This window comes from Dicentrarchus labrax, unplaced genomic scaffold, assembly GCF_905237075.1.
Source record: "Dicentrarchus labrax unplaced genomic scaffold, dlabrax2021, whole genome shotgun sequence".
NCBI lineage: Eukaryota > Metazoa > Chordata > Actinopteri > Moronidae > Dicentrarchus > Dicentrarchus labrax.
Window position 1 is genome coordinate 22,471,447 of NW_026136705.1, and position 72,089 is coordinate 22,543,535.

Genomic DNA, 72,089 nt, shown 5'->3' on the forward strand with positions numbered 1-72,089 from the left:
TGCACTGTTACAGAATCAACCAGTGGTTTCTACCATTTCTGGCTTGTGACTCATTACAATAAGGCAGCATTTTGGGATGTCTTGTTATATTTCAGACGTATATAAGTTGTTTGCAGTTCCACCAAAGAGACATTTCCCCTCTAAACGTCTTACATGTTTAATTAAAATAAGTATTTTAGCTGTATCCAATATTTCACAAAAAAATTAAAAAAATAAAAATGAGAGAAAAGTAAAAAAAAAAAGTTTAATAAAATTGTTTCTTTTCTTTCCTGCCCTAATAATCATCTCATGACCACTCAGTGATCCCGAGGTTGGGAGCCACTGGACTAAACTACCTAACTTTATGTAAAATAGTTACATCTAGCCCCAAATCGTCTTTGCATAACAGCACACAATATAGAAAGTCACTGAAATATTACTACAACTACCACCAATACTACAAATAAAAACGAATAATGATGAACCTATGCACACCGATAAATGCAACCATTTTATTGTAAAATTCCACAGCTATGTGCAATTCCCTTATGAAAAGGATTTTTTCCAGTACATGTATAGCATATTATGCAGATCCTAACAGAATTGATCAGTGCCCCTTTTGTACAATACTCAAATGGCAAACAACTAACATACCGTATGTATGAGGATCATATGAAATTTATTTTGTTCTCGGATACCTTTTACTGAGCTCTGTAACTCTAGTGCGTATTATTTTGTTTTCTGCAGTTTGACAAAATACATAACAATAGAAAATATCTACATGTGCTGTTCACATACATGTCTCATTTGTGGGTCCCAAAGTAAATAAAATCACTTCCTCAAAAATAAGTACAGTGTAATAAAAGTCCATGTCAATGCAGGCAAAGGACTGAGACCAGATGAAACGATGCTTGAATTAGTCCCAATCGTTCAAAACATCCCTGTTTGACTTAAAACATACTCAACATGCACACTACTGAATATAAACACACTTCAGTATCTCCCATACACTGTTACATCTCTGCATTTACAGTAGAGTGCACAAAAATATAATAAACAAGCTTTTACCATCATGGAAAAAATATACCATAAAGTATGTTTGTTTTCTGCACCACTGTTCAAACACAAGACATGCTTGGTTATCAGGTATACAATGGGTTTGTAAATAAAGTCAAAGTCAGATACAGTCTGAATCAGAAATGTCTTCCAGGTGTCTTATTTTTTATTGTTCTGGTCTACATGCTTTTGGTTCTGTACCATAAAAAAAAATAAAAATAAAAAAACAAACAGGAAAAACTAAACTTAACTAAACCAAAAACCCCCCAAAATGTCTGTGGGAACATCAGTATGGCCAACATTCATTTCCTTCAAGAAAACACTCACCTTTAGCATAATCTGTTTTGTCTTTCACAAAGCAGTGTAAGTGGATTCACAAATGATATTATAGTTTGATATTCTCTATTGCATGTGTGTCAGTTTGGCACTTTATAAGATGTGATCACTCTTTTACACTTCTGTAAACTACTGAAAACTGATGATGACCAGTCTACATTGCTATTGACACACTTACGTCCCTAAAGATGTGAGAGTATGTGCACACTGAGGACAGGTTTAGACTACTAAGTAGCAGCTTCGGAACACAACAGGACCACCATTGAATACAAAAAGGAAAGAACTTCAGGAAATATGAGATAATGTGGTAAATGCATATGCTAGTATCATCACTGATGCTTTATTAATGATGGCAAATATCAAGACCAATGGAAACTTGTGGCGGTGAAAAAAAGTGGGAATAATTAATAGTCACTTAGACAAGCAAATGTTCTTCTTCTGGTGGCTTGGGAACTCTTTTTTTTCTTTTTTTTCTTCCCTGAAAATATTCAATTCTACTACTTAGAAGCTGCACAACAGGTAATGTTGCGACTCACGAGTTCAACAGATATAACGGTTTGACAGGCCTTTGTGAGAGTAGTGTACATCGATCACAACATAGAAAACACAAGATAAATAAGCTCAAGCTCCATTGACACATCAACAAAAATGTATCTTTGATATAAATGACAGCATTCTGTGTTTCTTTTCAGGGGCTATATGGACATAAAATACAATTTCTTTCAATAAATAAATAAATAAATACCATCAATGAATAAATAAATAAATACCCATTACCCCAAAGTATTCTACATGGTCAGTCCAGCATAATACAATAAGTCTAATATACTGTATGATGATATACTGTAACAATGCTGAAATTACAAAATATATACCCTTTTACAAAATCCCAAGGGCTTGACAAGTGTTTGCTTCCTTTTATAATTTATATACATAAACAATGTGATTTACACCTATTCCTTGTGAGTTTACAAATTATACTGAAGCACTGTCTCCATTTGTTGCATACTGGTGTCTATCAAAATTGATCTGTAAGGGGCTGTAATTTATGTACGTTATATGTTATCATACACAACATTTACAATTCAGATGCTTTCGCCGTGTTCTCCGCTCTCATCACACATTACGGCATTCAGATTTTATGAAAAAAAAAGCAAAAACCAAAAGAAAATGAAGAAAAAAAACTTCTGAGGAATTTCAAAATGTCCTACTGTCTGTAGGTAGTGTAGATTAGTTTGAATTCCTCCGTTTGAAGGCGCAGTTGCAGTTATCACTCTGCCAATGTAATGGGCAAACAATAAATGTTTTTTTTTTATGAAAACCTAACTTGTTTTAGTAGTTTCTCTTGCAAAAGCTTGCATAACCAAAATACAACAGCAGTGTGTCATTATGTAAATGCTCGCTTTTAACAGCAAATGGAGGAGAGAATGAGAGGTCAGTGTTGTCTATACAGTAAGCTAATGGCTTCGAGGAAAATGATTAAACCAGTTGTCTGGCCTGAAATTCTGGGCTGATCCTCCCACCTGTATGCAAAGATGATTCCTCAACTTAAAAAGGATAAACTGGGCACATTTTTTTCATTTTTCCAATTTTCATAGAAAAAAGTAGAATTAAATCCTGAATGATAATCAACAGTGCTCATTTTTTAGTTTCCATAGCCAACAATAGAAGACCAAAAAACATGTGGATTTTTGGCCTGAAAGGTGCATGCAATAAATGTAAACCACTATGTAATAGTAAAATATATACAGTGTCTGTACAGTCGAGCATTGTCCATAAACAGCATCATCTCTCTGACCACACATAGAAAATGCAACGTTTAATTGTGCCAACACTTAAGCTAAATAAATTAAAAATAAATGAGCATCATCAAAATGAATTTAATGTCACTGTCTAACATAGCTCTATTAAAGTGCTTCAGATTTTGCGTTTTAGTATGTTGAGTGAAAAAACAAAAAAACAAGTGGAAATAAATGATAAGACAGTTAATGTAATTTAGATTTGTCTGACAGGTGTTTTTATTTTGATCTGCATTGCTATTAATTTGAATTGTTTACGATGGAAGTATGAATGTATTAGTCTAAAAATAATTGATCAGAACAGGAAATTCCAAATAAAACGTCCAAAATCAAATCATGTAAACAAAAACAAAAAACTAAAGACTCTTGTTAATTGCTCACACGATCAATTTTTTCACAACAAATCTACAGACGTCCTCATACCGGTTTTAATGTAATGCTACAACATTTGCAGTGTCTGTCAAAGTTTCAAATGAAATGGCTAAAATTCAAAGAGATTGCAACTAGGGAATTAACAGAAATTCTCTAAATCAAATCATTGGGTAATTCAGTGGGTCCCCTCCTTCAAAATGTCCCTTGCTGGCACAGAGCATATGTAGAATGTAATGAACTGTATGATAAGGCTGGACGCACACCCAGGCCTAGAGATAAAGATAGGAGACCCAGTAGACCAGGTTGAAGAGACCAAATGCAGTGGGAAAGAAGATGCGTGCATATGAGTCTATCTTGGCGACGCGGATGTGCAACCTGCCGTGCCGCCAGGCTCCGGAGCGACAGTCTTCGAAACAGCAGAAGAAGCTGGTGCAGTCCTTCCCGTCCAGACACTCGTAACCGTACTCCTCGTCTCGCTCCTGCATGTGCGTGGCGTTGTTCATCTGAATAGCCGTAGCCGAGCGTGGACGGATGTCTACCGTGGGTGTCTGCTTTTAACAGGACAAAATGACAGTTAGCTATCAGAGCCTCAGAGGGCCATAATCAAGACTAACAGGAGACCTCATTTGAGCTGCCATTTTCTGTCTCCCACTTCATTTTCTGTCATTAGTCAGCAAAATGTAATTTGCACCTTCAACTTGCCAATGGACCCTTTTAATGTGAAGAAAATACATATCGACCTATAACTACCACCTGTGGTTGTAATTAGTGAGGCTTAAAGAGACAAAGGGTCAATTCCGGTGGAACCCATGATGCAAATTACACCTTTGGGCTGGGCTATAGCTGGCGGCTGAGGCACTCATGATATCTTTAGTACAGTAGTTCATATTGCTTTCCATAGCAACTATGTATATTAAGCTAGTGCTGGGCAATGCCCCTCTATTTTTCATTCTAATTATGCTACTGCTGCTTCACATTCAGCATTTAAAAATGCTTCTAAAACACCGTGGCAAACAGATGACTCATCATTTGTTTGAAGAACAGTTTTTAAAATGTTTTTAATGCCCAATGACTCAACAGAATGTCGTAATTTGGACCTGCATGGATGTTGTAAGCAATTTTTCTGAAATACATTTATAAGATATGTTGTAACTGGCTTATGATACTCATAAAGCTAAGCTTAGGGAGGAGCATGTGTTGGCAGATGTGCAGCACGCAGCTCAATATTTCTCCAGCCCACTCTTTATGTCACTAAATGGGTTAAAATAAACCTCCTTTTCAAACTGTGCTCACCACTGGAGGGCACATGCTTTTCATTTGTGAAGACTCTTAAAATAGGACAGTGACATCAGTGAGTCTGTGGCCCTGTCATTCTAAAGGGAGACAATTAGTATTCAAACAGACCGTTTTCATCAGCTTTTATCTTGAAATACCATGCCACCTTTGCACAAATTGGAATTCTGGCTGTTTGGCAGATTAACTGCTTTCTCCCCCTTTGACTGAAATGGAAGGTCCCTTGACCTTGCTGATAAACTAGGGTGTCAAGCCCATCATTTAAAAAAGACACAGTGAGTCGAGCATACTCCCAAATTCAACTTCTAAGAATTTCACATCACCATTTTCCCTCAAAAAAGTACCAGTAGTTGTTATTTAGGTTTGTCTGTATGTTTTTGTCTTTATAACATAGGAACAATAATCTGTAAGTGACTGAACTGGTACTCTAAATATGTTTGACGGTATATATTTATGTGTGTAACAATATGAGATACTTGTTAATTTTAATCAGTTCTTTTTAAATTGCAACAAACATCACAGAACAGTCAATACTTTCTCTCTTTTGCTACATGACGGGTTTTGCCCCCAGTTAGATGTATCTACACCAGGCATGCTTGCTGCAAATAAAATAGGTCATTGCAGTTTTAGTTTGAACATAACAATATCTGCTGTAAGCATGCATCCTCAAACAAGCTTAAAATACTTAAACTTGATTGAACTGTTCATTCCCTATAACTTCTCATCTTGCCCAGCACTAGTGCAGAAACCTGCCATCCCTTTGAAAACCATACATAACCACAAACACATATGGGTTAGTTTCAGCATTTTTGTGTCCTCATTTAACGGACAGAGTTAATGAGGGGATTAGCAGAACAGGTTATGACTCAGTTCTCAAAGGGGATTGGTTGCACTGGAGGAAGCGTAGTGGAAGCTCAAGCAGAAGGAGCATTAACAGCATCCTGCCGCATGGCCTGGTCAAGCTGGGCTGTGCTGAGTTGGTGTTAGCAAAAAAACAAACAACAAAATAAAAAAAAGAAAGAAATCAACAACAAAGAAACAACACAGTGGCATTGGCAACTTTAACCGGCTGAAAGTAGACAACCTCTCAGAGAAGACAAAAGGCATAAACATTATGGATTATTACTGGAGGATCCCTTGGCTGTCTGACTTAAATTGAATATTTGCTGGTGGTGTTTAAATACTGCAGTTGGATTTTTCAGTCGTACATTTACACTCACGTCTAGGCCGGAAATCCAACTAATGTGACTTTAAAAATACGACTAAAATATTGACTGAATGAATAAATACATAAACAAACATATTGTGGACCTCTATGTGGAAATGCAGATTATCCTGTCTTGACGTGTGTGTTAGGTTAAATTTAGATCTTTGCTAGCTCACACCCACCCTGGACGCTTTTTGAGTGTTTAAAGATTAGCATGTGTTAATCTTCTGAAAAGACCTCCAACTCTAATTATACTTAACACAGTGCAGGGGTTGTCTGTTTCAGTCTGTTAAGGCTCTGCTGACTCTGTAGGAAGCGTCAGGTTGAGAAGCCCAACAAACACACAGGTATAGATTTACTGGCAGGAGAAGGGAAAGAAGAGGAAGCTATTGCAGCGGCTGCTAGTTCACTGTGGTTACAACAACAACAAAGAGTGAAACAGGACAGAGGGAGCCAGAATGAGTCCACACTGGGCCTGGACTATTACATTCCTCTGGAACACAGGATGTGTGGGATGCTTATTTGAATTTTAAAAAACTGCATAAGTACGTCTGGCTGGCTGCCTCCGCACTGTGCACTGCAGAGTGCCCCTTTTTTAATGTTATCTGTGATACCTATTTAGTAAATGATGAGGAGTACAGTAAGAATGCAGGTAGATAAAGAGGGGGGTATAGAGATGCGTATCTGCTGTAGAACAGACAGAGAAAGCAGTGAGGTGCTGGGGGCTCAGAGAGCCAAAATGCATCAGACACATGCAGTCAGACACAGGCAATATACCTTTGAGGAAAAGAGCTGGAGGAGCTTTTGTCCAGACAGGAAACAAGTAATATGTGGAATTGAAAGAGAGTAACAAAAAACAAAGAAGACATGTAAACAGAGAACAAAAAAAACATCAATAAAAAGGACAAAATAAACAGAAACACAAGATAATGTGTGAAAATTACAAGCACTGTACTGTCTAACTCAAAATGGAAAGAGAAGAAATATACTGTAGAGAGACATACATGTTACAAACAGACACGAGGGAAAGATGCATGGTGGGATATATGTACCTCACATGCTTCTTACGCCAGCTTCACCTTTGGAAAAATATTACATTGCATACATATTGCAAAGCTAGAGATATTAAGTTAACACTATTCATAATGCAGAGTTCAAATACTCCCTGTGAGTAAGACATCATTACATTTATACATCATGTTGGAAACATTTGTACTACACAGCACTTCATCAAGCATCTTTGTCAGTTCCAGTATGTGAAATTAAACAAATGATAAGATAAACTGATACAATACACTGACAGGAAGAAATCTCATAAACAGAAATCTCTCTGCATCTTGATAAGACGTAGATCCCTTGCAACCAGAACAACTTACAAGTAGTAAAAGAAACTTTTGAGGTTCTTCATTTATATTTCCTCGATTTCCTATTGTCTCTGCATTTTTAACAATTCATGAACATCAAAAGAACTTCAGTCAAAGAATTCCTTTTCTTGCATACTTCCTCCTTAACATATCTTGGCAAGTCATGCAGAGAACCTAGAAAAGCTCCTCTGAGATGGCAAACTGGCATTGCACCTTCCACTTTATTAGTCATTCATTCGCCCACGAGACACTTAGACCATGTGCAAAACCTCAGTTACAGAGGCTGAAAACTAGAGCGCCCCACTTTCCCCCAAAGTTCCAGTTCAATACTCCTGTTCACCCAAGCTCAGTATACTTAGAGGTTTAAGATTTAATATCTTTCAAGTCCAATTCCGCCCAAAAAAAGCCATGACTTGAAGGATGGATTTCAGTCACCTACGTACAACCCCTCAAGTATTGCAACTTGGGTTTTGTTATCAAAGAAAAAAAGCATAAAAACATTACTTTTTCTGCTAATTGGAACAAATTTTCACTCACAATCGTTATTCCTAGAACTATAGGCCATCTCTAGCTGATTAGGAAGAAATGCAAGTCTAGCCCTCGAAGGTTAGCACACCCGGGTCCATAAGTGCTTATATATTTGTGGAGAGATGATGTCCTTTCAACCGAGCTGCCATGATCTCTTGAGGGATTTAAGGCTCGCATGAGGCCAACTCTCCTGTCATGTGACATGGGTCTAAATTACAACTGTAACAGATGTGTGGCGGATTAGGAATAAGGTTTCAGCTGCACGTCTCGCTCATTGAGTAATTTGACGTGGTGGCCCCTGGGAAGATGCTCCCTTAGGGATACTAAGCAGTGTATAGCTTTTTTCTAAGGCTTATCCCAGTACTGTAATGGAGTGGGAGGGACAAAAAGCATGCAGGGAGAACTTGACCTTTCACCTATATAGTGTAAAAACTGTAAAGATATTCAACAAATACATAATACGCAAATTAAAACACTGTGGTTTGTAGCTACAATTGTGAATCCTTTCTTGGCCAAAAACAGAAACTTCAGTAAATATAAAAACCTTTCATCATAAAACAAACAGAAAATCAAGTTCACTTCAGTTAGTTTTAGGAAGACGCTCACCGGGTTTTTCTTCTTCTTGTCCTTTTTGGCACTCGGCTTCCTGTTGCTGACAAAGTAGTGCAGTGTGCCATATTCTATAAGTGCAGCAAAGACGAAGATAAAGCAGACAGAGACAAACAGGTCCATGGCAGTCACATAGGAAACTTTTGGAAGGGATTTTCTGGCAATAGTACTCAGCGTGGTCATGGTCAGCACAGTTGTGATGCCTGGTGAGAGATCGGAGAGAACAGAGAAAATGATGTAAGTTCAATTATACTCTTTTTAGCTCAGTGGTATGTGTCATTTCACATTGCATTCTTATGTGATAAGAATATGTGAATAATGATGAATAATAATAATTTTGTTTTTATAACGGATGTCCCAGTTTGATCTCAACTATCGGTATCAGAACCCATCAAGGCATTTTTTAACTGATATACCTATATTGAGCTTTATTAACTGAACCAAGCTGTTTTTATTGTCGCGTAGCTGTTTTTACTCATGCAGCTTTCATGCACGTTGCAACCATCGTCAACTCTCTCCGCTGTCTCTTTTCCTTCACTCTGCTCAACTCTGTGTGAGTGAGAGCAGAGGCAGCTCTGCCCAGTGCAGCCTTTCACCGCAGGCTGGGCTACCTCTGCTCGGAGGAGTTCATTTGGGTAAGTCAGGCAAAGGCTGCACTGAAGCACCAAACACTGGATAGAGAAATTTCCTCCAGACAGCGACAAGGCCTACAGATTACAGAGGGTTTGTTATTTTATACTTTATTGTGTAAGAATTAACATTAACAAATGGCTTTTTGTTTCTTAATGCAAATCAGAGCTATTCAATTGTCAAGCATATACATTGGATTGATTTTAATAACTTAAATGTACTTGAAGTGTGCACTGTACAAAAAATCTATTATTATAAGTATTGGATCAGGACTTGGCATTGGCAGATACTCATGAATAAATTACTTGGATTGGATCGTGAGATAAAAAAACTTGATCAGGACATCCCTAGTTTTCATATATTCTAAAAGCAATGTCCTAAGTAATGTTTTTACTTGTTAACAGTAGCTTGCCATATTGTACATTATAATTTAAACAAAAAGCAACACAATGTTAGCTGATTCTTGACCTTGCAATGCTTAATGTGGTCTTAAATCTGTTATGAAGTTGCGCATGATGTGCATGATGCATTGTTTTTCACTCTGGTGGTTAAAAAAAAATTAAACTGATTATGTTACTGATAGAATATTCTCCCTAAAATACTTTCACAGTCTGAGGGAAGCTGGAACGAGGTGGAAAGTCAAACTTTTTAAATAATTTTCACTGATGTGTGCACCATTTCTCCCATTTGTTAATACATGTTTTAATTCATATAGCCATGTGCTCATACATTTTTCAACCTGGAAACACATATGCTTTTAAATGTTTCAGCGTAGGAGGTAAATGTTTCACTTTAGAAATACATTTTACTGCCTACTCTAACATTTTCACATTTGAAGCTCTGTGTGATGGAAGGTGTGACAGACAGACCAAAAATTATTTCAAGCAGCACTTTTTGGCTAACAATGTAGTGCATAAATATTAAGCTGTGTATATATAAATAAAAGAGGATTACTTTTGGTTGTTTAATTGCAAGCTCTTAACAGTTAGGCACATATGAGGGAAGGGTGAACAGCTGTTTTACTGTCCTCTTGATCCACATACTTTAGTGGTTTAGCAGCCATTGACCACCACACTGACACACTATATTCCTTTATCTGGCAACCCTCTCCCTGTTTGCGCACTCTATCTGCCTCTGATGATGATGTAGATGGAGGCGGGGTGATGGCATATGACTTGGAAATCCATTTATAAGTACACGGATTAACAACAGCAGCATCACAACTCCCTAGCACCAACAAACAAGCAACCAACAAGACCGCCTCCCTCCTTTAAATACACCATACATGCCAGGGCCTTGTATAGGAGATGATTTATGTCTAAATTTAATGTGGACTGAAAGACATTCAGTCTGCGTCAAGATTAGCGTTGCAGTATTGTGAGTGAATTGATATATTTCTGGATGGCATTGAAGGATTAAGAATTATGTCATCTGCATTAATCCGCTTCCTAACCACCTGGCTTCCTCTACCTCCTGCATCATCTTTCAAAGGAAATTAAGACATTTGACTCTTGGTACAATTTTAGTCGGGAATTAATAGTGTTATTATTTCAACTGCAAATCATGTCTGGAGCTACAGGAGCAAGAGAAAACCAAACAACCTATTTTTAGAGAGATTTATGATGGACAAAGTAATGACGATAGTGAGGTAGAATGAGGGTTTTCTGCCTGCGGGGATTGTTTTACATTCAGTTATGCTCACTAATGATCACATCTCATGGACTTGAGGTCAGGATTTAGAGCCTTAAGGGGCCAAAAGGAAAGCTGACTAAGGAATTTGTGCGTAACTGCATCACAAGTGAACTTTTGAGGCTGTCCAATGGATACCAAGGGCAAGTTCAAATTTCCTTGAAATCCTCACGTTTGCCCTTTTTTTTTCTTCATTCCGTGTCACTTTATTACATGCAGTGAAGAGGCCACCTGCCTTATTATTATTGTGCTGAGGCTGCATCTCTGCATCTTCCCCTGCTGTATTGCATAATTAATGTCTCATTAAGGCAGGCATGGAAACATATGTGCCAGGAAAGGCTCTTCTAATCAAGATGGACTAGATTCCTTAAGCAGCTGCCCTGTCTCAGAGGGGGAAAGAGGAGGAGGAAGGATGGTGAAGGAGAAAACAAAAGGAAAGGATAGAGCACCACGAAGGAGGAAGCAGACTGCTTTCCGTAAGAGGCGGTGTGTCACCACTACAGGGTGTTTCAGCCAGGATGGCTAATGAACCTTACGGGTATAAAGTGCAGCATATGTGTGTTTGGGCTAGTTGGACTGACTATAAGAATGAGCTAAAGCAAAGGCGCTGTTGAGCCTTGATGAGCAGTTACAGAAGAGAGGGATATGGAATCAAAAATAAAAAATAAAACAGTTTAATTAAGACATTTTCATTCTTTACGCTAACTGGTCTTCAGCTTTTTTAATTGACATCAACATGTCTTACAAATGATCGAAATCTCGTGGCAGAAATAACTTTTAGCTTTATTTTTACCCAATGATGTCCTGGCAGGTACCGCATCCTTGTTGATCCAGAATGATACCCATGAGAGGACAACAATCAGGGTGCATGGGATGTAGGTCTGAATGGTGAAGTAGCCCATTCTCCTGCTCAGGTCAAAGAAGACGGTCAGCACCACATAGTCTCCTGGAGAGAGACAAATAACAGGAGAAAAGAAAGAGTGAGGACATTGTAAAATGTATGTATGGATGTATAAAGTCTATATGCAGTGAATTTACTTACTGGACAGTATACCCACTTTATTAAATCCTTTTACATGATCTTACTGTGATCAAGGAAAGTTGTCACCACAGAAACACCAGGTCTAGATTCACCCATTCAGAGCCCAGTTGTTTCAAACACACAAGAATAAACAATGCAGTGGTAGATTTCTCCTCTAAATGCACTGATAAATCATATACAGTAAAACAAAAGAGATGAAAATACTACTATATGTGTTTTTTTCTGTCCCTTCCAATGGATGGAGAATCTGAATGTGAGAAACCATATTTATTATTATTATTATTTTAATTAAAAATTCAATCATTTATTGAAAACGGTATGTTTAAAAGTCTACTGAGTTGAATATTCTGTTTATATAATGAATAGGATGCATTATAAGCTGATTGTATCATTAAGAAATCAAATCAGAACATTCAGAATGCATAAAAACATTATTTCCCTCCCGCTGATATTCAAACCGCTGTGTCCGTTCCAATGGACCAATGTTTTTGAAAAAATCCTAAGTAAAAGCTATAAATCTTTCATATAAAATTTTGACATGTATAAGTAATATAACATCTCATGTTTATTTTAAACGCAGTTCAAACTCAAATTATGTACTTTAACCACATGATTAGTAGATTAAAATATGCCTTATGCTTCCTCCTCCCTTGTGGCAAAGGGGTTGTGGCTCTATTGAGGTCCACTTTGGATGATTTGGAAAACCGTGATTGGCTTATCGACATACATTCAAATACGTTTGTGCATTTGGTTGGCGTTAGATGACAGTAATCATAAATCTAGACATCCTAGAAAGTTATGTCCATTGGAAGGCTGGGCCATATGAACGGGTTAAACAAACTGTTAAATCATGGACTAATCAATATATAATGTTGTGTAACCAAAGTCTCCACTGCATGTTTGCCCAAGGCAACTCAAGGTCTAAAATGGAGTGATTCAGAGAGCTGGAGCCGGACTTGCTTGGATACACACACAGACAAACCTCCTCTCCTGCCAGTAGTTAGCTGGAACATGAACACCAACATCCAGCTGATGATGAGCCATCCCTGTGCTGGCTGCTGACCCCAGCAGATGTTATGTATTAAGAGGTTGAGGTTAGCAGAGCCAATAGAGAGCTGACCCTGACAATATGGATCATCTGGTCTGCCTGCTTAAAGTGCATGCAGAGCAACACATGCGCACATGCACGCACACATGCACGCACAGATTCTTGCAAATGTGCTTCTAACACCCTTCCAAGGAGGGACGCAGGACCAAATAGAGATGCAGACATGTAAAAGAAAAAAAAAGTCTTAAAACACACACACACATACATACACACAAACATTCCAGTATCAATGCCAGCTTGACAATGCAGCAATGCCTGCCAATAGTCACTGTCCTCTTCAGCTGTCCACCTATGTACCTGTCTGTCTGCTTCTCTGGCAGTTCACTGCTGGCCTCCAGCTCAGTCAGTTGTCCACTAATTGATTAACACCAGACTGTTAAGAGTGTCGGAAACCTCCCCTGGCCTCTCACTGTGGTCTGTAACCTGCAGGGCACAAACCTACTCTCTCTCATCCATGTATCTACAGTGCGTGCGTGTGTGTGTGTTTGTGTGTTTAAGCATCCACCACACATGGAACAGTCTCTGCAGCTGGGGATTGAACAGCTGGCTAATAATTTTCCTCATGAGAAAGGGCGCCTAACACATACTGCAGTTTAGTGAAAAACAGCCAACATCTGTGTATGTGTGTGTTAATGAGAGACAGGAAGAGAAAGAGATGAGACTGTCAGTGTTTATTATGTCTGCCAACATGTGAACTCTGTGTGAGTCGAGTCCTTGTAGTGTCTGGGCAGAGACCAAGTCTATGTGATTTATTCCAGCACGGACCTCTTTTCACCCAGCCATTGATAGCATCATTAAATAAACCAAGTGCCATAACCCCGGCAGCACAACCATAACTGTTCATATCACCACAGGTGTTTTCTGCTGATGCAGGCAGGTGCACAGTATATTACAGTGCACTGCCTCAGTTTGTAGGAGTACGGGAGACACATGAAGGCCTCTCTCAGGGGTCCCGCAGCCCACTATTTTGTTTTTATTAACATTACATTAGCAGGGGCCCAAACCGAGACCCCTGACAGCTGAGAAACTGCCGGTTAATACACTTATTCCAGCTTGGTCAGCAGCACAAAGCCTCCTTCACATTACTTCAGACTCTTAATGATAATGGGATTTCCACCACAGGGGTGAGGGCGGCTAGTGTAAGACCCTGCTGCCTTACGCCTCTCTTCGTCTGTTCGCTGGTTTCATTACAGGCCACAGTGCTTGCCAGGAAGACACTTTGAGGAGGTGTTATCGACCGATGCCCTCCATTCTGGCGGGCTGATGTATCTGCATCAGCCCGCCTGCCATTATGGCTCTGTAGTAATGCATGAGTTTGTTAATGACTTCCTGATTTCACTCAAAACAAAATGGTTTACAGTTCCGTCACTGGTTTAAGTGTTTGGCTGGGATTTCATAACATTACCGAACGGGGAGCGAATAGTTTAGTGCTCCAGATAAACAGTCCCAACATTAGTGGACCGTGTGAACACTTTACATTACATTGTTTTGTTTTGCATGTTGTTGTTACCTGCTTAATTGATTGATTCTGCAACCTTTTAAAGTGTTCTGGTGGCGTATATATTTCTCAAAGAATACAATCTTGGTTGGTGTAGCGGTGTGTATGCTAATGTGATCTGCTACCGCTAGGAGTCGTCAATATTAAATAACTTGGAATCCTAGACATAGGGGGTTTGAATATTCATATTACTCAATTGTAAAAAAAAGTTTAGATGGATATCACATTAAATTGATCCACAATTATTAGTGGATAATAGTGTTTCCATTTGACCAACACTATGGCTTGCGAGCTTAGCAGGCTTAAAACCCTCACACATACAAGCAAACTAATTTAGCTCTTCTTCTTGTTGTTTGATTAATTAAAAAAACCTGTTCACATGCTGTACGTATGCATGCCTGTGTGGGAAGAAAGGTCCCTATTTATTTCTCATAAGCCTACAGCTGGGATATCGAAGCTTTCTAAACCTTCATGCCTACGTTCCTCCTAATGGGAGCCCTCCAACTAACCTCAGCTAGAACTGTGCATCTGTCAACACCAACAGACGAGGGTGTGTTCACAAGAGCGTTCACACTCGATCTTCACAGTCTATCTATAGAAAGTCTATAGAAAGCTCTTTTCTTCAAGGCTGTTGCCACCTAGGTTGAATTTACTTGCTGTGAATCAACAGTGAATACAATGAAGCTGTCATGCTGGGTGCTACATGTATGATTTCACAGCCTTTTCACATGTATCGAACAATGGCCGCATCTCCTGTGATCCTACAGGCAGCTTCGCTCCTAATTCTTTTATAATCACCAGTTGAGCTTCGTGTGCTAATTTCTCCAGCAAAGAGAACAAATAGTTCAGATCTCTGTCTTTTCTTTGCGTCTTTGTTATTAAAATTGCTAAAAATTAAAATTTCTCCAATCCTATCATCTTATTGCTGTAATTACATCTCTTTCCATTCCTTTCTGCCTATAATTCATGAATGAAAAATGCTGATGACAGCTGTGTGAAGAATCAACTATGCAGACAACAGCTCAAAACTATTGTTATATAGTATTAAGATATGGTTTGAAGTATTTTTATTAGGATCACAAATTTCCCTGGCAAAAGCGATTTACTACAAGCTGATGTAATCTACAGAAAGCAATAAAAACTTGGTGGGGATGATCATTCATCAGAAAACAGAGCTGCTTTGTTGTTAAAAGCCGCAGAGACAACACACTCAACAGAATTAGACAACACACACACACACACACACACACACACACACACACACACACACACACACCCAGTAGAGGGGGTGAAAGATCTTTCTTCCATATGAGCCTTCTACTGTGGTGGAAATATAAAAAAAGATGGATGTTTTATTATTATTAGAATACAGGAATTGTTATAACATTCTGTATTTCTTGGAAGACTACTGAAGCTACGGCAGGCACTGTTGATCCCAATGTGGCTGTACATTATTGCACAATAGCCACAGGGGAGTTCATAGGAATGTAACATGGTAATTGAGAATTGCTGACCCGAAGAAAAAAAAGTGTCACATGAGAATATCATTCTGCTGGCAGCCAGGCTTTAAATTGGTGTGGATATGGATGGGCAGGAGAGACCTGGGGCACATGCTGGCCATCCGATGAAGGCAGACAAGCCAGACACATTGCAGAGCTGCTGACAGGCTGTCTTGCTGAGCTCCTCTCCTGTCAGGGGTCATCTATATCAGAGGTGACAGCGGATGCTATTGTGCATGTGTGTGTTTGTGTGAAAGACAGGAGCTTTGCTAATGACCAGGGTTATGCCATGGCTGGTTGCCAGGGTCAACAATACTTACAGAGAATGTTAACTCACCACTTTCTATGACATGACTGGGGGCTATATACCACTGATTAACTAGTTACAATGGCTTTGCATTTTGCCTCCACAGGCTACTGCAGCTATTCCTACCCGACAGTGGGTGGCAAGATGATGTCACGGCAAAAAAAGGAAAAAAAAGAAAAGAAAAGAGGCACAGCATTGTCATGGTGAGTAACTGCAGCAACACAGCAGCACGATTAAACACCAGACAGGAGTCTGCAGAGTTTGATTGCCTTGTTGTTAACATTGTGGTGAATGTGACAGAGACAGATGATTATCCCTCTCTCAGACACACTAATAGCTCTCAAATTATTGAGAGCAAGGCTGTTTACAGAATTTATGACAGGTAGTAAGAAGCTGCCAAAACTGTTTTCCTTACCATTATTTGAAGAGTTTAGGAGAAAGTGGAAAAATTAGAAAAGCAAGTCTAAAATCTTTTTATTATTATTTTAGAAGATGCAACATGCTGACATCAGGGCTAGATAAACCTGCTGAGAGGCCATGGGAAATAAAAAATGGTCCCATTTTGAGCCCCCCCTCTTAAACACACATTCTACCAACTAATTTTGCCCAGAGTCACAGGAGCCAACCAGTATTTCTACTGATTAAATACAAATTGGTAATGATTATGCACCAAGTAAAGACAATCAACTGCAATATTAGAGATATTAAAACTAAATTCTTACACAGGGGCCCTTTATAAGACAAAGCCTCAAGTTGGGTAAAAATGCAGTTGCCATCTTGTGGCCCAGTTTTAATTGTGCTTTAGCGGCACATTAACAAACAAATTTGTAATTAATCAAATCGCCACAAAGTAATTACCACACAGATCATGGGACAGTTGCCCAGTTGCCGAGTTGGTAAACCAGCCTCAGCTACCATCGAAAAAGATACCACACTTTTATATCAGGCCAAAACCAATAATCTTGTTTTCTTGTCTATTTCTTGTCCTTACCTTAATTGGTTTATTTCCCTACAGAAATTTTAAGATAACCAAAATACCATCGGGGAGTTTATTTCCATCACGTCATACAATTAAAAACAAAGCCAACACATTCACAAGGCACATCTCTGGCTTCGCTCTTTATCTGTGTTCCAGCTTACCTTGTCTAAAAATGGCTTCATTATTTCTTATTCACACACTGACGAAAGATGCGATTCACACTCATTACATAAGCCCCAAGTTCTCAAATGCAGCTCTCACTCTGCTTCCTCACCATGTTTAATATATCACCTCTTTGGTCTTATTTTCTGTTTTTATTTTCTGTATTTTCTGTATTTTATTTTGTCCTCGCTAAACAGACACTTGTGGCTCGAGTTTTTTGTCCAACATGTGCTTCTTTAAAAGGAATGATGAGCTGAAATTTAAAACAAATACAGCTAATTTTTCAGATAAACCCACAAGATGAAAAGCTTTCCAGAGGCCACTTGGTTTGTGTGCGTATGCTTGAAAAAAAGAAATATAATGGAAATATTAAAAACATAGCTGGATGGACAGGTGACTTGATATTCTAAGGCAAGCAGTCAGAAGAAGAAAGATGAACAATATTTACAATTTGCATCTTTTTCAGTGAGTCAACTATTTTTGCCCTGGCCCACACACCTCATGCAGTATACTGATTAAGGCTTTTCTTTTTGGAAAGAGACAAACAAAACGGTTACAGTCGGAACAGCAAGCACTGAGTAGTTATAGCTTCACTACTAATAACCACTGTGGCTGAAAATCCTGCAGAGCCCTTTAACAGAAAATCGAAGGGCAGGGATGTCACAGCGCTGGCCATATTTTTTTTATAACTGATGATAAACTGTTAGTGTTGCGGTGTTTTTGCACATGACCATTTCTCAAAGATGCTTTAAAAATTTACAAGCGCCTCCCTTTAACAATCACAACAACAGTAAATAAAGCTTGTACGTTTATGACGTGATGTTTCAGGACATTTGAACTGTTAAATGATATGGTCTTGTGCATTACCGACTCAGAATTCAGTTTACATTTATTGTATCATCTTATTGTAATGTCTACTTTCATGAATTATAGGTGCTGTCAGAAGAGAAAAGGTAAACTCGCTATTACAGGATTCAGGATTTTAGCCATAATGGCACAAAGCACTGATCTTTACAAGAGCAACAATGTCATTTGAATTTTAAATTCTATGGATAAGCTCAGATAGACAATGTATAAGCCTAAATAATTAGTGCCCACTTCACTGCCAATGGCTTTGTGCTATTACAGATTAGAGTTTTTGGATCCTTGGTTTTTAAGCTTTGAAATCTAATTCATCATATTCAACAAACTGACTGAATTGCCCATAACTACAGCCCTGATATATGCCTGTGCATACTCGGACTAAGTAGCATTTTCTTTTAAGTACCTTAATAATCACAAAGCTTTGCGAAAACAGCACTCCCATAGAAACACAGCACACTTAAGGAAACAGGTATTTTCAGTGCAGTACGCCTTATAAGCAAATGTGCTCCTTGTGCTTAAGCTCATACATGATCCCAGCTATCCAGCCTGAATATTAAGAATGCATCGCCTCATACAGATTCATGGGCAGTTTGATTGAAATTTAATTTCACTGTAGCCTTTGCTAGACTTACTGGTAATAGGCCTCTGATACGTTATAGTATCTGACATGTATTAGCATAATATGCACAGATAAGACATATTGTGCTCTTTTCAAGGCTTGGAGAGGTAATAGCATATGCCACACATGCCATATAAATATTGATTCTGCAGAGTCCTAATACCACAATAACAGGAAAAAGGCTTTAAAATGTGTTAAGCACTTTCCTAGAATTCAGGTAATGTGCTGTACAGTATCATCATGATTCACGAGAAACTGCTGCTTCTGTTTTCATAGCAATTCTTTGATTTATCTCATGAAATGTATTAGCCAAGCAGACACAGGATGTTCCACGACTATGTTTCCTTATTTTTATCGCTAATCAATTTCAAACCCTGGGTTGCAGAGTATAATGCAACGCCAATAAGCTGAGAAGAGTATCTAGGACCCTAGCACAGAACTTTATAAGAATTTACTGAGCAATGAGGGCTTGGCCTGGGAACAATTGCTCCACAGAGTGGCATCAACTTTAGCATCTAAACCAGCGCCGTCCATTTCAACAGGATAGCACGAAGAGACTATTAAAGTTAATCCAAGTATGTACAATACATATACAAACTCCATTTATTAATAGTTGTTGTGAAGTAAGATTTCTAAAATCAAAATCCTCATTCTGCAGAACTCTGTGAAGAAATTAGCCCTCTTGTTCCACTTACTTTGGATAACAGTTTTACAGGAATATTGTGTACTTTCTTTAGTATTTATAATTTTTCTTTTTAACTTTATAATTAACCTCCACTACATTTATTTGATAGCTACAGTTACTTTTTACTTTGCAGAGATATTATATACAAATACATGCTAAATAAGTAAGTAAATGAAATACATGGTGCATAACTGAAGTTACAAAAACAGTACATAAAGTAGTTTCAGCAGCTGCACTTCCACCTGCTACAACATACAAATATATATATATATATATATATATATATATGTATATGTACACAAAATTGTTTATACATAAAGGCACCAGTAAAAATAAAACAATAATATACCATAGACAAAAATATACAAATAGGAAAGGAACAATTTTGCACAATGAGTACTATTACTTACATTGAATCTTTTTGTGCAGCACTTTGGAAACCTTGTGTTTGTTAAAATCGTGCTATATAAATAAAGTGGATTGGATTGGATTACTGGATATTTTAAGTACAATTACCTGATAGTACTTCTGCAGTTTTACTGCAAATTTACATTGCTTGTCTTAAACAAAGTTTTAACGTTTTACCAAAAATCCAGCAACCTACTTATATATCTATTATAAAATAGCACTATTTTATATAGTACTGGTCTCAAGTAACAGTACATAGAGAAAAGCAAGGCTGTTGAATTCACATACATATACTGCACCATAGATAATAGTAATAATGGAAGTAGTAGTAAGTAAAAACATTTTTATTAGAACCAACATCTACTACTTAAGTTTGACCTTTCAGTGCTTTATACTGTTACAGAGAGAATGATGTTTCAAAATGACGGCTACACCAAGTCAAGAAGAACACAAACCTCCAAAAAGTGTATCTCTGGCAGCTTTGACCTGTTTTCGTATTGGCTGAACATCCTCCTCCTTTTTATATCTCTTCCTTTTTTTTAATCCTTGCATCTCTCCACCCCATGACCTCCATCTTTGCCTACCGGCATCAGAAGTGGAAAAAAACAGGAACTAACAACACCCTCACTTATTTACGTCTACTTGCTTCCCCCAACTTCCTCCCTCTTACAAATTAGATGACTTTAATTTTGTAGTCAATGTATTTCAGTGTCCTAGTTTATCGCCCCGAAACTCATGTTGCAACTGCAGTTGTGCTGCGGAGAGGTTTGGTGTCATTAAAGTGGGTGAAACAATATACATTATGAGGACATTTATATTCAAGGTAGAAGAGGTTATGGAAGTAAGTTGCAAGAGTGGAGCAATGGGCTGCATGTTATTCTATTTCTCGACCTTCACCCAGTATCTTAAATCCATATTCCTGTATGCTTCATGGTCGGCCCTCCAAAAAAAGACATCTATACACAACACTGAGAGAACTGACAGTCTAACATAACACAAATAAATCTATTTCTCAAAATCTGTGCTCGTCTGCTTTGCACCACAGGCGCTCTTTTATATGCAGGTGGTGGTCGATGGGGAGGAAAACAAGAACCTTATTTTCCCAAAGCAATCTCTTCTCCTATGGCCTATCACCATTCCCTGTTTTCAGGTTTTAATTACTAGCTTATTAGACTGTCAACTGAGAACGGCAGAGAGAGAGAGAGAGAGAGAGAGAGAGAGAGAGAGAGAGAGAGAGAGAGAGAGAGAATAAGGGGGGAGGGGGACTGTAAAAAGTAGGACACAGGAATACACCGGGCGCAAAATAAAAATCATCCCTTTTGCGAGAGTGAGCAGGAAAGAAAGGGTAAGGGTGGGGGTGGGGGGTGTATGGAGCAGACACTTGTACGTTTGAATACTGAATACTGTTAGTGTATAGGGTGGGTTAGGATGTGTGTGTGTGGAGGATGGAGAGAAGTGTAAATTGGTATTTAACTTCACAAAAGGAGGATTCTGGCTGAGTCAGAGCATTTTTCCTCCCACTCCTGCCCATCACAACTATCACCCAGAAGCAAGAGGGGGGAACGCACAGAGAGAAAGGGGGGGGATTAGAGGAAGCAGCTATTATAGAAACAGAGCAACCACTGCTAATGCATTGTTTCAGCACTTCTTAACCTTTTTTCCTTCAGCAAAGACGGCGTGATCGTCATCTGATAAAAAGCTGCGAGGTATTATTTCTGTGATTAAATGACTGTTTTCATACAGAGAATAAAGTCATGGATAACCTGTGGTGCACCAATTGTGTAGTATTTCAATTTGTCTACATATGCCTGATATAATACTTACCTAAAATAAAGGTATTTTCCACAAACTTATTAAGAGGGGCAGCTTCACCTCTACATTGTGTGTGAATTTACTGCATTGTATTTTATCATTCACAACAGAGCATCACTAACATGACTGCCTCAGATGGTTTGCTGCACAGAACCACTGTACCAGCCACAGGTTCCACTGTACTAACGGCCTGGATTATCACGTGGTTTTGTGATCTACCTTGCAAGGTTAGAGAATCACTGAAACATGTTATACAAACATGACAGGAAACCTATGATACAAGCATAAAGTAATATTTTAACACTTTCCTGCTCTGTATCTGCATCTGTATTCCCCAATCTCATATTGAATCTTCTCACATTTTTTGTGAAATATTCTGAGGATGAAGTGTTACTCATCAGGGCAATTTATGCATTGGAAACTGGAATAATTTCACGCAATATGCTTGAGCTTTCACAGATGTTTTATTTGATCAGGGATATAATGTCTCAGTAACAATAAAAAAACTATTGGCATTTCGGTTTTATTGCTTTTTGTCTCCCCTCCATCTTTTCTTGATTAAAGCAGGCAGGTGGTGACAAGCGTCCTTGTCTCCGTTATTTTTTTTTCCTAGGAATTTGATAATATTTTCCCGTTTAATTTGCTTTCTGCTACTGAACGCATATGTGATGTGACGGTTACCACACCACTGCTGGGGCATTTCACAAACCTCCTGACACCAAGACAATATTGCCACATGCCTGCCCCACCTCTCTTTTAAGTGGATTTTCTTAAAGGAACAACATCTCTATTTGCTAGTGCAATAATAACACAACACAGCCTTAATTGGAGAGTCAGTATATACTCAAAATTCAAATGTTACCTAAGGACCCAATGACAATGATGACAAAGACCCCACTTTAAGATATATGAACCCAAATGTGATATCAGAAAAAAGTGGGGAGAAAAGGACGAACCACTCTTCGTAACTGAATGACCGTGGCGTAAATTATTTTACCATTACAAGAAATCCATCTCTGGGGCTCATTCTGATGTGATTCTTCACCTTCTATTATTTGCTGCAGCAGAACTGTATCTATTCTAGTTGTGTGTGAGAGTGTGTAGGAGTGTAGTTAACGATTAAATTATGGTCTAGGTCCCCATTCGCAGCATGGAGGGCCTAAAGATAGAGCAACGATGCACTCTGCCATGCTATAAGGAGAATCCTTTGGCTTGTCAGAGAGTGACTGTGCTTAGTGAGTGTGTTTATATACACAGCGCGAATGGGTGTTTGTTTCGTTGACTGTTTCCTCTCGCCGGGTCACTTCCTTTCACCCACAATGCCTCCAGATTCGCCCCATCAAAGAATCATCTGCAAACTGTGGCGCTCCGTAATCGGGAGAGGGCCACTGATGTGTCCCTGGGCTTTCTCCACTCAAACTGAATCACACAGGCGGGCGCACACAGACAACAGGGCTGCACGCCATGGCTTTTGGAAGGTCACTCTAAGAATAGCTTTCAATACATAAGGAGAAAAAAAAGAAGACCAGATCTAGTAGAGAGCACACACAGAAATGTGCATGCACGCAAATGGACACATAGGAACATGCATTAATTCATGGACATGGGCGAAGACCAGAGCACTCTGAAATCTGTCAGACACATATATACAGATATTTACCACTGGCTGATGCACATAACGTACATTTGGGCTCAGCTAAAAGGACAGCAAATTAACCACCTCATGTCCTGCCGGAACCATCCCATGATTCACTGCTGATGAAAGTGAGGCTAGTTGCAAAACAAGAAAGAAAAACTGCAAATGGCATCGACCCTTAATGCTCCAACGCAAAAGCTTCTTGCCCATCTAAGTGATACTTTTTGAAAGCTCATTTATTTCACTAATGTGCTGGGAAGATGGTCAACAGCTGCAGAGCGATCCCTGCGATAGTATTTTATAGTTCATGTAAACACACCACACTGGCTACATTAATGAGTGGCTTTAGACAAAAATACCTCTTTCTTAATAAAATAAATCACCCATCCATTTCTGTTCTCTCTTATTTTACCCCCTCTCTAAGCATCAAACACATGCATCCATAATGCACTAATGAGACCACACCACTGTTGCTGGATGCAAACTGTTGACCACTGATATTTTAGGTACAAACAACACCTAGTACCTATTTAGGTACTAAATAACAGATTTAGTTTTGTCAGGCTCTGAAAATGTACATAACACAGTGCATACATTACTTTACAAGCTACACTACATTTAAAAACTAATTTCAAATTTTCAGTTTGTTTGCTTGCAAAGTTTATATAATATTACTTACAATGCTACTAGAGCGATAAATCCATTCATTCAAATTTGGATTTTATAGCGATGCAAAAAATATCTGAATTATAAAATCAAGATTTAAACTACGGATGCCATAATGCAAGGATATATAGCTTCTAAGGACTCTGTAAAACAAGCCCTAACTCAATTATCTACACGGAATGTGTAGAATAATTTTCCTATAGTATCCCATCGGAATAGAAGAGCCCCCAGTGATAAAACGTTTCAGATGCGGTGGTGTTTCACAAGATAAAGTGTCTTCGGAGTTTATTTTTAAAGAAAAAAAAATCAGGTGTGAATCAGATTTTATTTTTAAGGCATATCGCCCAGCCTTAATTCTTACCATGACATACGTCTGCAAAATATAGCCTCAGATACAGTAAATCCATACATTCGCACATCCTTGCACTTTGCCTCTGTAAACTGCCAACATGGACACTGTGTAATTTTCCGTTGCAGGACCAAGAAAATGCCACCCCTTTTCCCATTTCATCCTCTTCACTCTTCTCTATCATTTACCTGCTTTCTCTTTCTTTTCTCTTTGTCCTTATCTGCACTCTGATGTTCAACCCTGAACTCCAGTCAGGCAGATAGGTGAGAACACAGCTCCCAGCATCAAGCTTAACCCAGCCATTGAGGGGTTAACTTTGAGGTTAACAGCAATGTTAGCTGTGTACATAGTACCTTAGCTGTCCTACATTCAAATCCTCTGGATCTCTTTTATCTCCTCTCTATTCTGTCCAATGATGTCCTTTCAAGGGGCCTTGCTTGTTTTTTTTAAATTATTATTATTTTTCTATTCGCTAGGCCTGAGATTATGTGCGTGCATGCAAATATGTGAGTGTGTGCGTCTGTGTTTGTAAATGCAGGTATAGGCTTCCAGGCAGGACAGGCTGCCCTGATGTGAAACGACATGTTAAGAGACCAAGCCTTTGGACACTGGCGGAGGGAGGGAAGAGAAACCAAATAAAACAGTCATAGCTTTTGTAAAAAAAAAGCTACATCACAACTGCATCAGAGCAGCAGATGGCATGTCACCGCCCCGGCCACCTTTTAATTACAATATCACTCAATCATTCTTCAATCATGCATCACTTTTTTTTATTTAAAAAATAAAAATAAAACCCACTCCACATTAATGTGGTAGAGTAGTGGTGAGACAAGTTGAGCCTGGGAGAGGTTGGCTTGTCTCATAGAATGAGAGGGAATCTCTTCCTCTGACTGTTTGCTACAGTCATCATCGTCTGGATCAGGCCAATTCACCTGCCTGCCTGTCTGTTTAGCTTACCATTATATGTCCCTCTGTTGCCTCATCTGACCCGTTTCAGCTCAGTTTAGCTGATGGTGATGCAGCAGAGTGCTTGAACCGAAATGCTATAAAAAGGTTTTTTTTTTTTTTTTTTTTAAAGAATAACTGTAACTAACTACAACCTTACGGGCAGGACAAAGACTTAGAACCCTTTAGCTGTCAGGGACTCGGTGTCTTGCTTTTGGACAATGCAGTGTGGTACAAACCAGCAGATGCTAAAATGAGAGCTTGAGCCCTGGGTCGTCTAGGTGAAGGACAGTCTCCCTACTCAGTACTCCATGGTCCAAAAGGCCCTCTCACTCACACTCTAGGCCAGGAGCAATTATTATACTGTTTGTACGTCATAGTTTTCATCATTTAATATGTTTCTATACATATGAATGCATATTTGACTATTTGATTGGACAAAATCGCTAAAGATGTAAAAGCCAAATGTTGTTGTTTCTTCAATTTCACTGAATTAGATTTTTAGTGAATTTGCTGCAAAAAAAATTTAAATGCATTTTTGTCAATAAGAATGTAACTTGTAAGCAATGTTAGCTGAATGTTACTGTCATAAAAGTGAATTTATTATGTTGGTGATCAAAGAAGTAAAACATCTAAATCAGTAGTACAACTGTTTATTATTAGAACGTTTGTCTATACAAAAGGAGCTGATAGTGATAGAGAATATTAAGGAATATTTCTACATTTCAAGCACACCTTTCAGGAGCACTACCCGCTGCATGGCAAGTACTTGAGATGACTGGGTAATTATAAGGCCCTAACTGGCAGCTTTTTGAGACAGATGTTGTGTTCATGAATCTTGAAGCAGGTCAGATACCCAAACTGACTGCAAAATGAGACAAGAGGTCTCTCAGCCACAGTCAAGGTTCTCTGCTCTGACAAGAGAGCAGATGGCTGTTTGTGGAAATAACAAACCAGATCAGAGAGAGAGAGCGAGTCAGAGGACACTGCAAATTCTCCACAACAGCTCATCCTCCTACGCAGATTGCCATTTCATGTTATCACTTGAAAAATGTTTTGATTAAAACAGAATGAGAATTTACAAGTTTTATTTTTTTTTCTATCAACCGGCACCACCGCACTTCGAGCATTCGGTCTTGCGAACTCACATGTACCGTAGACAACAAAACACCCTCTCTGCCTCTGTGTGTGTGTCTGGGTGTGCTGCGTTGCAGTGACACTCTGAACTGTTGAACTGTGGCGAATTACAGAACGACTGGGTGAATTCAGTTACTCCCATGGCTACGTTGTGTAAGAGCGCATACAGGCGTGCGTACAATCTGTGTATTTCTGATAGAGCTTGGTTTGTTGGCCGCTGCTGAGAAGTGAGCCTCTGATTCTGTGTTTTTGACAGGATTATTTGTATTAAAATATTTAAAATAATAAACTAAATTGCAGAGGCCAGTGCATTAGTTTTAATGTACTACAGCAAAATTATATGTACATTTGTAAAAGCCGAGGGTTCATGTTTTTTTCTCACAGTTTTGTTTATCACTATTATAGTGCACTCTGTTACCCAACAGGGATACCAGCTATTACACTCACACAATATTACCTCCAAGTTAATTGTTTATCAGAGAATTGTTCATCAGTTCCACAGCTACCAGCTGGCCATATATCCACATTTAAAGTTAGCTGAACCTTCACGTACACACAAACTGTCTTACACACCTTCAACAGTTTGAAGAAGTAATCAAAACTGTATAAAGTTATTTCCCTTTCATACTTGCAGATTTAACTTGCAACAGTATGTGCTTCTCACGCGACAGCTTGGGCTTTTATTGTGAAGGGCAAGCAGTATATTAAATGACATACTGAGCTGTAAATGATAGCAAGAATAATGACCCTCCTGCCACATGTCTGATGCAATGACTTTACTTCCGACAGCACTCCAGCCAACAGTATATTCTAAACAGATGGAGTACAGCCAGAAAACATCCATTCTCCCGATCAATACTTACATAGCAGATAGACTAGAATTAATTGAATATCCATAAAAAGGAGATTGAATTGAAGCTAAAAAAGAAAAGATTGCAACCTTCATGTTGGTGTTGCAGTAATTGGGAAACATACACAGCTTTCCTTTGTTTAATCATTACTTAAGTTGCAAGTTTAGGCGAATGACTGCTGCAATGACATATTATGACATATTTTTGAGTTAAAAGTAATTTAACAGTAGGATTCATGAGGAGGATATTTTACTTTTACATATATAATAGACCCTTTTTTTAGTCAGTGCCTCTGGATAATGCAGCTGATCTAATGAGAATGAACTCTCCTTTGGCCAAACTTAATCTCTGTGCCTGGCTTTCTTTCATTCACACCAGAGACAAGCATAAATAACACAAACACTTCCTCCCAGAACACTGCATACATTACTTACTGACCTCCCATGAATATAAACATAAACAAACATAAGCATATGCAAGCAAACACAGTTGTAGCCCCTTAAATGTAAACACTGTCCAGGGAAAGCAGCTGTTTTTCCTCTAGCAAACATTCATATTCCTGCATCATTCTAAATGGAATCCTGCCAGCGCATCATAAGAACACTGTGTGAATGATGCACAATTTCCTTCTCTTTGTTATTTAATAGGCACTGCATTGTTTAAAATAATCCACCCTTGTTAGAGCACACCCTGCAGGACAGTTCACTCAGGTATAATAGCAGACAATTCTGAATGAAATGTAGTTTTAAAGGCTTTTAAAATTTATTAATGTATAACTAATCATTATTGTGTATTATTGTTTCTTAATCGTACTAATTCATTATTTTATTCATATAATAGAATGAAATACGGAGCAGGATACAGGAAGGAAATGTAGTCCACATTGTGCTTGTTTTAACCATTTTAGGTGTAGTGTCACTGTGGAGTTAATACATTAAGATGATGCAGATATGTCAGGTGAGATAAAAGTAAACTTAAAAGGGTACTCCACCCTAAAACTGTTTTTTGAGCTGTTAACTGAATTATATGACTATAGTTTGATGGTGTTAAATAATTGACATTATGACCAGATTCATGACAATCTGCATTTTGTGGGTTAAAAATGGCTCAACACGCTTTAAGTCCAATGCTGAGATAGAGTCGAGTGTAGATTTTCCTTTTTTTTAAATGTATACGGATCACTCACAGGAAATTCTGCTAGTTTTTGCTAACTCTTCTACTAGCACCAACTGACTGCACTGTTAACCTTGATCCCACACACTGACTGTCCCCCCACAGACACACACACACACACACACACACACACACACATACCGGAGTATGTAGGAAAAGTAAATGTTGTAACCCCTAGCAACAAACCAGATCAGTCTACAGCTCACAAGTGACTGATAACAGATGAGACTTGTATGATCAACAACAATTTTGAGCGCGTCAGAGAGAGACATTTACTTCATGTGATATGGTTCAGCCTGATAATAATGATAATGATGCCTCTGCCTACCTTTCTATATGAAACTTCTCCATATCATCACATTAGGGTGATGCTGCCTGCACACTCCTGCCTCCATCAGGTTAAATATAACATGCCCAACATGAATGTGATGTCATGCAGCACCCATAGACTCTTTAATCTGTTGCATCCATCACATGTTGAAGAAATCACTTCTGACACACACACACGACCATCCAGTCACACAACCAGGATGTCACAGGAAAAGACCATATATATTCAGGAAGCCTTCACCGAATGGGTTTGGCTTATTTGAAAAAAAGAAAGATTGTTTTCTTACCTGAGACTGTCCTGACAATCTCAGAGGTGTTTCTCAGGCCAACGAAGGAGAACTGGTAGAGCCTCCAGGAGCGAATGTCCCCAACCTCAACTGAGCTCCTTTTCCACTTATACACAATCTCCTCCCTGGGGTAGCCATCTGAATAGGAACGAGTTAAATGGAGCTTAGTTAAAATGAGGAAAATTACACAATGTTTTGTAATAGACAAACATTCTTCCCTTTTATAAATATCTTAAGACTTGACTCCTTCAATAACCTCTATGTTATATTAAAATGTGTTGGAATATATATATATATATATATATATATATATATATATATATATATATAATAAAAACATAGAGCACAGTTTTATTTCACAGTAATCTATACCATTAAAGTCAGCTAGACATTAAAAGGACATTGTTTCATGAAACAACCATTATATAAATATATATATATATATATATATATATATATATATATATATATATATATATATGTGTGTATATATATATATATATATATATATATATATATATATGTGTGTATATATATATATATATATATATATATATATATATATATATACACACACATATGTAACAGACTCCTGCACAACATGTTGATATCCAGTCCATCTTAGGGAAGAAAACATTTTTTGAAGCACTTAGTTGACTTAAAAGCAAAAATTACAAAATTGATCCATGGCTGGCTTTGAGCTGGATTTTAGTAATTTTATTACCTCAAGTGGATGCTCTCTGACAAGCAGATGCATTTTCCTAATCAAATCATACTTGTTAGTATTGAATATATGTCTGGTATCCAAATTTGAAAAAAATAGAAAGGAAAAAACTCTTTCTAAAAGGCCCAGAGTGTAATATTTAGAAGGATATATTGGTAGTAATGGAATGTAATATTTAGGGCTTCCCCCTAATAGTCTTTTTCTGTTATCATTTAACAGGCGGCTGTTAAAAAAACATATTTATTATATATTTAAATCATTTTATTAATATCATAAATGTACAACGACTATTTGACAATTGGCTTCATCTAATGGCTATTAGTTAACTAGGAAAATCTTCAGTTGGGAACCGCCCTAATAATATTTATAGATATGTTTACATTGTTGTGTAATCATCTGAAAATAAGAATCATTGTGTTTTTGTTACCTTAGGATGAGACGTTTTTATCTACAGAGGGAGCGAGCCCTCTTCCAATGGAGGCAGCCATGTTTAACCACCACATTTCTACAGTAGCCCAGAACAGACAAACTAAACACTGGCTGCAGATAGGGCCTTTTGAGAGTTTCACAGCCACCATAGTTTCTCCTACACACTTCACAGCCTGTTTCTCATTCCCAGGTCATAAAATATAGACGCGAGGAGTAATCAGTTGGTTGCAATCTTCAACTTCCCTGCTAGATGCCACTAAATCCCACACACTAGTCCTTTAAGATAATAGCAACTTCAAGTTGATTGTGATGATGATGTATACAGGTGTTAAAGTCTGGATGTAGTGAATGAATGTTTCGATTTCAGTCTACTACTGTCTTCAGTCTAGTGATGAGCTGTGTGCAGCCAACAAGGGAGTGGCTTGAATAATGCACATGAAACTTTCTAAGTGCAAACTTTAAATGGCTTTATGACTAAAGTGCTCTCAGACATCCAGTAATGCTGGACCTCAGAGGAATGGAAGGATCTCCTCATTTACCACATTACTACCAGCCAAGCAGGCTAGTCTTCTCCTTCGCTGGTAATGCATCCAGGACAAATTACTGATTCAGTGTCCTCTTGGAAAGCTACAACAACAATGCTCCTGGAGCTCAATGACATGAATTTACTCTGGAAGTAGTTGTGTTGTTGTCGAAACGGTAATTAAAATACTAAAATAAAAAATGAAATAAAATGAAACTCTAATCACTAAAATGTGATCTGATCTTGTCCGGCCACAGTGCAAACCACTGCAAAGGAGGCTGCACTGGAAAAATCTACAATGTTTTGTGGCACGTGTTGAGAAAATATGCCGCGTGATAAATTGCTGCACACACTGCTCCGCCTGCAGCTTCTGAGATTGAGCTCATGTACTGTACATCAAGCGATTTTCAGAGTTCTGAAAAAAATCCATGGCTTTCATCAAATTTAAATGAATGCTTCTGTTCCATTTTTAGGACTGCTACCCCCTGGTTTCTCTTTCTTGTTGCTCTGGAGCTATTTAGGAAGCATTCTCTCTAGAGAATATCCCATGGTGCATCTCTCTGTAGATCCATAGCGGTCTCATTAGCATAACTTACCCCCCATCCGCTCCTCACATGAGGGGACTGACTCATTTGGACTTGTGTCACTTTTTGAAATGTCTTTTAGAACAGTATTGACAGAGTGCAAGAAAATCAATCACTACTTTGCCTTTGGTCGAGTTGGCAATGAAACATCTATTATTAAACCCCTTTACTGAAATGCCACTACATACTGTGAATGAATGAATGAATGGTTTAATAAAACGTTTTGTTCACATCTCTCATATTGTAACACATCTTAACATGAAAATGAGCTCTGTTATAAAGTTATCTAGCTATTCTGTACATGCATACTTTCATATGTGCATAAATCTGCTACGCCTAAATACACATATGACTCATCTAAATGTGCAGCTTGAAAGCCTTGATTTGGCCCGTTGCATAATAATTCCTTAAATGATGTATTTGTTGGGCTCATATGTTGCTTGTTCATGGCCACAGTGTGAGTGTGAGTTTGTGTGTGTGTGTGTGTGTGTGTGTGTGTGTGTGTGTGTGTGTGTGTGTTTGTTTGTTTGAGATAAACAGAGGAAGAGAGGGTGGGGTAAGACAGTAGGGTGTCAGCATATGGCCAAACTTACAGCTTGAAAACTCCAGGGGACATGAGTGTTCATCCATTGGGAAGTTGTTCAGTTTAAGCTGGCACTCGGCATCGATGGTCAACCTGCAGCGACACAATATTTGGATCTACCTAGTTACTATACATTAAATGTGTATATATATAGTAAAATGTATGTGTAAATCTAGATTTTAAATTATATAACACTCTATCACTAAACAGTAGTCAGAATTAAACCCCAAACCTTATCAGTATAAACAGAAGAAATTAATAATCAAAATTTTACTAAACTAAATTGATGTTTTTCACAGCAACACACCCGTCTCTCCTTTTCACACTTGAGGGAGTTTGAAGGCAAAGTCATTAAACTTCCCCTTAATGAGAGAATAACCTTAAATGACTTTACCCATCCATGCTCTTGCTATTGTCATGTATCATTGTCCTCCCAATCACAGCGGTCATCCTAATTAACCAGTGGTTAAATTCTGAGTTCCTTAACAAATTAATGAAGTGGAGGGGTAGTGTTCTGCATAGCAGAACATCCATCACGGCTTGATTGAGTCCAGAAGAGTTCACTTTCTCTCTTATTATCACTAATGATATATTGTGGTGTCAGTATAAACGTCTGCTGTATTTATGATGGCATGCAAAACATGATAATAAGCACAATTAATATTTCTCTTTAATTAATGTTCCTGTTCTACACATTCCACCTGTCTCTTGTTACATCTATGGGGTTTACACTCGCAAACAGTCTGCAGCCGTGTTATTATTGAGCAACCAATAATTTTACAATTAGGAGCCTAAAAGGCGATAATTGTTTAGTTCTTCCAACCCATCAGAGCAGCAACTTCCTGGCTACTACTGTATGTTTGTCCAGTCTCAAGCTCTTCAATCGAGAATGGGCCATTAGACAGTATAACAATACTTATAACTAGTATAATATTAACATTATTTAAAACAATCTTGAAAATTAAAAATGCTCCCTTTTAAGCCATATACTCCTTACAATAGTATATGCCTAAAAACATCAGTTTAGGGCAATGTAGTCCCAGTGGTCCCTTGACACTAACAACTTCCTTCTTCATTCAGTAGGACAGAGTTCCTGCTCCCTAATTAATGTCAAATTTAAAATGCTGAAATTTAAAAGTGCCCAGGGCCTGCTCAGGATAATCAGTTCCATGAATAATTTATGTGGAGAGGCTGTAAATTGTTAGGTACTTCAAAATGCTTTCTAAGGTACACACATTGCTTGCTCCATGTGCTAGATTCCAGGAAGAGCAGGAATCACGTCAGTGGCAACAATCTGATAACAATACACATACAATATTAAATGCTGCAAATATGTTTTCAGTTCTTAGCCCACCTTTAATCCTCAAATTGTTCAGACGAGACTAGCTACCACGTATTGTCAATGTTATCTATTGTTTTCAGCTTTATTCAGCTGAGAGTGCTAGAATTAATTGTTTATGCAAATAGATTTTTTTATTCCCGATTATCTTAGCTTTCGTTCAAACATAGGAAAAGAATGTTTCTTTCTAACTAAATCTGTAATTAAAAGCACTTTCTTTAATGTTTGGTTTAGAGACTCTTACAGAAAAATAGGATACTAAATGGCAGTGATAATGATAACTAACAATTTAACCTTTCAAAGTAATGAAATAGTAGTGATAGTCAAGTAATTCTATCACACCATCAATCAGATAAATTAGAACTATTCAGTTACTAATATCTCATCCCAGGCTTCCCTGACGTTTTACCTGAGGGTGTATAGTATTCGACCATCATTCCAGATTCGAAGCATGCGATTGGGCGTGGTGATCCAGTGGGCATCAGCCTTCTTCGAGTTGCGGAAGAAAGTGTCTGGGATCCAGATCTTCCCAACCATGTTGCTGTTGAGGCGCAGAACCTTCATCGTGCTGTTGAACTTTAACCTTCTGTCGTACCAGGTCTGAGCAAAAAAGATGTCGATGGTGTATTCCTGACGATAGATAAAACACAGTTTTACTCCAATTGTTATGTTTAACTTAAAAAAGCTGAACATGCTTTTTGTAAAACACTAGATAAATGTCTCTGTTTGTCAAGAAGCCCTCGCAAACAGTATTGTTTGGAAGCCAGTGCTGTCACCAACGTGCATCTTTTAACTGTGAGATTCACTGAGATCAAATTGAAATGTGGGCTACAAAAGCACTCCTTTCTTTCTTCTGTCTGAGAGGAACTTTTCTATGCCAGTGGAAACTTAATGCTGGAACACATTTGCAGGCATTATTTCCTCAGACAAGATGGTGTCTATTCAGGCCAAGAAGTCCCTTTGTCCCTGCTAAAGAGTGCTGTTGCAAAAGACCATCTTGACGCCCTCAACCTGAAAATTAAATGTTCAACGGGGCAATTCATAATTTCCCTTGTTTGGCTCAAGTATTATCTAACCTCATAACCTGCCGCCTTGGCAGCACTTTGTCCTGAGCCTGACAAAACCTTACCGTCTCCCATTCAGTCCGTGTGAGAGCTGCGTTAGAACATACATACAAGGGATGAATAAGCGAGAGAAGCACGCGCAGGTTTGAAGAGCAAAGAGCGAAGGTGAGATGTGAGAGCAAAAGGAGAGTTGAGAGTGACTGAGCAGGAGCTATCAGTCTCTTTTATTTATTTTTGTTATTTGGAATGGTTGAGCCCTGAGGTTCAAAGTGAAGTACAGCAGGAGAGAAAAAAAAAATCTGGGGATTTGTGTGCAAGAGGGCATAGAGGCATTAACTTCCTGACAAAGCTTAGCCCAACAATAAAGCCTAAATCCTTGCCAAAGAGTCCCAAACGAGATTTGAAAAATAACATTTTCACAAGGTAACATTCCCATCCTTTCAGCATCCTTTTTTTCACAAAGGACAGACAGACAGTTCAAATCCAATGATGAGAGAAAGATTGAATGCCTTAGGATCTTCATCTGGGCCTTACTGGGGAGGTGGGGATTTTTTATTTGTATTTGTTTTTTGCTTTAACCTATATGTACTCTGGAATCTCACAGAATCACATTTCTTTCATTTCAAACAGCTGCATACATCCAAGAACAGCTAAGAACTGCTCAACTCTAGTGGCTACAAAGCATCAATTTATGATTATTTTTCATCTTCAGAGAAGAGATGTTCTGTAGTAGTCCCATCTCTTCTTCCTCGCACACATGAGTTGCAACTTTGCCATATTTCAAAGATTCCTAAAGCATTATAAACATTCATAATTGTTTTCAGGCTTAGATGCTCCTGACAGTTGTCATGTCATGACAAATGTCATGATTACATATGAATGTGAAGCTATCAGTCATTGTTTCATGACAGCTAAATGACCTTGTCACACACACACACACACACACACACACACACACACACACACACACACACACACACACGCACATGCCTGCATACAGACTCCCAATTGTGAGTAGAAACACACATTTTCTAACTGATCCCATCAGTGCTTCTCTTCCTTCACTGTGACTGCAGTTATTGAGAGTGGGTGTTTTAGCTAAGACCAAGTGAAACGGAACGCCACCACCATGTAGAGCAGACTGCTACAGAATTATAATAGAAGTGGGTTCTCAGCAGGAACGTGCAACAGAAAACAATGACATATAAAACAATGCTGATATGAAGTTTTTCTAAACCTTCTTTCTCTCCTACAAACATGTTTCTTCACCACTATCAGATCACTTGTTCTGCCCTATCTTTTGTAACTGAGGCATAACAGCTATATATTCTATGACTACTTTTAAGCTTTAAAATCATGTTATATTGTGCAGTGTAGCAACAAAGAAACCAGAAATCCAGCATTTCCAAAACTTTCAACTCCAAAATAATTGTAATTAAGGGGAATGCACTGACTTGGTTTTTGGAAGCTTATACTGTTCAAATAATCAGCTCTCCCACTCATATTGGCTGAATTTGATGTGCATCTTTGTAAGACTAACAATTATTCTATTACTATTTTAACATGAGTATTATATACACTATAAGTTATAGTAATTAATCAAGAAATTATAACAAAAAAACACCAAAGCCATTGAGATACTGATAGAATCTATTATCTGGAATAATACTGACTTTTTCCACAATGGAGACTGAAGATGAGATGTTGAAGCATGTTGTTAATCAGGTTAACCTACACATAACATGACTGCAAGGTTACTTTATTGTTCTTATATATATTACTGGAGTAGTATTCAAAGAAAAAATATTTTATTTGCACATTTTTTCTTAAAGAAAAGTTTAAAATAAACAGCACTGCAGTTGGTGAACACAAATACATGCAGTGGAACCAGTACACAATTTGACTATGTCACTCTAACCATAACAACAGACAGAGATGATCAAAAGCCTAAAATAAAACTTGTCTACAAACCAAGATCCAAGGAAAATCACAAATTGGTATATTTATTTGAACAAACCACAAAGAGTTTGAACAGGTGACACCTCAGATTGTAGCTGATGCAAGTCTTGGCAACTACAAAGCGAGAACATCTTGGGATTTGCCAACGCACGCAGCCATTTGGAAATATGCTGCTTTGAGATCTGGCCTGTGTTTCTAACAACACAACTGGTTAACTGTTAGTCAGTATTTCCAATTCAAACAGCTATCAGATGCATTAAATGGACCACATTAATCCACTTTGGTGCAAAGGCCAGTGCAGTAGTTAAGTAGCTGATTGACACCTGCCTTGTGTTGCTTCACTACAAGGGCAATGGGGCAGCATAGTGATTAGGTGGACCAACCAATCCCCCATGACAGCAAGCATCTGCCCTGCTCAAGCACTCTTCACACTGAATTCTTCCCAGCTCCAGAGAAGAGAGCTACTCTCTGGATCATTCACTTCCCATGAGGACAGAGGCAGGCCAGACAAAAGAATTTGGGGATAAATATCCTTATTTAGTTATATATGCAGTTTCAGGCTGACTATTAATAACAATGATGACACAGTGATAACATTTTCTAGAATTACTCACCATATTGATGGCATTTACTGGACCGATGCTGTTGACAAACATGTCTGTGTGGATCACTGTCGGTTTGACTGCAAAGAAGCATAGGAAAATTTTAGAGAATGCCATGATTCATCATATCATGCACAACAAGTTTCAGGAAGTGCATCATCAATGAAGAAAAAGGGGGAATCATCTGCCTTTTGTGAATGTGTGACTACAAAGCTGTTAAGAAAGTGCTCAGCTAGCTTCCAGTGGTATAGGATGTTAAGCTTTGTCTAATACACACCTGATAGACAGGTGCATCATGCATCATGAATTCCTGCTCACTCGTTCAGTTGAAATGTAATCATGGATCTTTATCAAGCATCACGTCAGCAATATGAAACAACAACATCTTTATACTTAAGCCACAGGATGAAACAACCAATTGAATAAAACAAACCTCAGTACAAGATTATTTTACACACAATATCAAGCTAATATTTCAAGTTTAAATCGTTTCATTAAATCAAGGCTTGAAGTTAGTTGTCTCAGATGTTTGTAATTTGCTGTTTGATTTTTTGATTGTTTGTTGCAGCTTCAAGTAGGCTCAAGTATAAAGATTTCATATTGTGAATTTCTGGCCTGATGAAAGTCCTGAACACTGCATACATAGGTATATTTTAAAATGCTTAAAATTTAGTTTTGTAACTACTCTTACTACTACTACTACTACTACTAACAGTAAAAATAACAATAATAAGAGTGACAATAACAATGTATCCATAATCAGAACACAGTGAGAGCAGTTTTTGGCTTGAGACCTGTAACTCACTTCACTTCATTTTAGGTCCACTGTAAAAGTTAATTACGTTCAGTTCACTCAGTTAGAGCAAATACAGTACTTTACCTAAATCAAATGATTCCACTTTACATTTACGACACTGTATTCCATTATCAGGATTTTACCAGCTCTAAGATACATCAGACAGTGCTGATGAAATAGAAACCATGGGTAAGATTTTTCTTTTGTCTGCAAAGAGACTACACCGGAGTCTACAGGGCCAATTTCCTATTCAAACAGGCTTCCTGCCAGTGTCAGAGAGCCACGCACTTCGTATGTACGGCCAAACTCCTGACACATTTACCAGAATACCTTTGTGCCCTCTGTAACATCCCATCCACCCTTTTTTCTGTCCTTCCATGCTTCAGGCCTGTGAGCTCCTCTTGATAGCCAATCAGTTGCTGATGCCCTGGTGCTCCCACAGAGATTCACTTTTAGGTTAGAATTGTTAGAGTTGTTTTGACTTGACTTGATTTGAGGAAAGATTTTCGATTCTTAGCCCAAAAGAAACCACCAAATATGCCACGTAACATTAGAGCAGCAGTTACATTGGAAACTATTAGTTTTTAGTCATTTTTAATTGAGTATAATTCCTTTTCAGTGAACCCATGTGCACATTCATGTGTGTAAATGAATTATCTCTGCTTGTGCACCTGCATGTTTACATGTGTGCACTGCCATGCATTACACCTATTGGTGTCTCTGCTGCCTACACCAGTTTAGTGAGGACACAGATGGATGTAAGAAAAAATGTGGCTGAGGAAACTGGACAGCCTCGTGTCAAATGGACGTCCATGCTCTGTCAGATCTTATGCTCAAGTCAGCCTGGATCAGCTTCTACACTTTGCCATCTAATGTGTATGTTTATGGATGGCTGGATGTTACATGTCTGAGAGGAGAGTCAGGTTAAGACTCAACAGGCCTTGAAGGCTTGATGTGGGAGCTATAGTGAGTGTGAGAGATAGAAGCAGTGAGTGCAGGTTGGCATCCATTTTTCATGTCACTCTCAGGCATACATGAGGCCCTACCCCCTCCAAACACACATTAACGTGCATGAACAAACTCTAGCATACACACTCAAACACAGAGACACAGTGCTCGTTATCGGACGATATTCACTCAAAATAGTTTGATCAGCGGCCCCTATAAATACCAATGAGAAGAGCCAATCAGATGATACATGTATTATTCCACAGGAGAGAGATGCTATCTGGTGGACACATATTTTACTAGCACCAGGTAAAGTAACAGTTTTGTTTTTTCATTAGCCGACATCATAAACAAGCCTCCTCCACATGCGATGCACGCTGTGAAAAGAACCAAGCATACGCTGCTATGGTTTTCTAAGTTGTTTATCTAAGTGAGAGAGTGGAATATGTTGCAAATGCTACCTGGCAATAAATAAACAGTTGTCAATTCATGATACTTTCCCCTTTATTAATTTTATTTTAAGTTGTTAAGAATAGTTAAATTAATAGACCGAGTGATCTGTGATTGGTATCGGTTGATAACTGCGCCCAGCCATTGGTGATTGGCACCAAAAACCCTGATCAGCGCACCATTAGGTTCCACTTTATCACATATCATGTTTTACCTCACAGTGTTGCTTTTGGCCAGATATATCAGCGAGAGGCTATGAATACTAGTGCATATTACTGTATTGGCATAATGTATGTAGCCAGAAAATGTGATGCACGAAATACAGTATGTAACCTTGGACTAGATTATTAGTGTAATCACATATAAAGTTACAGGCATGGCATAAATAGAATTTTAATAAATAAAAAGTAATTTGTCTTATTTTACGCAGCCAACTGGAAAGTGAATATCTTTCATAAATGCACAAACAGATGCCAAGAGACATTATTCCAAGATGCCAGTGACCATAAAGTGGCTGTGCTCTGATTTCTAACTTGATGTCTGAGACAACATAATACATGCCAATACATCCACCACAGGCATCCTGGTAAAAGGCTGATTATTTCATAGACTCTAACCAAATGCATTACCAACCATTTGGATCTGTTAATTAAATTCATTAAACTCACTGTACAATAACTTTGTGGCCTTGCCGTTGCTCTGCATATTTGTGGATGCTAAGAAACGATCTACTTATTTTCTAGAAGGCAACGACCTTGATCAATGCCATGGATGTTTTATGAATTAGGAATTAAGGACTTTCAAATTTCCTTTCTCTCCCTCTCTCGCTCTATGTCTCTGTCCTATTTGCTTCAGTTTTCATACGTACAGTAGTCTCCAGGGGCATTAAAATTAAATGAGCATCACAATGGACTTCAAAGGGAAGCTGTGGCACAATCAGCGATGAATCTAAATCCACAGCATTTCAGCGCTCTAAGAAGTGTAAGAGAAACTTCGCTTTGCCTTGCTATGGCTGGTTGGTTGATTGGTTGGTGGATCAGTTGACAGTATAGCCAGCTAATTATAACCCCTCTGTAGCTGTGTAACTTGGCAGCAGCTGGAAGACCAACACTGAGAGAGCTAGATCATAGCGCGTTTGAAGATGATGGTTAAGACGGTGGCAGCCAGCCGCCCAGCAACGCTGCAGCTCTCTGGGTTGAAGCTGCACCTCAAAGCAGATCTCAGCTGCTCTTCAATTTATAGCACAAGCCCACTTCTAAAGTCTTAAGAATAAAGATGATGTCCTTCATGAAATGTGTCACATTATATGCCGCATTGTATATATTGTACAGTATGTAGAAAAAACATAAAAGTAGCTGAATGTAACGGATTTAAAATATATATACTCCGCTTTCATCTTGTGCTATCATTTCCGTCAATTCAGTAGTCGTGCTTTAAAGCTGCATTAGATCAATTCCCGGCTGTGGTACCTCTGGCTCGGCCATGTTTGTGGTCGGGAAGCCAGTGAGGGATTTTGCCCTTTTTGTTGCACTAGGGACGCCTACTTGTTGGCCAGGGTTCCTGCAAGGAAGGGAGTCAATTCTGGGGGGTAGCAATAACTTCTCAGTCACAGGTGTTGGTTGCATATATACTCTAAACTTAGGTGAACTGTGGAGTGTGCAGTGAAAAAGACCGCAGCGCATTCCAAATTGGGAAATGCACTGAAAAAATGTAAAAAGAAGGTCTATTATTATTAATACCCAGAAATCATGTAACATCACATACGTTAACTGATTAACTGCAGCAATATGATCACATAAAGCTGGCTCATCAGTTTGTGGTCACTTGTTTTTGGAGTGATACAAAGAAGAGGCCAAATATTGTTTTCTTTGAAGAGGCACTTTGTTGCCAGTATTTAGGGTGCAAGTTCCATACAGTTTTTGTTTCCCTCTTCCTGTGGATGTACTGTACTACAAGACACAGAACTTAATTTAGGACAAACAAGACAAATGTAAAGTGTCTCAATTGTAACTCAGTGACACAGACTGATAAGATTGGCGGCTTGCCATTCTTGTGCTTCTGTAATCCACTACCCAGTGCTCCTATGGTGAATGGCGAAGCAATTCGCTGCTATCATATAGAGTGGTATATCTTTATTATTTTATGAGAGCATCTGACAAATTGTGGCTTAAATTAGTTTTCCCAGGAATACTGACCCATGAATCAAGTATTCAAGGGTACTGAAATCTCATTGACATGACAGGCTTTAGGATATATGTGCACTTGTGCAGACAAGGGAGACCTACCCAGCTGTCTGTCAAAGTGAAGGGAGTAAGCTACTTGTCTACTTCTCACATTGACAAGTCAAGGATTGCAGGCTGTCATGGTCCTGCAATCCGGCCATCTCGACCACAACGCATGCGTGTACATAAACACAAGTACACATACTTTATAGTCAGTCTGTCTGCCTGTCAACACACAACACTGAATGGACACAGGCAAACACACAGGCACCTTGTACTACCCAGCATGGTGTAATAATAAACTGTATGCTCTGCATATTAAATAATCTCCCTGTTGAATTTCTATAGCCTAAATGCAGTGAATAAGAACTGGCCATTCAGCTACCACGGGCCTACTATTTTCATTTCATGCTATTAAAAAGTCATTATTTCTTATCGTTTTACAATTTGCAGCAGAGATAATTAAATATGTATCAGGTGGCATGACTAACATTATTACTAGCTACCACTACAGGGAGTCAAGTGACAAGTAGGTCTCAAGTCTTAGTTAGTCATAAAGTCCCAAACTTTCATTTAGTTAAGTTTTGAGTTGTAATTTGAGTAATAGTATAGTAGATTTACAGAAATCATGCATGCATCAAAATGTATTTTGTATTTATATTTTATATTTAATTGATTAAAATGTATAATGACATTCAAAAACAGACTGATCAGTTGGGCCTTGGTATGTTATTCCTGTGATTAGGTTTGGAGTTACATAACGTTTAATCAAATCTGAATCCAATTTCAAATCCAGACATCAGCCAATTTTAATTTTGACCTTTTTGCAAGTAACTAACAGCATTGCTGTTAACTAGCTACAGGTGATACAATCTGCCACTGGCAATGTGCCATTTAAACCAGCAAACAGGAGAGTCATCGCCAGTTAAAAATGAGAAGCCCAAAATGCATCTTTCCCTCGTCTGTGTGCAACGTGACTAGATGCTGCCAGATTATTTTCTATAACATGATTTTTACATTTTGGGGAAATATCAAGTGATTCCAAGCTGTCAGGCTAGTGAAGTGAAGCATAACTGGTGTTTACGTGAAATTGCAAGTCTTTTTTTGATAGGTCAAGTTTGAAGTCAACAGATTAATGACTAAAACGCTGTTGTTGTGTGAGAAGATAATGACTCGAGTAATGGTCAATTACATTCATTCTCACATCCTATTCTACTTGTTTAGGGAAATGTATGACCTCTTGTGCATAAAAAATCATTTGAAAGCCCCAATGACAAAATAGCATTGTAATCCACCCAAACACAAGGCTGTTTTCCCAGCTCCCTAAAGTTGATGTGTTTTGTACTTAAAAAAAACATGGTCTCTGTGAGTATGTGTACATTACGTATAAGTGTCACTAGATGTGTTTTTTATAGTAAGTATAGTAAGTGTCTTCTCTCAGTTTGTGCCTTAAGATGCAATTCCTCTAATTGCTGCTTGATTCTTGCTCCGAAAAAGAAGAAAAAGTGTCTTAAAGAAGTATTTGTTTGTGCTATATATATGCATATATATATCTTAGTGACAATTTTGAGAATCACTGTTGTATTAAGGAGATAAAAGGTTAAAAGAGGGTTATATGTTGGGGTTGGACAAGTATTTCCAGCTTCACGCCGTTGCACAATCATGGATTATCTGTCTTCAACAAGTGAGAAAATGGCAAGCTCCAGGCTTTGAGTCCCTTCTAGAAATCTGTGCGTGACATTGCTGATGCTATGTCCCTATTTTTCAACAGTTAATGGGTAAAGTGCCTGGATATAAGCATGTGCGATTTAATGAGTGCATATATGGGTTTGATTGCAAATTTAACCATAAACGTAAGTGTATTTCTTTGTGATTCTGTGACTAAACAGATCATCTGTGAAAAATCAGCGCCCACCTCCGATGTCAGGTCTGAGTTTGTTGTCATATCCATCTAGTAGGCTGTTTAGGATGTGTGTGACGTCACTCTCGTACACTTTGGGAGTCAGCACCCACGTCTTGTTAGACACCTCATCATCGTCATCAGTCTGGAAGGAGCTGCTGGGGGGGTGAGAGAGAGTACAAATGCATGCAATCAATACTTTCTTTTATAAGGAGAGCAAGCAGTCTTCTTCCGAGTGTGCTCTGCTTTCTTTACAGAGAAACATTAAGAGATGAGAGACACAACGGGAGAAAAGTGTTCTGAAGTTGTCAATCCAAGGCCAGGACATGAACTTGGATGAAAAATTTCCGGGCTGTTCATCACCACATCTTTGCTACTGCAGACACACTGAAATATATGTGATTATCTTCGATTTCATTTTGTGTCTTCTATTTGTAATGAAACAAAGCGACTGCATGGAAAATATAATATTAAATACAGAAAAGAGTGAATTTAAGTGATCATTATGTAGCATTACCATATGAGTGATCTATGGAACACATGCAGTGCACACTTGTGATACAGCACATGCATTTCTCAAATTTATGACACTATAAGGTTGCCATTAATCAAATATTCACATTGTTTTGATCTGGGTATGTATTTAGACCACACCAGATAATAAGACAAAGTAAAAACAAACGGTGTACTGTCTAATATTTGACGTGAAAATGAGATGAAAGGGCTGAACTTATTTGCTTCAGATCTTTGCATTCCCTGCATGATTCATAATCCTGTGGATCACAGTGTTGCTGACAATGACACAAGGCTAATACATATATGCTCACCTGCATAATATATAACATAGATAATAATGGACAGGTCAGCAAGTAAATCAAAGTAGTGTCTTTTAAACCTCTTTCGGAAAAAAAACCACACTCCAATAATTTAATTTTAATTCAATTTAAAAGTCTAATGTTGAAAAACTGATTTTATTTTTCTACCATCAACGTCCAGATTTATGTAAAACTCACAGCTTTTTCCCAGCACCTACTATGCTTTCTTAGTGGCTGACTGACCAATGAGACATGTTTGTGATAAAGGACTAGATTAATTTAAAAACACCTCAAAATGGCCTTCATTAAATGTCATACACTCTTACTGCGATGCCCAGAGTTTGAATGACAAGATCCACAATGGCATTCAATGGGTTAAATATGTCCTTCAATTTTCATCTCACTGACTGCAAAAATAATGATAAGATGGCAAAGTTGAGGAACTAAAGCCAAAAAGGGTTTTTTAGGGCCCCCAACTTTCTGTGAGAGCTGGAGAAGACAAGCCAATTTTCCTGAGTTTACTCGCTCGCCCCAGACGTCTCAAACTGAAAGGATAACGATGTCTCAAGAGCCCCCGACCACAAATACTACCACGGCGGAGCTGTAAATGTTTTTCCTGCTCTCTCTTGGCAAATTATATGTCTGGCATGAAGGTTTAACGTTGGTGGCAATATATATTTTTCAGGTTTGACACCTGAACAAAAGTCTGTGATCTGCAATGATAATGTATTAGGATGAATTAATATGCTGAAAACAACATGCTGACATTAAGAAAGACTAGTGTATGTCAGGAGATGTAGAACTACATAATGCTTTCTGCAAGAGGAGAGGTTTGTACTGCCAGGGGGGCAGAAGTGAGATGTGTACGTCCTACTACTACTACTTTGTGTGTGGCAGAAAGAGAAGAGGAAACAGGGTATAGCAGCAGGTATATTTGACATGTGTGAAAGAGACCATGGACCAGATGTATGTACATTAAAGCACTGGGCAAATCTGTGCTGCATCTTTTCATTCAATTTGTGCTCGCACTATCTGTGTGTAATTAGTGTGTGATTTACTAAGGCAGCAGTTCATTACGCAATCAGTGTCCGGGTCTGCCTTCTAGACTTGTTTTGTGCACGAAGGGAGAGTCCAAAAGGTGCAGTTCAGTGGTTCTCAAAAGAATGTAAAAACAAGTCAAAAGCTAACTAAGACAGAATTATTTAGGCATTCATTACTGAGTTTTAATTATAACAGTAGAGTGATAGTGTCTGAGGAAGTAAAAAAGCTATGGAATGACAAAAGATGGTGCAAAAGACAAAAAAAAAATGCTTGAAACTATTGCCTTTTATTAAGTTAAATTTGGGTCATTCATATCTTGAACTGCACTGTAACTGCACACAGTGATTTTTGTAATGCTGTTTAATGTATTTCACAGTTGTATTGTGCTGTGTACTGCTGTGTTTATATTTGTCATCTATTGCTCTTTATTTTTTTCATTGTTTTGAATCAACTCAAGATTTCTATGGAAGGTTACAAGATAGTTCAAATGCCCTTTTCCTTCAACAATTTTGTCTTACAGTAATACACCACTATCAATTTTCACACACTCTTATGAGGGAGCTAATTTCCCACGCAAAAAAATTCAAGAGCCTTGGTAATATCCAATTAAATGTGCAATCAACCACACGTTTAATATCTCCCTCTATTTGTGCGATCTTCCTTGCATACATTTACATTAGAGAGAGGCCTACTTCAATAATCACATGCAAGTTGTTCCTCAGATGACAGAAAACTTGCATATGCAGCTTGAAAACATCACAGATTCGTTTAGATGCACAATGCATCAGAAACAAAGCAAGGACAAAAGAGGAAAATGATAGATAGGTGGCAAATCCTTAAGTTCTGTCACATCCAGTATCCACTGGAGCAGATCAGGGAGATGGCCAACAGCATATAATAGCAACCTTGGAGACAACTGTGAGTTTTCAGCAAGGCTTTAGAGCAATGAGAGGAAAATAGGCTTCTGAATGAAATAATAAAGAATCCGTAATGGTGAGAAAAAAAGACAGTTTCCATGGTAAAGCACAAGGATAGAAGACCCGATAGCTTTCTCATGTTCTTAGGCTGGGTGCGAGGAATAATGTTTTGACCAGCACTACTCCTTAGACTGCATTAAGTGCCATTGAGTGCCATCCATCTCCACCACAGTAATGCCTAAAACATTAAAAGGGAGTACCTGTCCCTGACACAGATGGACAGACAGAAGTGATAGATAGAAGGGTGTGAGAACTTAAAAATATCTGGTGTTTTTCAGGTTGCTGCAATTCTATCATCTATATTCATCTCGCAGTGTATCTCTGTGTATATGGAAATGTTCCAAAGACGAGCACATCAAAGGAGGAGCCATGTGTTCTCCACTGCAGGCAGATCTGAGGTTTTGCCTACTAATTCGGTACCTGAAGATCCACAGAGAGGTCTGTGCCAGTGTGTGTGTGTGTGCGCATGTGCATGCTGTTAAGTGTTTGTGTGTGTACTCATGTTTGTTTTTCATGCATATGTATGTCTGTGGCTGTGTATGTAATGGTGGAGAGTACTGGAGTTAAGTGTTGTGTTCACAGCTACCCTCACAATCTGATAGTATCATACATTCTACCCCTTCATATTTAGCACCAACATCAAGAAGCACTCTCATCTGCAGCAGTCAGAACCTGGCCCTACTGTTGAACAGATCTCAATTAAAACCTCATCGCAGGTTTCATGTAAAGTAGCAGAGACCTTTACGTGTTCAAAAAAGGGTCTAGGGAGGTTGGTGCTAGCTATAAAAACAGCTATGTGCCATTAACATCCACATCAAGTTCCCTTGAGCTTTCTCATCGTTGCATGTTTTAGATTGTAGCTAATGAAGGAAGCACATTTAATGAACCCTCATGCTTATTATTCACCAACATGAAATCGTTCCTGCACCTATGGCAACAACACAACAAAGCACTCTTCCACATCAAGTTATCGCTACAACCTTCCTTCCACAAGCTCTACCATTAATAAAACAAAATACCAAACAATGGCCCCTTTTGACTCATTAACAAACCATAATCACTAAAAGTAGATGTAAATTGTGCTTCTGCGTAATCAATCAGGTTGTTGATTTGCAAGAACAAACACTTGCAGGTATGGTATTGAGATATAGGACTGTTAACAAACCAATCACCTGGACTGTGTCAGCAGAACCAGTGTATTCACAGACTTCACTTAGTCCGGTCTAAAACAGATCACATGCATGCAAGGTTGACTTGTTTCTCTCAGCTGTACAATAAGGCAGATTAGGCCCATTTGTAATGTTGCCAATATTGTCACTGTAAAGTTAAAGGTTCAATCAGTAATTTGTTGGACTACTTGAATGTGAGGTTATAGTGACAAACACAACTGACTTAAAGTTGATGTAAACAAACCCTTAAAGGTAACATAAAATATGCTGCCTTGCATTAGTTGATGGATTAAAGAGCGTGTCAATCAATAAGAGTGTGATAGCGAGTGAGCCCAATTCTGTCCTTTAAGTTTGAGGGTGCTGGGTGAGCTTTCTGTTTGCATTTCAATCGCAGTGCTTTTTGGAGCTTCATATGAACAGGGATATTGCAGTGAGTCCAAATCTCATGCAGCATTGACTGCTAAGTAACAGGCTATTCCATGTATGCAGGTCAGACATAATTACCATCAGTGGAAACAAAAAATTGACAAACTAGTTTTCGCAGTATCCTTAATTCACCTGCTATATACGTGTGTCCTTAAAACAGAAATGCTCAAACCTTTTTGGGTAGCCAAAAAGACCTATATTTATCCACAGCATCTCTTTGGAGAGAAGATAGAACTATCAGGGCTTAGATAGATAGCTATTACGTGCCAATAGCCAATCATAACCCTAATTCAGGTTTATTGTCATATTGTGGGCTGACTAAACAAGAGTAATCACCACTCTTGTTAATTCACGCCCTCTCCACTCTATCCCAGAAATCTTCAATCTTTCTGACCTTAACACCTCCTGGATGATGAATATGGCAGACATTGTACGCAAGACGCAGCTATGAGCTTTGACTGTCATCTTCTATTGTCTTGTCAAACTGTCTTAAATCAACTTAGAAAAAAGATGAAGATTGACATATTCATGCTATCAAGTCATTTAAGGAATTCTGAGACATAAATACATATTATAGTCATTATAGGATACATGACCGACTGACAGTTTGTCAGAATTATACATACCAACCCTTTCCAAGTGATGACAAGATGCAGACAGTGAGTTGAGTGAGTCCAATACACTTTAAGTTTCATAAGTAAAGGGACTGGATTTTAAATAAACTGTACTTACTTATAAACACTATCCATTTGGTAAGAAATAATGCTGGTTGGGAATACACTGGAATGCAACAAGTAGCAGATTGGACTCCGGATGGAATTTATAAAATTGGCATTCAGTATGTTCTCTTGTGAAATTTGTCCCACATTAGCCACACTTATCTGCAGCTCCAAATAGTACTACAAATCTGTATGCACTTTTATCAGTTGTGTTTATCCCTATGCTATAGCATGTTCTTACTAGCAAGCTAATTTTAGCCAAAAAACTACAAATTTAGCTCACTTTATTGTCATTTCTTTTCCATACAATTATGCCAACTGTAAATAGCTGTGTGGGTGTATGTTGCTGCGAGGTATCTGTTACTTGTTACTTATTCAGAAAGATTTTTTTCCACAGTTTTGCCATAATTACAGGTAGTATTGTGTTGCTTTTGGGTATAGGAATCCTGCATTGCTGGCACTGATGCCATCGGAGATTAGGGATAAAGTTACATTCACAACCGAACAGCTTCACATCAGAGAACTATTAATGTTTAATGTTTCAAAACCCTAAAAGATTAGGAGAGAATGTGCAATACAGGGAATTTTTCCCAAGCTTCTGTGAAGAAAATATGTTATTAACAGCAAGTATCACATTGCTGAACCTACCAAAATGCTTTGTGTTTTTAATTTTCCATATAATTATGTAAGATTGTAAGAAAGGTAGAATTATTTGGCAGGCATTAGAGGAACTCCCATATATCCAGTGTCCATGTCCATCAAACCAATATAGGCTCTAATTGTCAATAATAATTCTAAACTAGTAATATGATCTAGAGCAGTTAAGAAGAGAACTAAAAATAGAAAATTAAAAATAAATTGCAGTGTCCCAAATTGTGGTTATGTAACGAATTTCATCTGCCACCTGAAATAGTTGAGGTGAGTTTCCAGACAAGCAAACGTCACCTGACCTCATAGAAAACCTGAGCCGAGCTTCCTCATTCTGACATCACTTCCTTCTGTCATGACCGCGCTCCAACGGGTTACAAGCCTGGGCCTGCATCTGAAGCTTACATATGGACTGATGGAACAAACCTTGCATCCTGCGATACCTCGGATGTAAAACAATATTTGACTGTGCGCCGGGGTTAATGTGTGCTGATAGCCATCAGACATCACTACACATAGTAACTGTCACAATGAGTCACAAAGTAGCATAGATTACAGCAAGCATGCCCGAGGCCTTGAGAGTTGTCTTATGTAAGAGATCTCACACATGAATCACGAATGACTTTGGATGCAACTTACCGAGCAATTAGCTGCCTTTTCATTATTAAGGCTTGTATAAACCATTGGCACGTACATTAGCTTTAACACAGGTGTTCACATAAAGATTTGACATTTGGCCTTGCAATGCTTATTTAGGAAGCACCCAGATGTCACTTGCTTTGATCTACCCCAGTTTATGTTTTTAACCACTCACACACAAATGATAAAATCTATAACCTGCTCATATACTTTAATTATGGATGCAATTATAGGGAACCAATGTTTACCAGAGTTTACTCAAGCATATTGTGAACACTACTTGTGCATACAATTAGAAACAACACAGGCCTGACAATGCAGGTTGCAGGCTGAGGTTGCGATCAGCATGGCGGTGATTGAACGACGACTGATTTATCTGCCTCCATTTTTCACCCTCCAGCAAGCAGCACAGGGCGAAAGAGCCTAACCATCCTTCCTCTTGACTATTCTTATCTTGGGGCTCGGGTATAACGTCTTGACAGGGACGACCAAAACAGCTTCTCTCCAACAAACTCACAAATCTGCTCCTTAGTTAAAGCTGAAATGTCAGCTGTGCGTGTGAGTGTGTGTGTGTGTGTGTGTGTGTGTGTGTGCAAGACAAGGATCAGTCCATATGTGTTATCCTTGTCCTTATTGTGCCTTTACACTTGTATTCTCTGTGATTGTCTGCCATTTTGAAATGCTTTTTTTTTTTTTTTTTTTTTAACATTTCAAATACGTGGGATGAAACGTACCCTCATTCATACCTACAAGCGACTAGATCGCATATATTCCACTTCGGCCACGTCCGACACATGCGTTCAATAATGAGGCTTTGGCTCTTAGAATAGACCTGATCCTTGGAAGATAGCTTAGCAGAGACTATATGTAGCCTTAGCTTCAGGCAAATTACCCTGCCACTATGCTATTTCTAACGCCGGACAGATTGTGTGAGACACTGGGCGAAGCGTCTCTTCTTACACACACTTAACTGTAAATATGTCCAGTATTAAATCATGAAATCATCTGCCAAATACTATATGTAAGTCTGCTTTAGCTTCCTGTGAAAAAAAAATAAATAATATATATATATTATGATGCACGAAATCTTCCAGTAACGCGATGCATGTGTCGCTGTGCCTGTCTGAAAAACGCATATTACACTTCAATGTCAAACCACATAATACTAATAATAATAATGATATGCTATACAGACTATATGCTTTAGTTTTCTACTCAAACTAAACCCTCTCCTCAGCTAATCGTTCAGGATCCCACTAACAGCAGGGTTTGTGTTGGCATTAGATGGGAGGCACCGCAAAAATGATGTGTTGTTAAAATTAAGAAAAAAACGCTACCCAACAAAGCCGACACAGAATCCCGGTTTAAAAAAAACAAAAGGAAATATCCCGCATTAACATCTTACCTTGTGGGGAGATTAACGACAATAAACACCCAGAGAAACAGCTTCAGGGGGAGGGAAGGCTTCGCCATTGCTGTCGAGCATTTGGAGGCTAAATTTGGTGAAGCCATCATCACCATCTTCGTTTCCTCTTTATTGCAGATGGACGTGTCCGTCTATTTACTGTGTTTCCTCTCTACGATACATTACGCACGCTAGCGGTAGCGGGTCTGCAAATCTGGACCCGAGGCGGACGTGCGGTGGAGTCAAATCAGCTAAAACAAAAAAATCGATGCTACGAGTCGAAAAGCTTGATTTCGTATCGCTCGTTTTTTTTTTTTTGCGTGTCTGCTGCCGGATTGACAGCCTAACGGGGGCCTAAGAAACTGCCACAGACGGCGAAGCCCCCCTGTAATAAACTACACTGGTATCGAGCTGCTGAGAAAAAGCAGTGGAGCCTCAGTCTGAATGCAGATTAACACTGGGGTCAGAGAGGAACTGATGCACGTTGCTGCAGCACGGATCAACACATGCGTGGTTTCACCAAGCGGAAGCAGGGGTGCATATAAGAAGGGGAAGAGAGCCTTAGCTTGGTGCTACAGGGAAAAAAAAAAAAAAAAAAAATGGTGGTTTTTATTTTTATATTTTTTAACTCAGTGTGTACCACGTGATGCTCGTTAATATCAAATATTTTGTCAGTATGAGAAAATCATACTGGCTACTGGTGAGAGTGTAAAACGTTGCACCATTTTGGTAATTACTGCCAAATAATGTGAGTCAGAAATGAACAAAAATCCAGTGGTCACAACATTAGACCTAAGGTGACATCCCAGTGTCCCTAACAGGCTAATGAGGAGCAAATACACCATTTTATGCAGTATCAGTGACCACAATGAGGGGCTACAGAAGTTGTAATCATGTTTCACTTTAAAAGTAATCGCAAATCATTTCAGGTGGAGAATTGTTAGTGTGTGTGTTCCTTGATGCCATACAGATCTATCTGGGATCCTTAAATGAGCTGCAGGCATGAGTCTAGCCCAGTCACGCTTTCAGCACCCTGGACAGCTCTATTAGTTTCATCTGCATTACAAACCGGCAATCAGCACCAAGGACAGCTTCCCTCAGTTTGTTTCAGAGGACTGCTGGCTCTCACATCCCAGTTGATTTAACCGCAAATGAATACATATTATCATCCCCAAAATGGAGCCCAGAAATCTGTTTGGTTTACTTTGCTGTTTGTTTTGTACATTAATTGACTGTTTGACTGAATGGGGTTAAGTGGGAATGCAACCTGTGCCAGCGGATGTATTTATATTTGGTCAGCATACACAAGCCTCCTTTGATATATGTGGTACATAAGTATTTTGACATATTTTGATACCAACCCAGGGAGAGAGTATCCGGGGGTTTGCATTGTCCTTTGTAAGGTGCTCTAGGACCCATTTCAATATCCTTATATAAGTATGCTAATGCTCCTGCTTTGGTAGGGAGTAACTTATTTCCAAGGAGTCCTTGAGGGGATGTTTGAGAAAAAATATATGTTCATAATGTAAAATACAAAATGGTAGCCAGTCCTACACAGTCTCATAAATTACTTTGGTACTGCTGTACTTCACAGTCTCTCTCTCTCTCTCTCTCTCTCTCTCTCTCTCTCTCTCTCTCTCTCTCTCTCTTTAGACACAAACATAGCTTGAAAGGCAAGTTTCAAATCTCCTTAAATTCTACTTCAGGAGAAAGAGTAGCGATAGATAGATTAAAATAGTGCTTGTTGGCGCTGTGTGTGATGTGAATGACATGAGCAAAGTAGGTCACATGCCCTCAGCAGCATTGTTTTGACTGACCCAAGGACACTTTCACATCTGCCTGATTTATATTTTTAACTGTGTACATTCTGAAGATATCTTAGCTGCATTTCTTCTTATATATTATCTTCACTGAATGACAGGTAGAAGAATGTGGCTTCATATACAGTATATAAACACAGTGAGTTACAAAGTTACTAAAATACTATTTCTTTTCCTTTTTAAAATTTTATATTTGTCCCTATCCAGTGAAAATGGTGTTGTCCAGTCACACAAACAAACAAACAAATTAACCAAATTACAGTTCATTTATCTAATTTAAAATGAAAATCTACTAGCATGAAAGCTGATGAGGGGAAACAGCAAGAGCCAAGGAGAGTGGCAGGTGCAGTGGAAACAAGCAGGTGCTTGCAGAGTTGTCGTCTTGTCATGGTGCATTAGCCCAAATTCCCCTCTGAACATTTATCCCACAGGCGTACAGGCAGTGAACATGCTGCACTATCACTTTTACGGTCCCATGAGGCCACAGTGCACGGTAAACTGTTGCACTGTTTTGTTTTTCATATGTTTGTGGCCTTATAAACTCATTCACTTAGAATGATAACCAACCATTGTCTGCTTTCTGTCTTTCAACATTAGTTATTAAAATTTGACTGTGGCAATCAAAGTTGATTGCAGCTGTTGCCGCCTAAGTGTGACATGCATGGAAGATGAGGTGTGTCTGATTTGAAAACATCATCATGTGTTTATTTGTGGCAAGTGAGGCTCAGCGTAGGCTAATCATCTTAAGGAAATTGACAGATGCTTCATCAGCCATGCAGCACTTCTCAGAGCAGAGTAAAGCAGCAACCCCTCCCAAATAAAGAATAGATAAAGAGAGGAAGTCTCTTGTAATATTTAATTTATAGTGCTATAACCAGTTTGCAATGAACATTCCCTGGCCATATTGTACATTAGCACTCCTTTTACTGTGGATATGTTTTAAAATGAAAACAGGAAACACCTGACCTGTTATTTTGGTCATGTTTTGAGACTTTATTTATGTTTGATAAATATAGCTATAATACTTTCACAACATGACTGTATTTAACTGTATTTATTTTGCTATATTTTGTGCAGTTAAAACACTGCTATTATGAGCTAAGTAAATAGCAGAGAAGTGCAATCTCCTTTGTTCTCACATGCTATTTAACTGTATAAATATTTTACATACCTACAGCTTTGGAACTGCAAATTTCGGCCCTGCTCATACTGTAAATTAAACTGGTCTAAACAAACACACACCTATACCTACCCTCACACACACACACACACACACACACACAACACACACACACACACACACACACACACATACACGGCCCATATCATTTGGTCCCCAGGGCCAGATATCTCTCTTTACCCTGCAGCCATATCACCACAGCTGTCAGAGACTCTGCCCATTGAGGTCATGACCCAAGGGCCAGCGTCAGACATACTGGTTTGTGGTTTGAAGTATTGATCTAGCTGAAATGGAGCAGGTAATTTAGATAAATGCTGACACACCCAATGTCCACTAAATGGTAACAGTGAATTAACCCATGTGGATGTATTTCATTAGTGGGAGACGTTCACGGTTGGTTGATTAGATACATGAATGAGAGGACAGGTGTAGGAGATACAGGGAGCAGGCTTTTGTTTGCTTGTTTGCTATTACAACATGTGACTAGATGCTTACTTTTAATCTATATGGTTTATACTGAACAGTTATTCTGATAATAGAAGGCAACCCGTTAATATCCCCGGCAGAATCTGCCTCTGTTTCTCTTTTTTACACTCTCTTTCACTCTCACACAAACACACACACACTAACAGAGTGAGAGTGAGAGAGATGTCAGGTTAGATCCACTTGGTTCAATAGTCACAGCACAAATTCAAGCCAAATTGGCGCATCCTCATATCATGGATGCACCTGGGCCCTCATGCACTGACCTACCTTCAGAAACCCATTCATCTCTGTGTGTTTCTAACGTTAAAAAAATACATGCAGGTACCTTTACTGACATACATTTACAAATAGGGCCCTTGACTTACACATGAAATTAGTGTTATATAGCTGTATTACAAAAACCTGTCATAAGCAAAGCTGAATGTAGTGTCATGTTGAAGTGCATGAAATGTACAATGCAGCATAATATAAATAACAGCAGTCGGTTACAAAGCATCCAGGGTTTTCATTTCTTTAATCAAAAAGACTGGGTACATTGTGGGCAGTGACGGTACCGGCATGTGAAGGTTCTGTTTAATGACATGTCTGCTTAAAATAAAACTCAATAATGATTTAATCTATTTCATGGCACCCATTCTCTCTGCAGACAGAGGCATGGCATGTGTGAGTCTGGCTGTGATAATATGTTGTGTCATCTTTAGATAAGAGCTGGGGGAGGTATGGTCTTCTATAATGGCATCATTGAACACACAGATGCCCAGTTCCACTATCATTCCAGTTTTACAACCCACACATATGCTGTCACAGCCCCACTCGGTTAGCATCAAGCTGTGGGAGCAGAATGATCTACTGTAAGCACTATTGGATATGAGAAGCAATCTGGCATTTAGACCAAAGTGATGTAACATCAGAAGCAAAAATCCAAAAACAGTAGAAGAAAAACATACAAACATTTTTTGAAACTTGTTCACGAGAAGATGTCAATGTGTTTGCGCTGCAGCGGTGACACAAAAAATAAAGAGCACCAAAACTGGAAAAGATGGGTGCAGTATACAGCCAAGCGGTCTGTTTATTAAACTTAGAAAATGTGCACAACACATCTGTCCTTACTGAGAGCTTTCAGAACATGCAAAAGCACTCTCTGTGCTCTGACAATACCAAAATGTTTAAACCACATCTGAAATGCCACCAGACAGCATTCCACATTGTCTCTAAATTGTCCTACACTCCACTGACTCTAGCTGTTTATTTTTCTTTCCTGTTATATAGCCCAATTTTCCTTTAAAATCTGTCTTTATTAGGCCCCATTTATAAATAGCTCCTTTATCTAACAACATGTCATGCTGTGTCATTTGGTGCTCTCTGCTGATTTAATGAGGGCCCCCATTAAGAGTAACATCTCTGTGTCTCTTGATTTGCTGCAGTTTGCTTTTACCTTCATGCTGATAATGGTTTCTGTCATACTTTATACATCACGTTAACTAGAAACACAATCTGATTACAGGAAAAACCTAGTGGACATTCTCAGGAGTGGCTTTGAATATAAGCAATTTTGTATCATTACTTACTCAGCAGAAAACTACGGAGCCCCTAAAGGGACATGGGGAAAAAAGAAAAAAATTAAACGTTTCTAGTGCGCACTAGATACTATCTTGAGAGCACTAGGCGAATCAACACATGGCTAATTTTAATATTCAAATGAGTATTAAACTAATTTGTCTGTAACTAAAAAATAAATGTAAATTAATCTGTAACCTTTTTTGTTACAGTCCGCATTTGAATGCCCTGTCCTGCAGCCGGACACTCATTTGTCCTCCTTTTGAGAAAATAACAAAAACGGTCCACCTTTTGACACATTACCTTGTTAGTTTAATACTTATTGGCTTAAAATATGTGTCAAAATAAGTAATTTCATTAGTTACATTTTCATATCCTGACCGATCAACACAGGCTAATTTCAAATGAGCCATGTGTTGATTTGCCACAACACATTTAGTGCTCACAAGATAGTATCTAGTGCTCACAAGATAGTATCTAGTGCGCACTAGCAACATTTCATTTTTTTTTTTTCCCATGTCCTTTTAGGGGCTCTGTAGAAAACTACTGCATTTAGATTTAGTTTTATCACTTACCCACCTGGCTAACCCCATAGGAAACGCTGTGGTGACAAACATCTCTTTCTATGCTACTATTGCTCCCCCAAAACAACTGGCACCATACTGCCCCAAAGTATCAAAAGTAACACCATATTTTTTTTTATTATTGCATTTTTAATGCCATTTGTTTTCTAAATCTCAAGTCACCGCTTGAGACCATGAAGGTTTGCAGTTGAATAACACCATGTTATCCCCATGGAGAATAATACCTCCCAGAATAGGCTTCATATGAGATGCCAACAACACCCGCGTGGACAGGCAGCTGCAGAGGGTGTGAACTGTTTCAGATTTGTGGGTATTCAGATCTGTCAAGCTGAAGGGGGCACAGACGACCAAATAAATCACCTCTCAGGCATGATAGCATGCCTAAACGGCTTTTTACCCTAACGCTGTTTGCATTTAGCCTGGCAAACTATGTGGACTGTGTTATGATCTTGGGTGGATCTCACTTTAAATACTGCACTTTGAGGGAAATTACTCAGTGAGTAGGCAGATGTGATAAAGATTGACATTTTATACCAAGGGTAATGTGCAGTTAGCAAGATGCTATACTTAATGTAAAGCAGTGATTTATATATTATATTATATATTTAAGTTTTCAGACTTGTTTTACTGAGGTGAAAGAAAGTTCAAAAAAACTATGTATCTGGCTTTATCTAAATTGTTCTGATCCAGTAAACCATCCATTGTATATGGACTAAACAGACCATAAGGATTATTTAGAAATTCAGTTTGCTGTAAGCCTGCAACAGTCAAGCTCATCTGCTTTTCAGGAGGCTTGCACATTCTCCTGAACTGTGGCTTGTGAGGCGCCTGCCAGCATCTAACCTCTCCGCTGTGATTATAGGGAAATTTAGCTGGCTGATTTCATAGCCTCTTTATATGGTATTTGGTCTGCTTGACGTTAAGCAGGTATAATCTCCACTCCCAAAGGTAGATCACAGGGAGTTTCTGCTTTCAGCTCTGGTATTATTTCTGAGGCTTTTATGTTCTCTTCAGGGTCACGGCTTTATCAAACACAAACCACAATTGAGCCCAAAGTCACTGATGCAGATACTACAGATTACATATGAGGGACAAAATGCCAAAATGGAAGAATGGTGCAAGTTGCAGGCAGAATACTGCCAACAAAGTTAAAACAGAGGGTTACTGGAATATGTGGAGTGTTTTTAGAATATTTCTGTGTTGAACCCTTTAGGAATTCGTCTACTTTTTTTCTAAAGGCTCTTTGTGAGGGAACAAAAAACCCAGAAGTGTGAGAAATCTGTAACACAGAAATGCTTCCACACATACACTGGATACAAATGCCAAAATTTTTTGCTGCTTTGGGATGTACTTTTTCACATTTTTCTATCAAATGTAAATCTCCCTATCATTACACAACAGTTGCCATCAAGATTAGCTGCTCTCTGGCAGAATGCTAATGCTTTAGTAACTCTTGTAGGGCTTTATAACTTATGAAAAAGTGAAAAACAAAGATATTTCTGCCTGTGGCCTTCATTGAATCCTGATGTTTCCAAAATAGGTTGTTCTCCGCAACACTGCGAGTTGCTGGTATTTTCACCTTCAAGGTGGCCTCTCTGTTTCCATTTACCTTCTCTGTAGTGGAAGATGTGCCAGAGGCCTACTTTGTCATCAGAATAACACTGATGCTCTGCCATCCCCCATTCATCACAAGCTCTACTTATAAAAAACTTCAAAACATAGAATTCATATTATCTTCTCAATCCATTTTTTGTAGGGGAGATTGAAATAGCTATGAAGACGCATATTTACTTAACACAGATAGTAGATAATAGAAAAAGCTCTAATGTAGCCTGATGCATGTGTCAGAAAGAGGATAGGCTGAGAGCACCCGTTGTCACTAAATGGACAGTCCCTAGGGAACACTTTGCCATCACATCAACCATCAGCTATAAACTCTTGTATCTGTGTTTTAATGGCATCCAGAGCACCACATGAGGAGGAGACATTTAGTCCATTTAGTCTAGCTGCAGCACTATACATTCAACACCCCTTCAGATGGAGAGCATGTCACCTAAGTCATTAAGAAAACAGCAGGGGAATTGATTCTCAAGGCAATATTTTTTTATGTCTCATTTTGATAATATTAAAAGGATTTTCTAATGGTGGCCAAAGGCTGTGACTCACAGCACTGGAGATCGGAGAGTAGAACTCTACTGTATCTTTGTTATGCTTTAACAACACTGTGATGTCTTGGAAAATATGCCAACTTGATTGATGAACACTATGGGAAAAATGTGGATGGATAATGGAAATGATCACAAGAAAGAAATATTTTAACCAGTAGAAATTCAGTATTACCTGTAAAGAATAAAGATGAAAGTGTCTCTGTTGCTTTCATTGGAAACATTATTTTTACGGAGTAGAGCAACACATCACTTTTACTTTACAATGACATTCAAAAGGACTAGAGAAGAAAAATACTCTAATTCAGCAGCACAGTTTTATTTTTATGCATATGGCTCCTACCTCACCTAATCAGTGCAGTACATCTTCACACACCTCAGTGGTTTTTAATGCCTTTGATTTAAATTCATTGCGTAGGAGAAAGCTTTATCCAAAGCTCATCACTCTTTTCTGCGCCTCCATCAGGATGCTTACATAACATCTTGTTCAACCCAAGGCCATAGCACTCTGTCCCATTGTGCATAGCCAGCATATTGGTTACTCACAACAACAACAGTTGGTAATTTACTCGGCCTTGTTGTGCTCATTGTGGAGGGTGCCTCATATTTTGCCTATGACTAAGAGGATACCAACAGCTGGGGTTGACATATCCATAGAGTTCAGGGCCTTAACTGCTTGTAAACACCTAAAAAGTGTAAATAATGTACATGTTTTTATGACATATAACAAACAGGTTTTTGGTTAAAATAATTCTGTAAGAAAAAAACGTACACTGTTGTCCACTACCCTCTGACTCTATGATCAGAGCTATAAAAAAACAAACAAAAAAAAAAAAAACAATCTCCATTAAAACCTTCAACACTCTTCCCCTGTGGCTTGAAAGTTGGCTGGGATTTGTTTTTGCTTGCTCCATCAAAGAGGATGGAAGCTGTAGTCAGCATGGATTCACAACAGATTTCAACGACAACTCGGGTTTATGGCAAAAAAAACAAACATAAAAAGTAAAGGAAAAAACAGCTACTGCACAAATGTACAACAAAACATAATCACAACACTGACATAGGGTTAGGGTAATTTTGTAAAAATGAAATATCGTTTATTGTAACTATAAACTAAAGGTAATACATGTTTTTGGCTTTACCGAATACGCTTCTATGTCGTCACACTACATGCAGAATGAGCTCCAGGATTTGAACAACCTGCTTGTGCCTCCTGTAAACACCTGTATTTGTGTACCATGAGATCTGACCATAAGTGCAGGTTGTCTGCCTTCCTCTGTGTCTTTTATCCCCCTCGACTAAGCAGTGGGGAGTCTGTGGAAACTTTCCCTTTCTGCTCCTCTGATCAGCAGCCCTTAAGAGCCCTGGCGGGAGCCCGGGTGCCACCCTGTCTTGCTGAAGGAACTAGACAGCAAAGCAATAACCGTGTGTTGTATGTCTTTACAAGTTTAGATCCTTGGGCTCCTCACGCAGAAACACCACCAGTAGAGTTACCAGAGGTAATGTGCCCTGCTGGGGTGATGTTTGAATACACACCAAGGACATGACTGTGGTTTTTGAGATAAGAACAGGAAATATGCCAGCAGCTACAGTCACACCTGAAAAATAACAGGAAGAAAATAAGAGAGATACACAGTAAGAGACAACCTAATTGGTAAAATAAAATAAGGTGATGATATGCAGGAAGTGAAAATAAACAAGAGCTGTTCATGACAATCAGAGATCAAATCAGGAATTGCTACAGAGTTCATACTGTGGCTCCTCTGACACATCACAGAGTTTACCAGAAGTGCCTTGTTTACAAAGAAGCCAAATGTATTCTGGATCCGTGGGAGTGTCTTCATGCATGTTGCCTAACCCAGGGCCATTCACTCTTACCTGGGGAGCTGAAACATGCTTTGTGTCTAATTTAGGGAGAAAATAAAGTGCCTTGGGCTGAAAGCGATGCATTTTAGTGAAAATGTAGTGTGTAGGACCCCGCTTTGGGAGTGCACTTGAGTTCACAGTAATACCCCTGGTTATGTTTTATTTTTACAGGCTTTAGCTGTTGCATTCACAAAGCCTCCAAACTGTTGTAGTTAATTTGACAATATTTCACTCTCACTCATACTCACTCATAAAGTTTGTTTGAGACTAATTTTGAGAACATCCGAGTGGAACAATGATTGCACAATTATATATAAAATATAAAAGAATGTCCTTGATTAATATTTCTTCCCTTTTCTTAAACTATATATATCTAAAATAAATGTATGTACCCAGCACTATAAAATATTATGAATAAAAGCATCCATGAAATTGTATTATACAGAGCTGCAGTTCAGTACAACTTTCCTAGTTCTTACTTCGCAGTAAATACTGCAAAATTGTGCAACTCATTAAAAATTAGTTTCCATTAATTACCCTATCAAGTCAAATTATGTCAAGTTCAACTGAGGCCAGGTGCAGTATATAAATCTGAAAGAAAATCCGACACTCTAATGATCTTGGACGGTTCCATTAATATTTAACAAGTGACTAGCTAAAATCCAGACAACCACGACTATCTGATCAGCATCCCATTATGTTATCAGCTGCTTGCATGTCAACTAATGGAGGACTGTCAAATAACTGTTAGGACTTTTACACCCAAATTGGTTTTATTCCATATAAGTGCTCTCAACCAAAAGATGGGCCTATACCCCCAGAAAATAGCCTTGAGCGCTGTCACACTATTCACAAAGTTAGCTCATCCACGGCAAAGAGAGCAGCTCCAGGAGGTATTGCTTGATGGCATCAAAGATTAGTCTTCACTCTCTTGTGTATGAATTCCAGAAAGTTTTTCATGTATGCAGAGTTAGACTGAATGAGCCAAGGTTATAGAGGGACAGGGTACACTTTAACCAAAATAACATTCCATACCATTCAGGAATGCTTTTGGAAACTACAAAGGACTTCAACGTATTCAAAGTTAGACTGTGATTTAACAAGAGTAAAAATGCTGGTAGAAATCCCGTAATCATGTTTTTTAATGTTACGTAATGAAAAATAATGAATGGGCAAGACATTTAACTTATGTTGCAGTTGTAAACAATTTGAGTATGAAACGTCAATCAATCTCAATCTCCTGGCTAAAGACTGGGTGTGTGTGTGTATGTGATGGAGGAGTAATTGATACTGAAATGATAATGTCTTGCTGAAGTACAAAATCCTATTAAGCCAAAGAACTGGACTGAACTCAAAACGCAGAGATGGAACAGGAGTCCACTCCTGTTGATGTTCTACATTGAAAGTTGATGAGATTCAGTGTCCATTTATATTTTAAAGATTTTCAATTATGCAATGGACCCCTTTGATAGGCGCTATGTAAAGGTCAATTTGGGCTTCACACATTGGAGGTTTGAGTAATTCATTTGCTGTGGCACAGTCATTTTTCTTACTTGCAGCAGAACGAATGAGGACTAATGTGGTCTGCCTGCAGTGTGTTGTAAATTCTGGTTTGTGTGCTAGTGTGTTATGTACTATATAAGTTTCTAAATTATGCATTGGGCCAAATTAACAAACTTTTTATTGAGTTAAAATTATGTCAGATAGAAAATACGCGTTTATGCTTACTGTTATCATGTGATCACAGTCCCATACTTAAGTAATCTGGTGACAACTGAGCAATTGCCAGTTGTTATACCAGAACAAGCTACTAAGTGGACCATGAAGCAAAAATGAGCGATATTAAAAAACTTATTACTTATTTATTTATTTTGTCCCCTCTTTTCCCTCCATATGACACATTGCACAATATCTTCCTGTTAATATTCAGAATTTCAAAATAATTCACACATAATATTTAAGGAAGTTTCTGCACAATATGATAATGAATGTAGTATCTGACTATCTTATCGTGAGTTGTGTACTTTTCCATTCTGATGTCCTGACATGTGTTGCAGCAGGTAAATCTATGGGAAACCTTGAGTTTACCTCAGCCATCTCTGACTGAAGGAGTTTAATTCACTGTATTTTTGTAGCTGCCAACACAGAAGGTCACTGGAAATGTTTTCTACAGCTGTTCTCAAAACTTGACCTCTAAGTATTTTCTGTACTTTGTTGACATTTTGTCTTTATCATTTGGGGTTTCTAAACCTGTCTTAGGCTTCATTTTCAGTGGTCCTCCAAAAAAACATATCATGCTGACTTTGAGAAAGGTACTTATCCTTCCCGGTCACCAGTGGTGCTACTCAGCAGAAGAATGGTATTATATTGGGGAGCCATGACGGTATGTAACTGAGAAACCGCACTGCTGAAATAATCACAGACACGTTCTTTAAAAAGAGGGGTAATCACGTCATTATCATTGTCATCATTGTTGTTGTTTCTGCTTTATTATACTCCATTTCATCTCATCAAAACAATCTTGCTGACACTGTCCTCTTAGTGTTTATTGCATCATCAACATTATAACCATCATCTGTTCCATACTTCATCCCTGGCCCTGCACTTTAACCATCCATCCCTCATCTCAGGAAGATGGGGCGGAGTGAATAAGCATTCAGGGGATGGAAGTAGGATGTAGTTTTTCTAATGTGAGAACAATTACCTGGATGCATGATTTGATTTAGAGCAGAAAGGCAGCCACATCCTCTGAAGCATAATGGATTTAGCTAAGTAACTTCTTAATGCCTTTTCTGGAGAGCATTCAAAACCTCTATTGGATTATCTCACCCTCCACCATTCTGCTGCCTCTACCTTTCCCTCCATCATTTCTCATTCTGTATCTCTTACTCTGTCTCTTTGGCTTTTGCGCCACCCCTGCTTCCCTTGCTGCGCCTGGTCTTGTGGTGCCAGGTATGTTGAAAATGAAACTCACTTGGACGGCTGCAATGTGGAAGTGTCACTAGAGAGGCCGAGAGAAAGGGTATATGAGATAACGGTGGTCTCGCTATGCCCTGCCAGTAGCATATCTGATGTTCTGTCAGTCACATGCTAACCTACCATCGACCCTCACTTGAGATTCAGTCAGCATAATGTACTGTACCTTCAGAATAGAATACAATAGATTTCAGGTTGAGTATATTTTCATTTAAGTAGAGTTCTTTCCTTTATGTACATGAAAACTATTTTGGTTATGTAACAGCTCAATAAAACAGGTTGTGGACTCAAATGCATTCGGTTCAGTAACTTGCTGGCAGTCAGAACCGGCAACCAAGTCCAAAGGAGCAAAGCAGGGAGGCAGAATGTCCAAAAAAGGCCAGCAGGAATAACATGACAAGAGGGCTGGACCGCTACAGCTGCAATGGCACCACAGACAATTTGGCAGAGAGCAATGCCTCATGGGCAGGGTTAAGGAGATGTTGCAGTTTTTCTCCATTGATAACTCCAAAGTAACTCCAAAAGTATTCAGTTAAGTTTTAGTGATTTCTAAGTCTCTTTGCATAATTCTCCACTCCACTACCAAATATACAGGTTTGCAAAACATCTACATTTAAGTAGTCTGCTCACAATATTGTCATTCTTGTTCCCAGTGAAGAGAGAAATATGTCTGTGGTTTTTACTAATTAACTGTGAGAAAATATGCAGAGGTTCAAAATGTGAAACCACATGTACTGTAAATGACCTGGAATCACAGGGAGCAGGAAATTAAGCTAAGTTGTAGGTGTGTGTGAATGACTCCAATATTTTATTAACAGTATTTTTTAACAAAGTTATAACTGCAGGTGTGAACTTGTGATTTGATGGTGTGTGTTGAAAAAGAAGGTAGTTTGTCTTTTTCCTGTCTTGAGGATTTTTTTGTAACAGTCTTCACTTTATAGAGACCAGTAGACCCAGTGTCTTGAGAACACAACACGTTTAGGGGCATTTCAATCAGGAGATTGAACAAATAGATTTAACTGATTTCTGCGCATTGAAGATGAGAATGCTAAAAGTATTTGGCGATGAGACCCCATCGTGATGTTGTCGTATTTCAAGGGGTTGGTGAAGCCATCATTTGCATAGGAACAGTGTTAATTTTGACAGCAAATTCTGATTTAGTCATAGTCTTAGTCTTTTGAATAACACACCATTTAGTTTTAGTCATATTTTAGTCATCTGAAATCTTTTAGTATTAGTCGACTAAATATCATAAGAGTTTTAGTCTTAGTCTAGTCTTAAGTCTTTTAGTCTTCGCATGTATTTCTGGATGAGTCGTATGTAAATGTCACTTCAAGTTGGTGGTGTTTTTCCCAGCGATTTTTGCTCCACACGGTTTACAGACGATCTTGTTGTCCTTGTTGTCATATGTGAAGTGTGACCAGATGTCAATTCTTTGTTTTCGTCCTAGACCTAGCTCTGACATTTCTGTTGTTCATGAGACATGCCATTGCCCTCAGACCCGATGCACTGCAAAACATTAGCGTGTTGCTAATGAGCGAAGTCAACTGAAATCAACCAAAGCTGTGTAACTAAGACTGTGCAACTAAACACAACTAAATATAATGTAAACAACCTAACTGTTGTGAAAACGTCCTCGAAACTGTGCGAAGTTCTGCAAACTCGTTTAGCTGTTGTGCCTGCATTTGCCGCGGCTTTTTAAAATGGCTCTGCTGCTTCTGCATAGATCAACCTACCCTCAAAGATTCGCTCTGATTGGATTTCTTCCCAACTTATCCCACAAGAAGAGTAGTTCTGATTGGATCTCTTCTCCATTCGTCCCTCCCTAACATTTTTGTCTCATTTTTATTCGTTGACTTAAGTGTCAGTTATGTTCGTCATCATATCTGACTTTTTATTTAGTTTTTATTTAGTTTTCGTCTGTGAAAAAGGTTCGTTGACGAATATTTTTCGTCATAGTCTTCGTCAACGAAATTAACACTGCATAGGAAGCCCGCTGATGGAGTCTAGACACTGGTGGTGAAGGAATGGAGAGCATGCTGAAGATCTGGATGTGATGAGAAGTGGACTTCTGATGAGCTCAACCTGGACACTGGATTTGATGACCTGGAGGTGAATGGGGTGAAGGAGGATCGCAACAATTTCGCACTAAAACTAACAGCTGAGAGCAGCAGAGAGGAAAACAGATTGAAAGTTTGACAGTAGAAACATGATTGGCTTGAGGAGATTGTGGCTAAATCTGATTGGATTAACTGAAAGAGTAAACGCTCATAGCTGATTAGAAAGGAGAGTAAGATAATTGTGAATGGATGAGGCTTAATAAGGAGGTCTTCTTGATTAAACTTAAGCTGAGCTACAGTTGTTATTGTGCAAACTGGTGTTTTTATTACACATTCAAAACTGGCCTTTTTGTTCTAGCAATACCTTAAATGGAACCTAAATTAATGGAGAAAAGTTGTTGTTGCCATGACAGTTTAGGGGACAGGGTTAAGGATTAAAGGAGTAAACTATATATGTCCATATCATGTTATACAATAATTTATCCTGTGCTGCTCATTGACAAGTATCTTTTGTTAATTATATACATTTTTAGATTAGTTAAGGAGTTTTTACAGTTACAGTAAAAATGAAGGAATATTGCTTGTTGTTCTTAAACGTAAGGTGTTCCCTGTTTTTACAATTTACTATGAAAAGCCTTTTTTGCATCTTGTCACAGAGCAAATAATAGTTTGTAAAACGCTTTTTTAATTGACTTGCATGATGAAATTATAGAAACCGAAAACTGCAGAAAAAAGTGGTTCAGTGGCCTGGGGACCATAAACTGAATCTGTCACCTTCAATGGAAGTTAATTGGCACTTTGAATTAATAAAATTCTGATTATGTTGACACACACACATCTGTTTAGAAATTTGGTTTCCCAGCATATCTATGAAACACAATTTGCCTCGCTTACCTAATTGAATTTCAGTCAGTGGGAGCCTTTCCTCTCAGAACAAAACACCAACTTATGAAAAATTCAAATGCAGAATTTTGGCTTTGAGACATAATTTAGAACAGAAAAGGCAGCAGAGGGCTGGAGGCTTGTGCAGAAATAAGGGGGAAAGAGAGATTTGTCAGTGGTCAGGTTTAGAATACAACAATGATTTATTTAGTGCCAAAAAGATCATACACGTGGCCAGTCTCAGAATGAATAATCGCTGGCACCCAAGGCACATTACAGCCTGGCTGTGCGTGTGCCTGGACAATGTGGTAATAATAATGTAGTAGAAAATGAGACTTGATCTCAAAATTGTCACCCATAAGACATAATGTTTGTTCTTGTTTGTTGTGAGTTTAACTTTAACTTGACAGCACAACAGGTTTGTCTGACTTCTAAATGAAAAAGATTATGCTGATTAATCTATGACATGGATAGTTATCCTTACAGTGGAATCACTACAGTAGCTTACTATCTCACATACAGTAGCCTATATAAGAAAAGGAAAGACAATGCTTGGTTTTTTGCCTTCATTTAATCTATTGCTTGTTGTTTAAGATTTCTAAACATGCTGATATAGGTTCTTTTTTGCCTTTGCTTATTTGTCTTTGTTGCTTTTATTTTATTAAAGTTCATTGGATCACACATCCCACTCAAAGCTGGATTACAATCAGGCAACTGCCTCTAGGCCCCAGACTCTGTTGGGGCATGAAGGCTGTGTCAATGTGCAGCAGCTACTTTGTGAGAATTTGATTAATTGTAATGTAATGTATTATTATATAATTTTTAATATTGCATGCACAACTAAAGAACAAAACAAGTTAAATAGAACAAATAAATAAACTGAAATGATAGGGGCATAAAGGTGACATCTGCATTATAACATAATCTTGAGGCCCTAACTTGTAGAAAGGTTAGTTTTAGGGTCTCATTTCTGTTTACATCCTGCTTATATTCCTAAATAACTTTCCACATCATTAAGTCACAAAATATATTTTTTTGCATTCTTAACAAATACATGCACAATGCAGAGGCAATGCAGAGAAATGGGGGGCAATAGGTGCCCAGAACAAATGTTTGCCCTCGGCCGCCCTAAAGGCTTGATCCAGACCTGATCCCATTAGAGTCCTCTCTTTCACAACCTGTCAAATGTAAGTCCAATATTCACTGGTCTGGTGTGATCTGACAGTTCCAGAGAAGAATATCAGGGTAAGCTTGGTGGGGGAGTTATATATGAACCAGAACAACCATTGTTGTGATATGTCAGTTTAAAATGCCTAAAACTGTCTGAGAGGGACATGGAGTAGTATACTATAGGGTGTTGAGCTGCAGACTGGAAATACAGAAACACTTTCTGGCACTATCATATAAAAACTCTACTTGTTACTCTTTGTAGACACACACATCTTAAAGAATATTAAATTAAATACAATGAGGAGAGTCAGTGTGAATTTAGCAATTGTATTGTCTGTGAAAGAGCTCTCTGTCTTTGTGTCTGTCAATCTCTCTCTTTCTCTCTCTCTCTCACTCTAACAAAACGTCATAACTTCCCAAGTGGGGGGAGATATTTCATGGTTTTGAACAGCTCTTTCACCGCCCCTTTCCTCCTTCCTTTCTTCCGTTCCTCTTTGAGTTGGACTTGAGCACAAAAAAGGGGGAGAAAGAGAGAGCGAAACAGACATATATGGATATAAATGCCAAAAAAACACACCGACTGTCTATTCAATCTCAAAGGACTGTCTCTGTGCAGTTTTGTGTACTTCTGTTTAGGGAATGCTTCTCAAGTGTGGACAAAAAGTTGTATGTATTTTTATATATATAAGTCTGAATGTGTATTTAGTGGGGTTTTTTACAACAGACAGCCAGCAACCAACCAAATATTGCAACACCTCCCCCTGCTGGATCTACTGCAGTGAGATGAGCAGATGAATAATGGAGGCGCTCTCTGTCTATCTCTCCCACTATCTCTCCTACTCTTTCAGTCTCTTACTCTCTTACCCTCCTAAGCTTTCTCTCTCTTCTTTTTCTACAAGGCAAGGTTTGACTGTTTTAAAGATCTATCTACGTATCTATCTACGTATCTATCTATCTACCTATCTATCTATCTATCTATCTATCTATCTATCTATCTATCTATCTATCTATCTATCTATCTATCTATCTATCTATCTATCTATCACCTTCTCTCTGTCGTTGTTTACATAGTAGGCTGGATCAGAATGCCAGATGACACAATGTGAAACAATAAGGGGTGGATGAAGAGGGAAAAATGCATCACCTGAGGGTGGAACAAATGTCAACATTAACAAATTACATCAGCATTAGCAGTGTACGTGTGTGTGTGTGTGTATGTGTGTGTTTGGTGTGTGTGTGTGTGTGTGTGAGTAGAGTAGAGTAGAGGGGGTTACACACAAATAACAAGTGATGAAGTGACAAGTGTTCCTTGCGGATTTTTAAATATGTAACAGTGTTTATGGTAAACAGACAATTATATACTAAATCAAATTATGATGGATATTGGATTTATTTGCCTTCAAGGTGACTGCGTGTGTGTATATATGAAGCCTGTCTGTCCATGTACAGTATGCACAGCATGCACACACGTCACAGTTTGTTCTGGGTTCTGTCCTGTTTCTCTTCTTTCTAAAACATGACAGAGACATGACAAGTGATTTAAAAGTCATGTTTGTTTGCATGGTTTTTATGAGAGAGAAAGCCTCAGACACACCCTCATGTAATATGCAAATATTGCCGAAAAAACAACAGTGGTACATCTGTATTTTATGACAGCAGGACATGTTTTTCCAATCTTTGCCTCTACTGCATTTTGAAATCTCTGAATTTCTAAAGAACTTTAAACAGAGCAATTGCTGAGAAGAACTGATAAAAAAAAAAAAAAGCAATGACATGGCACCATGCTGCACAAGACCAAAGTCAGGATTCTCTTTCATAAAGCGGGTATCTTGGCCAACACCGTTAAGTCAAATTACAAGTTGTAATTCCAGGTTGTTAGATTTAAATTTTTTTCGAGAAATGTGTATCCCCAGTCAAGCGAATTACACACCTGCTTTGTAATTAAAGAACAATTGGTGTATAACAATGTTGACGTCCAGTCCTTCAGTCTTTCCACCCTCACTCTTTTTTACCAAGAAATACCATTTGTGCGGTATAAAAAGTAGTTTGGTTTGGAGAGGATTCTGCTAGGACAGGATGAGGATCGTGTACAGAGGGATGATTGAAGGTCAAGGAGAGGGATAAAGGGGGACGAGGAGAGGGATGAAGGGGGTTGAGGAGAAGGATGAAAAGGGGTCAAGGAGAGGGATAAAGGGGGTCGATTGCATGAGGATGAACAGGAGCCGATTAGATTCCTGATGTAGCTGGAGTGAGTAGGACTCCAGAGGGTCAAGACTTAGGGTGGGGGCACGTCTCAATAAGCTTACAGTTTTATCATCCCCCTTTGGTTCCTATAATAAAAGAGGAAAAATAAGAATTACTTGGATGGAAGTATTAACCTTAACAAACATGTCTGATAGTGAGAGGAAACCAGAGCAACCAGCGGATATCAGCGTGAACATGGAAAGAATATGCAAACTCCACACAGAAATCACCCAGGGTTCAACCCAGGACCTTCTTGCTGTGAGGCCCCCATACTGCCTGCCGAGAAGGGAGAGAGGAGAAGAACAGGCTATGGGGGGAAGGGTCGTAGGAACTGAGAGAAACTGGAGAGAGGGGTTGGACACACTTATATAGGTATGCACATGGTGATTGGATTAATGAGGCTCAGGTGATTGTATTAGTGAGAGAGGCATGTTCCTGAATCTTATATAATGACTTTAATGGAACAACCTCATTAATTTGGACACACCACAGTCAGTTGACAGGTTAAATGTCTTTCTTACAAACCTATCTAAACTCGCTAACACTTAGCTCATACAGCCAATATGAGTTTCTAAAAGACATTATGATATGATATTTATATTTTATTGCATAAATTAACCATGCTCGATTCTTGTTTAGGGAATAGCAAAAAAAGTTCTTGTTCAAAACCTGATACCTTTTCCTTTCAAGTCATACATCAAGCCGAGTCATAAGGCAGTTGAGTGTCAAATCCAAGTCAAAACTCAAGTCTATTAGCTCTGCTTTGTAGTAAACCTAATATTAATATTTTTCACATTTATCCTTGTCATGTCCCTGGTTCCTGTCTTACCCTGCACACAATCTCTTTTGACTACAAAACTGCCATTTGCCTGTTTAGAAGCACACTGGAAGAGAGCACTATATATCTTGATTTGTTTCTAGTCTGATCAGGATCCATTGGCCTTCCCCCCTTTTTGCATTTAACCTGCTAACTGTTGATGGATGCTTGAGCATCCCATGCATCCCTGGGGAGGTGATGTGAGATATGTGTCGATTCAGTGTACACAGCCCATCAAGGCTTGATTTATGGTTCGACACAGTGCAGTATGTGCTGTCTACCATGCACAGAGCAGCAGATTGAAAGCCAAATGATACATCTAAAGATAAAAGGCTCTGAACAGGCGCAGGTTGGTGAAAAGGGTTTCTGAAACTGTGTGGCATTAGGTGAAAATATGACAACAGAAACAGAACAGAGATGCATACTCTGGTTTTCTTGAGCTGATTCTTCTCATAACTGCATTGCAAAAGCATGATATATCTTAACTATACATCCGATTAATGTTCCACACTGTGCTTCCTTGGTCACACACCATGTTATCCTGTAAGTTCTTTATTGATTTATGCTCCTGAGACTGGAAAAGCACTGGCCTCTAGAGGAAATCATATTTTGTAACCCATACAAGCCAATACATTTATTAAGGTTACAGCCAGCACAGTGTCATACTTTCAGGAAGTCAGTTTTACAGGGTAACTCCCAGTTGAAAACAGGGCAAAGCTCTTTCTCCAAAGTCCATGGTGCAATTATCTGGGATAAGAAAATGTAATAGGAAGTAAAAAAAGGGAAAAACTTATGGTCTTGTGATTGAATTCGATACAACTTGTGCCCTTTGAGTGCCGATTTTTCCTCCCAGAATAGATGGTTTTAAAGGGGCATGTCATGGTAACAAGATATGATTAAATGGAAATGTGTGGCTGAGCAGAAGTGTGCTTCATAGCCTTTTCAACTGCCGAGCTTGCTAGTGATATACATGGCAACTATTGGTTTTGACAAAGAACATCCGGAAGGCCTTGGAGAGAGAAGGAAAAGTGAGAGGGGTGGGAACAGACAGAGAAAAAGGAAAAGAAAGAGGGAGGGTAAAAGAATATTACAAGAAGAGAG

General features: G+C 38.6%; 1 protein-coding gene across 4 annotated transcripts; it reads right to left on the minus strand.

Annotated features, from left to right (window-relative positions):
- Positions 1-477: 477 nt before the first annotated feature.
- On the minus strand, positions 478-51,698 carry gabrg2 (gamma-aminobutyric acid type A receptor subunit gamma2). Of its 4 annotated transcripts, none has more exons than XM_051401389.1 (10): positions 51,182-51,698; positions 43,358-43,497; positions 37,039-37,106; positions 33,811-34,031; positions 32,073-32,155; positions 29,220-29,357; positions 11,656-11,808; positions 8,541-8,746; positions 6,820-6,843; positions 478-4,090 (listed from the first exon to the last, which is right to left on the minus strand). In XM_051401389.1, exons 1-10 carry the CDS (start codon positions 51,295-51,297, stop codon positions 3,812-3,814), a joined length of 1,428 nt encoding a protein of 475 aa, XP_051257349.1. In that variant the 5' UTR covers positions 51,298-51,698; the 3' UTR covers positions 478-3,811. The 4 variants fall into 4 exon arrangements, with proteins under 4 accessions (XP_051257349.1, XP_051257348.1, XP_051257351.1 ...); XM_051401388.1 differs by having other exon boundaries at positions 478-4,093; XM_051401391.1 differs by lacking the exon at positions 6,820-6,843.
- Positions 51,699-72,089: the final 20,391 nt, after the last annotated feature.

Coding starts and splice junctions, on each gene's coding strand:
- gabrg2 (XM_051401388.1), bottom strand. CDS start 51,297: ATGGTGATGATGGCTTCACCAAATTTAGCCTCCAAATGCTCGACAGCA. Junction 37,107..43,357: donor ACTCAGACCTGACATCGGAG/GTGGGCGCTGAT, acceptor GCTTCTTTGCAG/TCAAACCGACAGTGATCCAC. Junction 8,747..11,655: donor ACCTGCCAGGACATCATTGG/GTAAAAATAAAG, acceptor ATCTCTCACCAG/GCATCACAACTGTGCTGACC.